Below are 72089 nucleotides of genomic sequence, written 5' to 3'. Positions count from 1 at the left end.
CTAATTGTGTATTGTAGTTACATATTGTAAATTGTAATAAAATGATATGTTATCATTTTCAACTACAGTTTATATGTGGAAAACCTACTCACTATAGTAGAGATGAACGTCACTACAAGTTGTATTCAATATTATTTGAACAAGTCAATTATAAAATTGTGCACGATAATCGTTATATTGTGTAGGTCTAGTAAGGATTTCCAATTGTCGGTGACTTCAAATAATATTTCACATACCTATTGTATTTTGTATTTAAATTTTTAAACAAAGTCCAACTGTATTCTTAGTTTGTATGAAATTTCTTAAAAGTATTATTTCTTATTTGTTACTTTATTAAATTGATTAAACTAATAGGTATTTACTTAATATTGCGTTTTATCTTAATATTTTATTTATGTTATCATGCTTGCACATTATTTTAACATTTCATGTATGATGTGCATGCACAATACTGTAACATTTAATTTATGTTGTTATGCTTTTATATTATTTTAACATTTCCTGTATGATATTATACTTGCACATTATTTTTAATATTTTATGTATATTATTATTTTAACATATAATACCCATTATATTAATTGCTTCTAGCTTGTATATTGTTTAGTTGTGCTCAAAATAATTGATAACATAATATTTTCTAAAATATTTGAAAATATATATTACCTTCATACCACTTTTTTTTTCTTATAGTAGGTAGTTGTATTTTCGCACGGTTTTCTGTTTTAGTTTGATTATTTCTCAATAATGGACTTGAAATTTTGATTTATATATTATTGTTTAATATTGCTACTGAATTATTATACTAGTGTATTTTACTTTGTTTGTTAGCACAAACCATATGTGTAAATGTTATATTTTAATTAATTAATGTAAAGGCATAATAGGAATGATATGTGCCTTATCATTTATGATTCAGTGACCTATCATTATTTGTAATTGTTTTAGAAACAATTAATTATACAGGAATCAATAAATCATATAATAATATAGTATTATAGTAACACATTTTTAATAAAAATTTCTGCAAAAAAAATTGTCATTTGGTAAATTATATGATTTATATTTTACTTAATAAATGCAATTCCTAAACTACTTATACTATCTAGGTATATTAGTATAATACAATATTATCTTCTTCATTAAATGCAGGATCATTATATTCTTTCATGTTTGCCTAATGTATGTTACTCGTCAATAGATATTACATTATTACATATTGTTATAAATGTTATATTTATGTATTGTTTAAACAATTTAAATAACTTCGTACATTAAATATTATGTATTTACAAACATATACCTAGATATACTCTTTAAGAAAATAATTATTTTTGTAAAAGTATGAAATATGTTTATATCAAATGTGTTAAAAATGATTTTCAACTAATTTGTTCTGCCTTAGATTTGGAATTGCATGCATTTGTATTATATTTTTATATAATATACTAAACCAAATATTTCACTAATTGGTTCATTAGTTCATTTAATTACATCTAACTGCTATTATTTATTTATGTATGATGTTGAGTTCTATCATTAACAATTAGGTTATTAAGTATTGAAACATTTAGTATACAACAAAGTTAAAATAATATATAATATTAAATTCAAAACTCTTAGAATCCTGTGGTTATTAGAACTTCACATCAGCAATTACATTCTGGTATGGTTCTGAAGCCCAATTAAATTAATTTATTGTTTTTTTTTTCATGCCCTATACTCAATATCTAAGTGAAACTTGTCATTTAAATGCTATGAATTGTATAAAAATAAAAGTATTAATTTTATTTAATCTGATATTTTTAGACATATTATATTAAAAAAATTTACTTATAATCACAATTCTTTGCTGAAAACTACTTGAACTGTGATATAAATTAACAAATATATTTTATATTCAAAAATTACTATTTAATTTTAAATTGTATAAATTAACCTTATATTTATGAAAATATTTTAAATATTTTTCAATGACTTATAAATTATGCACTAACACTACATTTTAAAATTACTTAATAAATATAAGGATTAATTTAATTAAAAGTTATAAATATAATTCTAATACGCACTGATGAAATAGAAAATTTAGGAAGAATTTAGGAATATTACTTTAACATTTTCTATTAAAACCAATTAAATATGCTTAAAAAAATCTTTGTAGGCTAATAATTATTTAATTATATTTGCATACTTATTTTGTAATATAATCTATATGGTAACTCATAGTAGACCATGAATAATGGTTTTATAAAAATGACAAGTATTATAAAAATTTAACTAATAATTTATATTATAAATTAATAAATAATAACATATTTAGTTTAAAACGCTGTTAAACATTATTATAATAGTATTTTATTGTAGATAAGTAAAATCCAAGTTTATATTATATCTAGATTAACTGAATGACCAACATTATCAAATTAACAACTAACAAATACTGAATATTTTGTATAATTTTATTATATTATACAAAATCCAAACTCAAGAAATTAACTAACATGATTATTCTTCAGAAAGTCATGCATAATCATGAAGAAGGGTAAATGTTCTCATATCTCCAAAATATGTCCAAGTTTACTAAATAAATTGTTTCAACATATTCAGTTACTACGCTGACAAAATTTTCACCTTGTTTAAAATATTATATTATATTGTTTTTAAATAATTATTAAGGTATACCTAGCCGAATCTTTAACCTTATTATGATGATTAAGAACAAAATTCAATAAAATTAAAATTATAATGCATGTTTTTATAGTCAAAGGCGAGCTTGAAAATTTTTTGAGAGGGGGTGGGTTAATATTTTTACTATATTTCCTATGTATTGCTCATGTGACATGAAACAATACCCGTATTGATTACATTATAGTATTAATTTTGAGTGGTGGAACTTTGGCTATATTAATTGGACAGTGATATAAAAATGAGGTATCATATTTTCTTAGTATCTTTAATTTATTTTTATTAGAGAAACCTTAAAAGATAATCTACAGCAAATTTTTAGTTATCATTACCTTAGCTAAATCATAGTTATTTCATAAACATTTGAATATCAGATTTTTTTTTTAAAACAAATTTGTCCATGTTTGCAATCAAACTAACCTTAAAGAAAAAAAAATTGTTTCAATATTTAACTTATATTCTTAGCTCAAATAAAAGTTATTATTTGTGCAAGAATAATGAGATTGATTCAAACATGTACTGTTAAATTGTTTTACACTAGCTGATTCTGCACAGTGTTGTCTTTGACAAATTAAATGCCTGTGAATTTATTCCTTCTTAATTTCACAAATGCAAACTGCACAAAATTTGAATATAGTTATTTGGGTAGTTTTGATTCAATATAAAATATAAGTTTAAAATTATAACCAATCATAATAACTATTTTATTTTTTGTGACCTATGGCATTATTATATACATTAAGAAATAATAGTTATGCTGAGTCGACTATATTCAACATTTATGTGTTTAATAGTAAAATGTAAGTATTAAATAGTACCCTATGACATTGAATTAGATCTTATTGATTTAATTTAAAAAAATTTGTTTTAGGCTTTTGATTAGATAATCATTTATAGTTGATCCTGATAAGCATTGCTCATATCAAATTAAATAATGCCAGTGAATTTACTTTCCATTAAATGTAAACTACTCATATTTTTAACGCATTGAATTTTTATATAATTATTTATATTTTTTGACACAACATGTAAAATACAATTTTAAATTTGTATCCAATTATAATTACTATTTTATTTATTTGGTAATCTTGTATCAAATTTTTAATCCTTTTTTCATATTAAAAAAAAAATAGTCAAAAATTTAAATTGTCAATAAATTATATTATTTCACGTAGGAAATGCTGAAGTGGACATTTGATAAAAATTATATGTTTTTGAATCACAATAAAATAATAAAGATCATTTTGCCAAATAGTTATTTTATGGGTGAACAATTTATAATGTTGTAAACATTTGAACTTCTAACGCACCTAAAATATTTGACTTCCTAGCACAATTTTTTTTTTTTTTTAATGTAGGATGAAAAACCTTAAAAGATCCATTTATAGACTTTGAACTAATAAAATTTATAAAAATGTATGCAATTTTGGCAAAAATAATAATGATAAAAAAATTTCTGTAGATTTACTCTTAATTTATTTTTTTATATTTTTTTGATAAAAACTTATGAAGAACCCTGTATTAAATATTTTATTAAATGAAATATTTTTTTTTTATTAGCATTTTGAACAAATAACTTAAAAAAAAATTTATTTCATTTATTACTTTCTATAAATAGCTCAAAATATTTTAAATATAACACAAATAGAAAAAGAAAATTATGTAATTAACACTCAGTTAAAAGTTGTTAGAGTAATTTATTTTTAAATTAGCTATGAAAAAATAAAGAAATTAATTTTGTAATAAACTAGGTTTTTTACTATTTTTTTTTAGATTTTAGTGATTCTGATTGAATTAGATTGTATTGATTTCACAATGATGTTTGTGTATCTGTTTACACAATAAGTAGTTACAAAAAATTTTAAATTTTCAGGGGGGTTTTGGATATGAAGGAGATTTATTTTGTACATTAGAGAAGTAAAAATCGGGAACAAACAGGAAAAAACAAAACTAAAATCAAGGAAAAATTAGGAATTTGTATGCAAATCCAATTTTAAACTAAATCAATTTGTTGTTTAATTGGAGAATAAATCACTATAGACATTTAAAATTTTCACCAAATGTCTATATTATTACTTTCTATCAAAATATTTTGTCTGTTTTCGGGCTATTTATAGATATTTTAAATTTGTTAAATAAAAATGCTTGAAAATGTATTATAAAGTTTTTCATAAATCGCTTATTTACCTATTAAGAAATATTTAAAGTGTAAAGTTACAATATTTATTTACAAGTGTTTAAATTTAGAATGTTTACAAAAAAAAAGATTTTCTTTTTACATCTAAGATTTGAAAAATTAACACAAGATTCCTCAAACGTTGTTGTGCTTACAAAAATAAATCAGTTTCCCTGAAAGTCATTTAATTTCATTGATAATTTTGAAAAGTAGTGCAAAAATTTGTTTTTGAAACTTTCTCAAAGTAGAAACAATTTATGCAAAACTTATTTTCAACAAGATTTTTGTGTAATTTATTATGTCCCATAAACGCATAACTACAAATAGGTACTTGAAATATTCATCTAATGTTTAATATTAACATTATCTATGTATAATTAAAATTTTAAAATATTTCAACTAAACTACGGGCATGATCAATTTTTTATTTTTTAGTTTTACATTAGAACGTCGATTATCTGGAGTTTATTTACGTACGGATTGTATTGTATTTTCAATTATTATCGGTAATAATGTTTTCGTTCTGTCAAAAAAACTTGAAATACAACGTTTCTTATAAGTTTTTATTAGGAAAATCAAAAAAAAAAAAGTTGAGTATATTTCTCAAATGTATACAATAATAGCGTCTGAAGTATAAATATTGACCAATTTATTCTTTGAAGAACAAAAAAAAATTCTAATTTCAATTTTTATTTTACAATAATTTGTAAATTATTTTACAGTTAAAAATTCATAAAATGTTTAATATTTATAACTCAAGTTTAAAAATGTAATACAAATTTCTTTGTGTTTTCAACCTATAGATATTAATAAAAATATCTACTGTAAAGTTAAATTAATTTTTGGTGAGTATCTGAATTAAAAATTTTACGAAATTTTTCACGCGTAAAATAAAAACTTCTAATAAAACGATTTTTTTTTTTTATTAGATACTCAAAAACGAATAGCCACAGATAGGCACTCGAAATTTTCATCAAACATAATTGTTAGCATTTACTTCACATTATAATCTTTTTGGAACTCCCATTAATTTGCTTCAAATTTTCACGATATGGCTATTCGCCTGTAAAATGAATATTCTTTCTCTAAAGATTTTTGATATTTTGTTGTAAGACAAATTAATTTGATTCTGCTGAAACTACTTTCAAATTTGGACGAAATTACTTAAGTATTTAATCAATAACTAGCAATGTTAATTATTTTGTTATGATTTAAAAAAATTATTTGCGGTAACTTACAACTTTTACGTATTTTATATAACTATACTATGCGCAATGACATTTTAATTTATTTTTAGATAAAAATATGACTTACTCTCCATCTCTACTATACAACTGAGCGATACCCACTTGTCCACCCTTTTTTCGTAATTATTAGGGATAAAGTGCTAGGAAGTTTTTAATAAAAACAGTTAACATAAAAAGTTAGTAATTTATTAGATACAAAAAAAAAAAATTAAAAAAACATATTGTAAAATTAATACATTTATAGCTCAGTCTAGATTCGAAAATATTTAGATAAATTAAATTGTAGATATTTATAGAAACAAAATATTTATTTTTTTTGTGAAATATGTTGGAAATTATTTTAAAAGATTGAATCATGTTTAATAATTGTATTAATTATTAATTATTTTTTTTTTTTTAGGAAAAATACCTGTTTTAAATCAAAAGATTTAGACAAATTCGATGAAGAAATTCACTCACCTGATAATATGTTAGATAATAAGCTAGCCAGTTTTTGTACTTCTATGAATCAAATTTATTTTATTGATCCACTTGATCCCGATCATGAGTATGGTAATGCTAAATGTGAAGAAATAATCAAAATTAATAATTCAAAAGATACAAGTTTTAATTTTGAAAATTGTCCATACACTAGATTACAACAACAAAATAACCAAAAACAAGTAAGATATTTAAATTTAAATTTAATCATTTACTTTTTAAATTGCATGTAATAAATGTATTTTTAATTTTTAAATGTAAAAAAATAATTTTAAAAACTTATTTTTGCATTGTTACTATTACATAAATATATTATTATTGTTATTTATTGTATATATCTATATAATTACATCTATTGTATCTTCTTCTTCTTCTTCTTCTTCTTCTTCTTGTATAATAAAACGTGAAAAATAATTCGTTTAATATGTAAAGAATGTGCAGCGGTCGCATAAAAAAAAGTTCTATGTCGTAAGGTATATGTGCATTGTGCGCCGTGCGGTCGATTATATTAATTATTAATTATTATTATTTCTACTAGCGCGATTTTTTGAATATTTTCTACTTTTCACAGGATTTTAATTGGACTTTTCCAGAGTTTTTCCAATTCATTGTTTTCATATTTGCTTAATGTGCGTCCTTTGAAAGCCGCACGTGTACATGCAATTTTTCCGCCGTTTGAGTTTGTAGCGATCGCTGTAACGAGTACGACTGCCGCAACGGTCCTCCGGACGTTTTTCTTCGCTTTTTATTTTCTTACGTAGGATCACAAACGCTGATCGATGTACGAGATATTTATTCTATTTTTTTGCTTAAATTTACACGTATATTATATTAAGTAGAGCACTGATGACTGATGTTTGATTCGAAGTCCATTTATCCATTATATCGTATTTATATTGTTTTATTATTCTCTGTAGCTTTAACGGGTTATGCTGTATATCATACAAAAGTGCTTCTCGACGACGTTTGTGTCACAAAGTATTCGTAATTAGTGTACTTGTGTGTATGCCAATAATATTTTATACTTTTGTACACCAAATAATGCAAATGTTATTAAAACATTGATACTACTGTCAACATTGGGATACTTTTCTTTTTACAACATTTAACATCGTGGAAGGAGATATATATTAGATTTTTTATTTCACTCGTAGTAACTCAAATTATTTAATAATTAATAATCATCAATAAGTTTTAAATTATGGCCTGAATTGTTTATAATATATTATATTAAATATTTGAGTATAATTCTATAGGTTTATTAAATTTAAATAATTATATTATTATATTATTGAAAAAATAGGTACCTACCTATTAAAACACAATATATGTATTAATATTTAAAGTATGTGTTTAAATTATACAAATGTTTGAGAATTAATATTTAAATCTGAATGAATTTGGTACATTCAAATAGTATATAAATATAATATATTAGTCATATTATGAAATATGTATGTAATAATGCACATAAATCGGTAATTGTTGACACATACATTAAAAAGACAATTAATAAGAATATCTAAGTTTCATTATACACAATTATTTGAATCACATAAGTAAAACAGTTCTGGACGCAAAATTCGTCATGGCTCAGAAACGGTTCAAGTACTCGAAATTCGGCACTGTAAATGCATTCACACTCAACTATCAAATATCATAATATTATAATATGTACGATTTGTTAAAAATCTAACAGGTTTTTGTATAGGAACTTTATACTATTCGAAGTTCGAGTTTACGTAAACTTTGATTTCACTTGCTACACGTACATCACCCGTGATCCAACATAGTCGGATTGCCTATCTGGGAGGTTTAGTTTCGTTTAAATGGATTTTCCCTGATGATATCTGACAACTTAATTTAAGTTTTAACATGTAATTCAACTAACTTTTTCTCCTACAAAACAGCACCAGACTTTCGACGTCAGGAGGTAAACAATCCGCCTTAGGTGGATTTCCCAGCACAGGTGTCGACTTGCATCAGTTAAGGACTGATAGCTAGACATTTAATTACCACTTTTAGTATTTATTTATTTATTTTTTTATTCATTAAAAAAAGAACCGGGTATGTGACATAATATAAAATAGAAATACAATTTCATTTCATTTCAAATTTATTCATTTTACCACAAAGTATTTATTTTTCCAAGTAATATATAAAACTGTTACATGCATACATTCATCATGATGATTATTCAAGTGTGTGATTTTCTCCATGTATACATAATATAAGTATCCATAAAGTTAATTAATCTAGAGAAATTGTTTGAAAATATTTATTTCAACTTCATAAAATCAGTACAATCCTATTAAATTTAATCCTAAAGTATTTAATATTAAAGAAGTAAGAGCCTATTATGACTTATTTAGTAAGTTAAATAAATTCCTTTGTAAATGTTGACATGCATTTTACCAACAATTACAAATAATATATTAAATAAAACTTAAATTAACAAATTCAATTTAATTAAGTCATGGTAAAAAATATTGAACATATCAATTATATGTTTAATCAAATTAAAGATGCCCTTTACAGTTTTACAAAATACAATTTATTATTAATAATTCACGATTATTTTTATAAAATATAATATGTATTTAAAACTATCAATTTAAATTGTTATAAAAAATCAATTGATGATATTGGATGGTTTTTTCTTTATTTATGTATATTATATATTATTGATATTAACTAGAATTATATATTAAAACTGTTTTTTAGATTATAACTGAAAATGGCATAACGAGCAACCATACAAATTATTCTTCGCCAAAAAAATGTATTCAAAAGCGTCGGGGAAGACCACCAAAAGAAAAAAATATGATTGTCAATGAGAAAAAGGAAAATGATACACAAAATAATGAAATTACTTTACTTACAAATACACACAAGGAAACAAATATTTTGACTACAGACACACAAAAAGAAATAAATAATTTGACTACTAATACTCGAAAAGTCAAAATTTCTTTAAGAAATAAAAAAAATAAAAATACATATATTTTGACTAAAAATAATCGCAAAGGAAAAAAATGTTTGGTTAGTGGTATAAAAAACGAAAAAAATATGTCAACTGCTAACAGTAACACATCCAAAAAATCTTTAACTACAAATACACACACAAAAAAGAATATTATAACTACTCATAAAGAAAAAAATAAAAATTCATTAATCACAAATGTTAACGGAATAACAATTTCTTCAAAAGTAAAAAAATACACTTCAAAATTTACAAACCAAAATTCAAATGCAATTAAAAATTCACCTATAATTATAAGTACATCTACTATTACAAGTACATCTACAACTTCAACATCTCCAATTAAAAGTATACCTAAAATAGAAGGTGCACCTACAGCTTTAACAACTACAATTATAAGTACTCTTAAAATTGAAAGTACTCCAAAAGTTGAAAGTACATTTTCAATTGAAAGTACTCCCACAATTGAAAGTACACCTACTGTTACAAGTACTCCTATAATTGAAAGTTTACCTTCATTAAAAATGGCACATACAATTGAAAGATGTATGAACAAAAGTATTGATAATGAGGATGATATAATTATTATTAGTGACAACGAAGATGATGATTGTAATTTTAATTTTTATGAAGTTGATGATAATGAAGAGCTTAATAACGAAATTAATGAAATTAATGAAATTGATTCAAAGGATTATGAATCTATGATATTCACAGATCTTAAAAATAATTGGCCTACAATTGAATTTACACCTAGAATTATAAATACTCCTACAATTGAAAATACACTTGCAATTGTAAGTACACCTACAGTTGCTCCTACAATTACAAGTACTTCTATAATTACAAGTACTCCTATGATTGAAAGTACAACTACAATTGATAGTATACCTACAGTTATAAGTACTACGACTATTGAAAGTACACCTACAATTGAAAGTACACCTACAATTATAAGTACTCCCACAATTGAAAGTACACCTACAGTTACAAGTACTCCTATAATTGAAAGTTTATCTTCAATAAAAATGGCAGATACAATTGAAAGACGTATGAATATCAAGAGTATTGATTATGAGGATGACATAATTGTTATTAGTGACAACGAAGATGATGATTCTAATTTCAATTGTTTTAAAGTTAATGATAATAAAGAGATTAATAACGAAATTAATGAAATTAATGAAATTCATTTAAAGGATTATGAATCTATGATACTCACAGATCTTAAAAAAAATTGGCCTACAATTTTAAATAAAATGAGTGATCCTTTGATAGGAATTAAGGTAATATAGTTTTTATATTTAAAAAATATTTAATTTAACTATTAATTGATTTTGTAGGTATTTGAAAGTATTTTATTTAACAAATTATTATTTCGGATAATTCAAGGAAATACTAAAACTAAAAAAAAATTAAATTACTTTAAAACATCTATCGATCATTGGAAAACAAAGTTTGAGTGTTTGTCACATCAAATAAAGACATTAGTTAATAGTACAAAAAGTGATAAAAATACAAGACTTATGAATATTCAAGATAAAAATGTAAAGGTAAATTTGAATATTCTTTATTTTAATGTTTAATAAACAAATAATTATATCTTAACCAGCATTATTATTATAACTCTTCCGCCGGTATATTTTTTCTTTATTATTACATGTTATTTTATTTGTTGTATGTGATTCTGCTCTGATCTTATTCTTATTGTTGTAATTTTTTTATGATGAGAACCATTTACCATGTTTTTATTGTAAAAATGATATTATAGTTCTGAATTTTTCACCTGCTTGATCTTTCTCATTCTCACGTTAAATTAAAGACAAATTATTATATTCAGTTTTTTAATATTTAACGATTTTTTTTTTTTTTTACTAAGCCAACTTATATTTTAGATAATAATAATTTTTATTTTATTTTATTAAATAATTAAGTGTATTATTTAAAGTGGATATCAATTATCCATATAATTTTACTAGCCAATTATTCTTTTCAATTTAATGTTATACTTAAAATGTTATAACTGTGTTTTAGGATACAACATTATGTTCAAATATTGGAGTTGACAAGCAAGCAAACAATATTGATATAAAGAAAAAAGGTTAATCAAACTATCTTGCACAAACAATAACTCAAAGTTACATAGGCTTAAAAAAAAACTAAAAATAAATTAATCTTAATTTTTTGTTGTTTCAGTTTCCATAGAATTAAAAAGTGACATTATACCAGACAATTTGAAAACTTCAAAATTATGCCAACAATCTTTAAAGAGTAAAAACAAATACCTATCTGAATCTGATTCTGATATTATGACAAGTAAATCTGAAAAAATAAAAACGAATATATCTTCACCAGTGAAGGCTGATTTGATTAAAGATATTCCAACCGATTTAACTATTACTGAACAAAATAATTTAACTCAATCTGATTCTAGTATTAAGATTAATCAATCTAAAGATAATGAATCAAATGAACTTTTTACACCAGTATCTGATGTTACAAAAGCTTTAGAATTAAGCCCAAAATCGTTAAAAAGAAAAATATCTAATTTGATTCAAAATAACACAAGTATTGAGATAATTAAACCTAAATTTGTAAAATGTAGTGAACCTTCTTCTCTAGCATCTATTGATTCAACTATAGACAACCTACCAGACATGATGGATTCACGACTCAGTCCAAAATTATTAAATAGTCAAATTAAAAATTTTACTCATCACAACACTGCTATTGAGATGACTGAATCCAATATAACTGAGTATTATGAACCTTCTACTTCAGAATCTATTGATGTAACTGTAAACAATCTACCAGCTATAACAAGTTCAAGGTTAAGCGGTGAAAAAAATATTTTTACTCAATATAGCAATGATATGGAGATAACTCCTATTTCAATATCCACTGATTTAAGTAGTAATATTCAAACATTTTCAAGTTCATCTATGAGAACAATAACTCCGTTGAATGATAATTTATTATTACATAAAGCAATTACTCCTCCTATGGATGCTCCATCAAATGTAGAAATACTTAAAAATTCAAAAAATTCAACAATGAAATTAAAAAGAAAGAATTCTGAAGAGTGGACGAGTCCTAGAAAAATAACTATTTACCCAAAAACAGGTTCATCAATTGGTAGATCTGTTATTTTACCATTTGCCATAAAACGAATATTAAAATCAAATAACCATTCATCACCTATAATAATAAATGAGCTACTTAATTATTCTAATACAACCATACAATTGGATAAAAGAGATATATTAAATACACCCATCATTCCTGTAAGTCAAATATATTTTTAATAGTAAATATATATTTATTTTGATGTTTATATTTAAAAGGTTCAAATGAAAACACCATTACCTGATGTTGTATATGAAAGCACTCAAATAATGAATGGAATTAACTGTAAGGAAACTATTCAATCAAATTATTCCCATGATCAACATAAATCACTAAACCAGATCAAATCTGTACCTAAAGCCATTCCACTATTACCTTCAGAAATAATCGATGATTTTTCAAACAAGGTATAAATTATTTGTACTTAACATATGTATTTAAAATATTAAGTAAAATAAAAAAAAATTAGTGTTGACTTTATTTTGTTCTGGTAAATAATTAAAAAATTAATAAATTATTAAATAGCGTTTAATTTATTTCCTGTATTCTATTTTAATTTTAGAAATACTTCAACGTTAAATTAATTATTAAATGTAAAATGCAAATGGTCCTGTCAGAGATAGCTAATTTTTCTAACGTTTTCTGTGAAAGATTAATTAGTAATTTGTTTATTATTATTTATTAATTTGGAGGGGGGTCCAGACCCTGGATCTTCTTTTCAGTTATTGTCTTAGTACCAATAGCCAATTTAACTTGAATAATTTTTATGGGGAAATATTTTATTTTATGTCAGTGTAACCACGGATTGGATTTATTAAATCTGTAGTACCTATAACGTAATATCTGAGCTAAATGTTACTTATAATATAAATTTGTAATAAAAACTTATATAAACTCAATGATGTATTACATAACTTAATGGAATATCTCACATGAAAATATTCTGCATACTATTTCATGTATACATAGATTGATTATCTAAGCATGCTCACGCAATTTTTCATGTGATAATAAATTTATTCCAATTATGATTTTTTAGAATTTTTAAATAGATATACTAAGGATCATATTTTTGAATAAAATATCTATATCATTTAAAAAATGTATTAGTGGTAAAAACTTTAAAAAAATTTTTCAGAAATAAAAAACCAGCCTATTTAACTATAGGTATTAAATATAAATTGTGAAGCATTTTTTTTTTAGTATAATAATCTTATAGATGTATTTATCTAAATCAAAATTCGAACGAGTAGTATAATTATGTATAGTTTTCGAGTTAATCAATTGTATATACTAATACTAAAAAAAATATTGTTCTTATAAATTGTTTTATAAAAATATAAAATATAATATGTAATATTTAATCTAGTATTTTTATACTTGTGCAGTGTTTATAAATTATAAAAAAGTTGATGATTTTTAAATTAATTATGTATATATTATAATTATAATAATATTTTGATTAATTAAATATAGTTAAACATAAATGTAAAAATACAATAATTTATTTAAAAGAAATGTCTATAATTTTTCTACAATGCAGTATGTTTATGTTTTTATGTACTTAAGAACACTTTATGGGATGATATAAAATCAATGGTATTTTTATTTTGGAATACATTAATAATTTTTTCAAATTATATGTTATTCCAATGAATTATTCTTACTTAACATTTTTCCAAAACGTGCTATTGTCATAAAATTTAATGAATAGATATTTATTGGTTATTGTCCATTTTAGATTTTAACCCCTCATATATGTATATAGTAACTGTGTATAATTTGCTGTACAAATAAAATCCTACATAGGTAATACATTAATTTATTTTAATCATTAGACAAAATCTTGTCTTCTTTTATTTTATTTTATGTTACTGTATTAAAAAAAAAAAAGTTTTACTTGTTCTATAATAGTTGTTGTTTGTATATTATAACGAAATGGTAATTTTGTGTGTCAATTATCAAATTATTATTGTATGTATTGTTTTAAACTACAGTTTTATAAAAAATATTTTTTTGATATTAAATATAATAAACAGGGCTCATAAGTTCATGTACAAAGATAACGCTTAAATAAACGTCGGTCTAATATGCTCCTAACATTTCTTAATTATCGACTTAATATTTATCAATATGCAGTAAAAAACTATTAAGTTAGTTTAAAATAATAAAAAAAAAAACACTTATATAATTATGCCATAATATAACTACTAAATTACAAGTATATACTAAATCAATTATCATACCTACCTTATTATTGAATCATGTTACTCTTGTAGCAAATTTCTTTGTTATTTGGCATTTAATAAGACTGGAAAAGATCGATATTCAAATGCATGAACTTATGATCTCTGATACCTTTATTAATTGTCAATCGGTAATTTAATATTTTTAACGGATGATGTCTATATAAATAAATGTTTTAATATTATGTTATATTCCTACTATACCTACCTATTAATTATTATATTCCGTTGTGACAGTTTCTTTAACATATAAGCAAATAAAATTATTCGGGATTTATTTGTTATAATTTAAGAGTATTTTATTAATTTTAAAAACTGTATAAAATAATTATTTTATATCACGTGAAATTATTGCACTATTGTCTATTGATCAATTATGAAAATATAAATAGGCCACTGTGTAATGGTAAATATATTTATGGATATATATGCAGTATGCACTAATAAAATATGTATATTAAACCTAATTTTTTTTTTATGTCAAATAGATTAATCACTAATCAGTAATCATAAGAAAGTATAGGTTATATGATGTAAGAGATATTATTATGGATAATAAACATAATTTAATAATCTATTATTCAAAATATTATTTACTAAATTGAACTTAAAATACATTGATCGTATACTATTATATTCAACAGATAAATAATTTGTTAAAACACCATAAAAATGTTTTCTTATGAACTAATAAATATGTTTTATTTGGTTTTCGAGTTATTTTAGGAGCGTATACGTATACCCATAAAATTATACTTTACGTCAGGTTAAAAATGAAAATCTATGACAGGTATGGCGTAGGTAAAGGTACTTGCGTATATGTATACGTAGTACGTATACATATACGTCCTTAAAACAGTTATTACATTATTCTTTTTTATTTGAGCCTAGTCATACGTTATACCTTATACCCAGTTAGGTACTAATATACTATAACTGAAATAATTAGGTACATAAATATATGCAAACATGTGTTAACATGTTAAAATAACTCAGTTACTTATTCAATATCTGTTTATATTTTCATGTTTTTTATGTATTATATATTACCCTTAGCATAGAAAAATACAAAATATACAATATACAATATTTAATATACCAAGTTTATTTAAAGAATTAAATATTAATGTTTATACCTGTTCTATATCTATATAAGAGTCTAGATACCTACTCTTTTTAAAAATAGAACATAAGATTTTAATGACTGCTTTTCATTTGTTTCAATCCTAAAAGAATATAGAATAAATAAATTTACTAAACAGATTTAGTTTAAAATGTTTTAATGTTAGATACTTCTTATACAAATAAAAGCTATAATAGTTTGCGTAGTAGTAATGTACGCGTTTGCTGCAATCTTACATAGGTTTATGCCATAAAGCGACACCAAAACTTTTCTACTAATTGGCTGATATTTTTTTTATCTTAAACTATAAAAATATATTTTCGTTAATATAACGGAAAATGCTATTAATTCAATACCATTTTACAGTTGTCAAATTGAGAAAAAACGAAATATTGATAATATTCCATTAACATTAAAATGTTTTCTTTAAAACTAATACTATTTTAGAAAACTTGAATTATGATATTCAATAACATTGACTATAGGAAAAGTAACATTGATGTAAAGATTGATTGAAATGTATTTAATGTAATAAGCTATTGATTTTAAACCATTTTGTTAACAAATTAAGTACTATTTTTCATTAATTCAACATCATAATTATGCGTAAAAATGAAGATATCTTTCATAATTGTTTTTAAGTCAGTTGAACATAAAATAAAATATTTTTTTTTTTTATTTCAAAGAAAGCTGAATAATATAATCAATGGATTTGCTAAAATTTAATTGTATATTTTTATTCTTAAATTAAAGAAAATATCTTTGAATTGATTATGTTATCTTTGAAATGATGAAATTTGTCATACATTTTAAGAAAACAATAAAATAATAAATCAATAGAATGAAATCATAGAAATTAAAACTATATTTTCTCTGACTGTATTTAAAATAAGTATAAAATTATTTATACGGATTAAATAATTTTAAATAATAATATTATTTAATTCTAATGTAAAAAAAGAGAAAACCGGTGACCACTCTACTTCACAGTATATAATATAGGAGTCGTAATGTATTTTGTTTTTATCATTGAATTCAATGATAAATCATCGCATACGAAAAACTATTCCAAGCGGAGATGGTCTAAGAGCCTTTATTTTACGATATTTTATATTTTAGTACCACCGTATGAACTATGAATAGTAGAAGTGAGTCAAACTCAAAAATATTGTTTGAAATTGAAATTGAGCCAAACTTTTTAATCTTAAGTCAAACCAAAAAATTCAGTGTTATCGAACTCGAAACGATCATTTCATTAAACATCGAACCTAACCCATTATAGTATGTTTGTCAGTAAGTTTAAAAAATAATCTTATAATAACGCTTTCGTTCAATAATAGAATTTTAATTTATTTTTTGGAATATTAAAATTAAAAGAAGTAGGAAAGTCACCAACCTATGACTCAGAAAAAAAGTGTAAACAAAATAACAAAAAGGAAATTAAATAAAACAAAATAAACGGAGAAGGTTTATTATTGTCTGCGGAGAAAGCCAATTAAAATTTACATTAAAGATTAAATACAGGCTGATGAAAACTTGATCAGGCATGGTGAACCTTTTAACATCTATTTTATTAATTATACTTTTATATTAAATATAAACATTAATCATGTGAGTCAGTCATTACTCAAGATATTTTTTTTTTATATGTAAACAGCTTAAACACTATTTTTGGGTGAAAGTAAAACGGGTTACCTAAAATATTATATTTTATTATATTTTTACAATACTAAAAACTCATTGGTAACTATTGTTTGTTTCTTGTATGTTTATCATGGTAATTATTTGACGAAACCATTTTTTACTATTGTAACGTAATTTCATTCGATTGCATACAATTACTACAACCATACATTTTCTGGGAGGAGCACTTACAAAATATATCAATATAGCATTATTTTGCTTGAACTTGTGAATTCTACTCCTCTCGAAATAAAATATAAGCGATAGTATATTATGGTAGAGGTACAAGAAAAATGAGAACGCAATTAGTCTATATTCAATATAACATATACAAGTTAGTTGTAAACATATTAAGGTATTAAACATTAAACATTGTGAATAAGTCCACGAGTAAAATTTAAAAAAACAAAGGTATGTATAGTTACACTAAATTACGCAATATGAACAATACTTTAATTAATTATAGACAGTATAGTTAAGAAAAATGTATGGGCTTCAGTGGCATACGCAAGATTTTACAATGCACATCTCGCCGGGCTTGAAAATAAATAATTACTCAGTTGCCACAGACTTATTGGCTTGAAAAATAAAATGGTTGCTTTTTTTTTATTTCTTACTTAAATTAAGCATAAAAAAAACAAAAATATGTATGAAAAATAAACGTTTGCCAAGTCAGAGATTGGCTTGTAAATTTTTTTGATTTTCAATTTTTAGAAATGTATTAATTTTATGCAATACGTATGTATAATGTATTTCATTTTCATTTTAATTTAGTCAGATAAATCTCTGAAACCGGAGAGCGGATTTGTTGTTTGGGGTCTTGTTATTAGATTCGCATTGGCTAGGAGAAGTGTCGTGAAGATTTTCAGAACTTTATCTTTTATAGTTAATTTACTAGAGCTTTAAAAAAAATTAAAACACATTTTATTTGGCGTTTTTTATGTTTTTCAGCTTTATAGATTTGTAGTGAGTTAACGATTGAAGATGAAATTCTGAAAATCTTCACAGCACTTCTCCTAGCCAATGTGAATATAACAAGATCCCAAATAACAAAATTCGTTTTCCAGATTCGGTAATCTACCACGCTAAATGAAAATCTAGCAAAAAATAAATATTTTTTTAACTGTGAAAAATTATATAATTTTTTTGAAAATTTTCAATCTCACATTTTGATACCTTGATAATCCCTTTTTAATGATTGATCAACCAACTTTTTAGTTATAATAGTTTTGGAGAAAAGTTAAAAAATAGAAATTTTGGGACTGTTCACGCCGACGTTTTTGTGGATTCAAATCGTTATACCGCTTAGGTGTGATATCGGATCTCTCTTATTAATATTTTATGTCAAAGCTAGCTTAATTATCTACCTACTCATAACAATTGAGTTACATTTTTATCATTTTCCTATTTAACACAAATTCTTGAAGTTTTAAAAATTCATTTTTTTTTTCATTTCAATTACCATACTTACTTGATTAAAAATCAAGAAAGTAAAATATATTTGTATAAAGCTAAATATAAAACTATCACCACTATCGGAATGTTGGTCAGCTTAACAATGTTTGGATTGTTGGTGACATCAGTTTGACAGTTCAGTTGTAATCATAGATTATTAGGATTACTTATACCTATCTATGGAATATGATCGTACTCGCAGAGTACACACACTAATGCTTAACTGAACATTGTAAGAACAGCACTTAACCGGCGGAATTCCGCCGGTAATAAAATTTGTTATCAGCCGGTTAGCGTTAACCGACACTTGACCGGACATTGCAAGAATGACCCTAAGTTATATAGGTAATATAATAATATCTTAGTCTGTGGTTGTAATAAATGAGTAAATACCAGCTTTGAGATACTATAATAAACGGTAGGTAGATTTAAAAATAAAAATAAGTGCCAAGAACAATATCGAAATCGAAATAAAAAAAATCAATACCAGTTATAATTGAAAACGAAATTAAAATCGGAAAAAATAAATACTAATAATCACCGCCTTGTTTTTCCATAAGAAAATTATACGCCACTGGGTAATACCATAATTAGAGGAATGAAATAAGCAAATGTGTAGGTAAATATGTTTTGGTTTGTAACTAGTGTATAATGCGCGATTAGCCTGAGAAATAAATCTAAGACTTATAGGAAATATCTTAGTGGATTACGAATCTAAGTAAAAATGTCATAGGATCAAATATACACGGTAAAAAATGTTCTGAAAAAATGTCCAGAGTAAAATTGTTTAAAATAAATCATGGCAAACTCTTTGTTGAGAATTAAAAATAGGATAAATATACAGATTAAATATATTATTAAATTATTTTAAAAAATAGATAAATTTACACAAATATATTATATATCATCTTTAAACTAAATAAAGTTTATAAACGTCAATAATAAACATTTAAAAAAAATGTTCAATATTTCTTTCATTATTGTTATACTCCTCACATATTATTTTTTTATTTTTCTTACATATTAATATACATCTTTTTTTTTTTGCTGGAAGTTGTTCAATATCTCTGCTCAATTTTAATTTCGTAGATTCCTAATTCTAATCACATTTTTCTATGAATAATCATATACTTGGGTCTTGGGTGTGAATGATTAGCTAATTTAGAAATTTTGTGATTCTATCATTTAGTTTGGTTGTTAGTGCGCTGACTATCATTTAATATACCTCGCGTATATCCAAACTTGAAGTATGAAATGCAGCAAGGAGTTCTTCTAATAATATTACTTCTAGTATTATTATTTATGATTCTCCCCCTTCATATATAAGTCGAATCAAAATTCTCCATCAACTCATTATAGCTTCTTGTGACATTAGATTATAAATTAATTAATTTTCTTTGTACGGCATTTATTCATAAAACTGTCAACCTATAACATTTGACAAAATGTACTAAAACATTTGTTTTCCTCCAATGCTCAATACTTAAAGATAAGATTTTTCTATTTGTTGACTGTTGACTCAAGGGCATATTTAAATTGAGACCATGGGGGGAAGGGGGCGAAATTAATTTTTCTTCTTTATAAACTAAAAATAATTTACAGTTGATTACCTAAATAGGCTTAAAATTCTTATTATATTTAGTATGATATCATTACGATTTACGATTTTTATCAAACGGAAAATTTTTAAAATAAATTATTAATTAATGTATTATATAGAAAAAATACAAGCGATGGGGAGGCGAATGCCCCCTTTGACCCCCTCAAATACGACATTGTGTTGATTGACGCAAATTATAGAAACATCCTTGGATTTTATTATGGTGTCCTAAAATATTTTTAGCAGCCGCATTAATTACAGTTTTTAAAAGTCCATTTGTAAAGCACTAAGACATAGACTTTAATTTATGATTACGCATTTTTCTAAAATTATATTAAAACATTTTTTTACATATTTTGCCTCCTGTTTTTTAACAAACAAAATATAGCTGTAATAAAAATGGTTCGGGCCTGTAATATGTGAATTACATACAATTGTTGGAAAAAAGTTTGTTGCTTTATTTTAGTAATAATATTACACTTTGTATTTAATTAATTTGAACGAATAATTATAATAATAATTAAACACATTTTACAAGCATCTAAAATTGTAATGTTCATGAAATCAAAAATGTACGCGTAAAATAACGATTTAGTATTAAATTATTTTTGATTTTTCTTATTATTAAAAAAGCACCTATTAGCCGTAGAATGTAGAAACTTTTAACTTTTAAAAAATACTCCTAATAATACTACAAACAAAATATGATATAAAATATGTAAGTTATCATTTAAAACAGTAACAACTTTAAAAATAACGTTTAAAAAAAAGGGGGTGGGCAAGTAGGTATCACTCTACTATATAGTAGAGGTGGTGAGTGGGTCACTATAACGGAAGTGTTAAATTTGAATGCAATGCCAGGTATCATTGTATTCGAAAAACGATTCTGAACGGAAATGATTTGTCAGTATAGGATATATTATATTATTACCTATATAGGTATTTAAATTGTAATTTATTTTTTTCAACTACTGGTGAAAGTTTCAAGTTTCTACAACTTATACTTTTTGAATAATAACAAATATTTTAAATCGTTTTAGGATGTATTACACGATTTCGTAAAAAAATTAATTTCATTCACTCGTTCAATTTTTTTTTATATTGACGCTGTAGTTTTTTTTACAATTATTAAAAGAAAAAGTTATGGAGAATATTGTATTGGGTTGTTTAACCTTAGGTGTAAATTACAAAAAATATTATGAATTTTTAACTTCAAAATTCCTTGCAAATTTTTGCGATTTTTATATATTTCCTAAACATTTGAACTTTAAATGCTTATAAACAAAAATTGTGAGTAACGATTTTTGATCTTATTTTACTATAAAAGTAAAAATTATAATAAACCTTTTATTAAATTTTAAAATTTTTTGGAATGCCAAACTTTTTACCTTCTTGATTTTTAATTAAGTAAGTATGGTAATTGAAATGAAAAAAGTCTAAATTTTTAAAACTTCAAGAATTTGTTTTAAATAAGAAAATGATTAAAATGTAACTCAGTTGTAATGAGTAGGTGAATAATTAAGATAAATTAATTAATTTTTCACAGTTAAAAAAATAGTTATTTTTTGCTAGATTTTCATTTAGCATGGTAGATTACCGAAGCTGGAGAACGGATTTAGTTATTTATGGTCTTGGTAGATTTACATTATTTAGGAGAAGTGCTGTGAAGATTTTCAGAACTTTCTCTTCAATCGTTAACTCACTACAAACCTATAAAGCTGAAAAACATAAAAAATGCCCAATCAAATGTGTTTTAATTTTTTTGAAGCTCTGCAGTGAATTAACTATAAAAGATAAAGTTCTGAAAATCTTCAATGCACTTCTCCTAGCCAATATAAATGTAACAAGACCCCAAACAACAAAATATGCTCTCTGGTTTCAGAAATCTATCTCATTAAATGAAAATTAAAATAAAATACATTATACATACATATTTCATACAATTAATACATTTCTAAAAATTGAAAATCAAGAAAGTTTACATGCCGATCTCTGACTTGGTAATCGTTTTTTATCGGTATTTAAAAAAAATAAACTTAGAAAAATCGAAAATTTCAATCGTCTATTAATAGTTTTCTCAATTTAAGATTGATTTTTTTAAGCGTTATGCTTTTCCACTTGTATCATTATCGTTCCATTCTGATATTTCGCCAAAAGACGAAAAAATCTAGAACGAATGTTCCATTTGATCCACCCTTGGTCCGGCTCTGGTAATATTGTCCCTTACAGTGCAAAAACACGCAGATAAACTCACTATCGCAATATAATTGAATATCGGGAATTAACATTACGATAGACGATTTTATCAAAACTATAAAAATACGATAGTAAAATATTATTATTATTTCAGTAGATTCTTAATAATCAACCTAAAACCTATTTAATACTTATATTTTAAATATATAAATATATTGTATACGGTATACGTATACCTTCTGGGTCAGACCCTGTGTATAGTACATTATTTAAATTAATAATTAGTAATAAATTTATATATCAGCGTTTGGTGTGCCCCTTGTATCCTCCCTCGTAAATCCGCACTGGTGCCAGATCTAGGACATTTGATGCATGGGCTAATAAAAATGCAGAGCCCGTAACTATGAATTATATAGGTGAAGCTACGAGGGGGCTCTTCGGGTGAGAGGGGAGTCTCATTAGAAAAACAATTTTTAAAAAATGGTGGGAAAATGGGTATTGTTCTGCTGTATAGTAGAGATGGAGAGTAGGTCACTATTATGATGGAAGTGTTAAATTTGAATGCAATGACAGATATCATTGTATACGAAAAACGATTCTGAACGGAGATGATTTGTTAGTCTAGAACAGTGGTTCTTAATCGGTGTTCCGCGGAACACTGGTGCTCCGTGAACTTGGCTAAAGTGTTCCGCCAAAATTTCAAAATTGGCGAAAAAAAATTATAAAATTATTGTTAATTAAAATTACTGGAATAATTTAATTTTCGGTTTATTCGTTTTCAATAATATACAAACATTTTACCGTCGCGTGTTCGTATAATGTTGCATCCATACGACGATGAGAGAAATAGATTATAAATAGACTGATCGATTGCAGATAGTAGAAATGTAAAAGAAATACTTAGTACACAATTAGTATGATTCCGTTCGTATGCGATACAATATGTTTGATGTAATATAATATTTCTGCGTATTATTTTTATTTATTTTATCGACCGCAGTAAACGAATTTCTTTATGAATAATTTGATTTTTCTTTAAGTACCGAGTGAAACTATTTAGATATATTTTATTTTATCTTTAGAGTACATTAATTAATTTGTTAAAATATAATATTTTATAATAATATAAATATAATATTATAAAAATTATTATTTAAAACTGCAACATGGATAAATTTTAATTTTTTGGTTTCACAGTGAAAGTTTGAACTTGAAAATTCTAAAAACTGATTTGTAAATACTTACAAATAACTTGAAAAAATAATAGCATAGATTTAAAAAAATTGCAATACTTAGGTGGGCTAACTTCGCGTATGATCTATACCAATCATGCTCACTTCCTTTTTTTTATTCTGATTTTTTAATTTTTGGCAGTATAGACTTTGGGAGTACGGAGCAGTTTCTGATAGAAAATTGGTTCTAGTTGGTACTTTGAGTAATGAAAATTAAAAAATTTTTGTATTTTACAAAACAATTAAAAAAAACTGATTTTTACACAAAATCAGTTCTCGACAAAATTACCTATCAAAATTTTTTATTGTTACTAACATATACACGATACAATTTTAAAACTGGTTTGAAGATTTTTGAGCTATGTTTAGACTACTATGTTTATGTGTTTTTAGTTAATACGTTTATTAATTTTGTATAGACATTTGATGCTCAAATTTAGATGCAATTAGATAATTAAACGAAGAATAACGATTTCATTTATTTTATTGTAAATAAAAAATGTTAACCGTGGAAACTTTATACTTTTAATATGTATTCTACTATTATTATATTGTATCTCTTTAAACAGTATCAAATGCAATATTTTTGGCAAAAATTAATTTAACCTGCTATTTTACTTATACTAAAAAAAATTACTTTAATAGCAATAACCACATCACAAAATATACTATATAGATTATAGGTACCTAGCTATTTAATTTTAATAATACTAGTAGGCTGACAAACCTTCTTCGCTCAGAATTGTTTTTCGTATGAACCTAGTGATTTATTATATAACACTATAGTCTATAACACAAACATAACAGTAACTTATTCAATGCGCAAAACAGTATAAGAAAAATCAACTTTAAAATTAAATTTTTATTTATTTTATTTTTAAAACTCTGTATAGGTATATTTTTGTATATTTATAAAAGCAGATAAAATTGAATATATGTATTACTGTAAGTTATACCACTAAAAAGAAAGAAATTAAATAGATAATTTATACGTCATATTATTATTTGTATTACATTATATTATATTTTTATTTTTACCTATGTATTACTTTGACACTGTACCAGACAAAATTGGTGGATGAATCGTGCAGACGTACAAGTTATTTACAAGCATAATTATATACATAAATATATAATATGTAAATACCTTCATAAAATGTACCTAATATGTAATTTATAATATGTTGTTAAGCAAACTTTAATTTGTAAGTTATTTTGTATTTTATTTTTATGTTATGTAGTAGTAAAAAAAATACAATGTTTTGAAAAAAAATGTAATACTTTGTAAATTCCTTTACAAAATGCAATACCTACGTAATTTATAAAAAAACTCAATTATTCCATCACAAGCTATGTTTAAGGGGATAATTTAATTTAATAAAAAAAAAAATATAGGTTGGTAGGTAATTTTATTAATTTATTAATTTTATTAAAATAGATTTTAATTTAATATAATTTAATATTAATGAGTATTAACTAGTTTTTAATATTTTTAGTGCATTATTAAGTCTTATTTTTCTTGTTTTTATGATATTAAAACAGAGATTCCCAACCAGGGTGCCGTGAACTTATTTGAAATATATTTTTAGTACATAAGCCATAGGGCATAGGGTGCATCCGGATTTTTAGAAAATGAGTTATGACTAAAGGTGCTGTGTGTCAAAAAAGATCGGGAAGGGCGCAGCCCGTTTCGTCCAGATACCCGTTTCGACCAAAGCAATTTTAGTCGTTTTCAAATTAAGTTGGAAATGATTTTGAAATATTATTATACATAAATTATTTTTAACTATTTTTAAAAAAGTCAGCCCTTATTTTTAGCAAACCCCACTAAATTACACACTATATGTGTTGTCCGAAGTTGTAAGTGTGTACTAATACTACGGATTCAAGAAGTGTGTACCGTGTCCTACTAAATACTAATAAATAAGACTTATAGGCACTAACTAGATATTAGTTAGAACCTACACACTATTTAAATTTTCAACCAGATATAAGCATATTTTCAATTTATAAAATAATAACAGATTGATAGTTATCTAATAATAATGTGTAATTTGATTAATAAAAAAGATTGACATTGTACTAAACATTATAATCATACGAAAGTGTTGTAGACTGTAAAGGGGGGCATTTGCCCCCTACAGCTCTGTATATCATGTAATTGTACATTAAAAAATGTGTATTACGAATTTTTATGAAAAATAGGGACTGGGAAAAGTTTTTATAAAATATATATTTAATTGATAATTATACATTATCACAGTTATAATAATAAAAAAAAAAACACTAGACAATTTATATTATACTATTTCTTTACTAAAATTCACTAAGTCATCACAAAATACATTTAAAAAAATTATTATTTTTTATAATGTCTACATTTTACAAACTCATACCTAGTAATTTTGCCAGAGCTATATAAAAGTATACATTTTTCGTTGTATTCTTTTCTTTCCTTCGTTTTTTGTCTTTTGTTTTTTGGGGGAATTTTAACGCTATTAATTTTAATATACATTTCTATATGTCATTGCGTATTTGTGTATTATACTTATCCAGCTTATGATTGATGGGGAGTTAGAATAAAAGTTTTTATTGAAATACGAGTGAAACGATCACCCAAAACACATTTTATGCTCACGGGCCTATAGGCAACGTTTCAAAGCACCAGAAAAAAAATTCCTTTGCATTAAAATCCCAGTCCTATAGTCATTTGTATTATAACTTTAATAATGTATAATTAAATATGTATTTTAAAAAAACTTTTCCTATGACTTTTTTTAGAAATAGTTGATAATTATATAATATGTATTATATTATTTAAAAATAATTGCCAACTTAATTTTGAAAACGATTAAAATGGCTTTGGTCGAAACGGGTATCTGGGCAAAACGGGAAAGGTTGATTTTGGGCGAAACGAGTGCCACTGCATTAAAATCCGCGCTTTACTAATAATAGTAATAATTGATTAATTAACGATCAAATCGATGGTGCGGCTGGCACAGTAATATTGTACAATTAGATAGAAGAAAATATTTGGAAATAATATGATTTGTATAAAACTGATTCTTCTTTTAGCAATTATGGTAAAAACAATCGATTACTGTATAACAATATAAATAATTAATATTATTTATTTATTTCAGCCAAAATTAATTACAATTATATGATACAATAAGTAAATTATTACATTAAGAATACAATAGCTGATACGTATACCAACTGAGCTAAGCTCGTATCTGGTAAACGGAGTTCTTATAAATTAAAATTCTTATAATAGTAAAGAAATTTTAGAAAAGATACTTTTACAATTAATGATATGACTTAATTAATTAATATTATACAGTAATAAAAAATTTAGTGGAACATATTTTAGTAACACATTAACATATACACATTCTGATAGGATATTATAATTATTATACATATTCACTTTTTAAAATTTCATTTATACACACATTCTCATCTAGTTCATTAACTATTTTATTTATAGCCTTTTTTATTTGATTTTTATTAACTGTATCATTGGTATTATTTGATTGGTTTTCACATAAACTTGTTATTAGACTCTTTGCATCGTTACTTAAATTGTTGAATATAGTTTTCCCCGTGTGATGGTGGGAGTTTCTTGAATTTTGTTAAAAACGTATATGACGGTTTAATGTATTTACCTGTTCTTCTGTCCATTATTTCTATAGCATTTAGTGTGTTGTTTTGTATAGATTTTATTAAAATTTGTCTAATGTATAATTTATAGATAGGTAATATATTTGTATGTTTGAATAATTCATCTGACGGGTATTTTAATGGCAAGGAGTACGCTACTTTTACTATCATTTGTTGGGTTATATGTAATGTATTTATGTCTGTTCTATTAGAGCCTCCCCAACATGTTATATCGTATAGTAGTATTGAATTACATAATGCCATGTATATTTGTCTTATGATTGATTTATTAAGAAATCGAATTTTGTATAATAAAGCAGTTAAGCTCCTTATTTTATTTTTTATACTTTAGATAATAGGTACTTACTTCAAATTAATAATAATTAGGGCTGGGATTATGATGCAAAGGCATCTTTTTTTCTGATGTTTTGAAACGCTGATCCGTAAGTATAAAATATGTTTTGGTGATATTGATTATTTCAAAGTATTTTTATTTTGCATTTTTTGACGTTTTTAGTGCATTTTCTTGGTTTTTAGAGTATTTTTCATAATTTCTTCGTAAAATGAATGAAAACTGTTGTAATTCACAAGAAACTTTTGGCAAACTGCTGACGGTACGAATAATAAATTATACATAGTATCATATATTCATATATTTCATCATAGCTAAGCTTTTCTCAGAAAATTATCATCGTTATATACCTATTATGAATTATTATTTTTATTACACCACACATATATACATAGGCATTTTTTTAAATTATTATTTTAGAATGAATGATTAAGAAAACAGAAGCATAAAAAAACTAAATAAGTAACAACGTATAATAAACAAAAAAAATACATTACTGTAGTCTAATTTAAAATATTTTTTCCAATTTTTAAGCTATAATAAATATAATTTAAATGCATTTTTTGAGTTTTTTAAGTCATTTTTGCGGTTTTTTAGGGCATTAAAACCCCAGCTTTAATAATAATGCAGTGATACAAAATAATATAATTACCTTTTACCTATATACCAGATATCTACATGAAAAATGAAACATACAATTATTATTTATAATACCACCAATAATTTTTATAATAGGTACATATAATATCATATAACACAATTATTATATTAAATCAATTTCAACAAATATATTTATAAACTCTAGGATAATATCAGAAACGGCCTAGGCATGAATGTTTCTATCTCAGGCTAAAAAGCCAACCACACACAAAGTCAGAAAATATTCAAATGGATGCCTAACTTAGATTAAAATAAAGTGTATCTATGAAGTGTGATTACTTATGGCTCATAAGTCATAATAATACCTGTGCAGATATGGGATGTGATTACTTAATCATAGTAAATAAATGAGTTATTATAATAAAAAATATATTTATAAAGACATATTATATTATTTATATTATTATAGCAGATACTAATGTTGGTTTTTTAATAGTATAGTGAGTAATGGACTAGAACACTAAGTAATGTTTGGCTTATAGGAAAGTTTAAGTTTCTTGTTTGACCTATAACAGGTTTTAGAAATACATTTATTTATCTGTTATACCTTGAAATACCCCACCTAATATAGATACTTGTAAAATTTTTAGTATGGAATATATCATTATACCTACATAGTATTAAACACACTACCATATCCACATATTTTACTTCAGAAGTAAACAATTTTAAGTTCATAAAAAAAGTTATTTAACTATTAAAATGTTCTTAAACGATTAGATACCTACCTAAGTAATATAACAATAACATAATAGTAGATAGAAAAATTTAAACACCTTACATATATTGGTAAGTATAGTAAGCTATTTATTTATTATTTTAAAATACCTACACGGCGTGTACTAACTGTACTCGAGTATTTTATAACGCTATACATTGATAAACACATGAATAATGTAACTTCAATACGGAATAGGTACTTAACAGATAAGAAAAATTAAATTGAAAATACAATTTTCCTACTTTTTTTTTTAAGAAAAACTTATTTTAAAATGTGACCAAATTGGTGTACACCTACTTTAAGTATTTTCTCGATCTTAAAATACAATTCTTAATGAAAAATAGACTTTTTCATTGCGCTCACTGTATTGAAAAATATTATCCACGGTTCTTTTTAGTACTATTGACAGCAGCATTATCTATGCAAGGTATCATTGTATCTATATTAATATTGTTTTATTAAATCAACCATTAAAAAATATATATTAGATAGGTAATACAATTAATATTAAGTAAAAACAAAAAAATTTCTATTTAATCATAATATCATTATGAAAATCATACATTATAACCCTAACATCTGAAGATTGAACTATATAATTACTATAATATAATTCAATCGTTCTGCACAATTATATTCACCGAGCCTTCGACAACTTACCTACCGTAATGGATTAATGATTTAAATGTTATGGGTATTATGATAGCACCGTGCCAACTCGCGATAGCACAGATATTATGTACGATAGACGTAAAACGTAAACAGTAAATACAAACTTTCTGTGATAACTGATAAAGTGATGACGAGATTCTCGTTCCGGGACGCGCAGTTAGTACGCGATCGCGTACTTTTTTTTTTTTTCATTAATATTTATCGCTTAATCGTAACGATGATTTGAATAAACTTTGATCTCCGAGTTTGAAACAAAACGGTAATTACCGGTTGTCGGCATTATCTATCGTCCCGTGGGTATATATATATTTATGTGTGTGTTCGTAAATATTATTTCAAATGTCCGGGACACGGTATTTCACAGAAATCGTATTTGTACGGGAACTGGATGTGGTTTGAAACAAGTGAAATAATAATTGTCATTCTATTAATCAACTTGCTACAACGATGGCGAAAGCCATAATGAACGACGAATGGAGAACTTTGTATTTGGCTCGAGCACTATATGATGCAGTCGAGGATTGTAATATTCAGTATGTACTGTTTGTTTAAAAATAATAAGATTCTTTTGAAAAATTTGAATTTGACTAATGTGTGTATGTAATTAAATTGTATTATATCAACATCTCTATTGTCAAATTGCGTAGACCTTTGATTGTGCAACATTTAGTTTATATTAACTGAATAAACTGTTCAACTACAGACTTCTATGTACATATTTGTGGAATGTGGTGTTTATCATTTAAATTATTATTCTTGTTTAGGCAAGTCAATACTTTGTTATCTCAGAATAAAGCCAGTCCTAATATCCTGATTCCGGAAGAAGGGATGACAGCATTTCATTTAGCTGCAGGGCATGAAAACTTGGCATTCGGAAAAGTAGCGACCTCATTATTTTTACACAATGGTGGTGATCCTAATGTACTTTGTGAAGGAAATCGCACAGTTCTTCATATTGCTGTTGCATGGAATCGTTCACAGGTTGTTGGAATTTTGCTCAAAAGTCCTTACATTATACCCAATCCGTACATAAAAGATGAAGACAATCTCAATGTATTTAATTATGCTGTGAAATTTAGTGCATGGGAATCACTTGCAACTCTCCAATCTTATATGAAACGTTCAAACTACACGAGTAAGTACAAAATATGGGTTTTGCATAGCTTATGAGATTAAATAGTTATAAATAATTAAGACCACATTTTATGATGTTTAATATTAATTGTTGTATTAAAAAGTGTCCATTCCTATGTTTTTATACGGAAAATCATGACAATATTATTATTAAAATCATGTTTTTTTCCTTAGGTAATTTAAAGAAACAAATCTCCAATATAATGCAATCAAAACATATTAAAGAAAATTGTAATCCTACAAAAGCACAGAATACTGAAACATCGATTGGTGCCGAATCAACATTTGATAAGTCTAATGGACTACATACAAGCAGTGGATATCTTAATAGTGGTGAAAGTCTAGATAGCATTTCCAAATCGACAACATTTGATTCAGTTAGTCAAAAAAATAATAATATCGACGAATGCATATTAACTTCAACAGCTTATTCTTTTGACGATATTTTAAATAAAAATGTTTCATCAGACCATCATTTTACTCGATTACACAAAAATAGCATTCCATCAAAAATGTATTATGACGGATCCATGTTGAGTTCAATCAAATACGTATCAGATGAATTTGAAAGCATAGAAAACATTAGTTTTCCATCTAGTAATTTACTTAGCGATTCTGAATTATTTGAACTTGATGAGGTTGAATTAGAAGAAAAAAATATTTTTAGCCAGATAGAAAGTTCATCTTTTAGTGACAGCGACTTGATGTCAGATATATCTGGATTATCTAGTTGTTTGAGTTCTGATGATTTTTATACATGTCCAGATACAAATTCTGAACGACTAGTTCTTAATAATGTTACTTGTAATACTGACATTGAATTGGAAGATGTTACAAAAAGCTTATCAATGACAAGTATTTATAATTCAATAAGGTACTATATTTATTATCTATTATTACTTTTAGAGCTATGATTTTGTAGAGCACATCGCACTTTTTTTTTAAACTTATTATAAAAATCTGGCTTCTTTAACATAAAGTTCGAATTAGGGACTAACAATTCTAACAAAGTAATAAATATATTGGTCTTACAATGATGAGTTACTCACAGCTATTAATTAATTTTTACTGAAACCCAAAATATCTAGAAAACATAAGTACAATTTTTTTTATACACATTTAAAATTTGTCTAATTTGACAAAATTTATTTTAAACAAAGAATAATGGTGCTTGTTATTTTGTTGTAATTCAAAAATATTAATCATTGGAACTTGAAACTTTTATGTAAACATATTCATGTATTAGTATATTATACATTGTATGTTTTTGATTAATAGTATTATTTAATCATTTTCAAAGGTTGTGTAATTACATTCATAGCTCTAATTATTATAAATTATTTTAATGTTTCCATGAGTTAATTTAAAAAAATCTTTAAAGATAATAATTAATATATTTTATTACCTTTATTGTGACTATTTTTAAGAAAATTTATGATAAATTCAATATTTCTTTTGTTTTTACTTTAAAATAATACTTATTTCTACTTTAGAAATATATTTGTAGTAATGTTTTTTTACAACACATTTTATATTGTTAATTTTATATTTTATCAATTAATAATTTTTTTTTTAGTAATTCAATTTCCAAAACATCAGCTGGATTAAATAATCTAGAAGTTTCAAATATTATTAACTCTTTAGGTATGATTTATAAATATTGTTTTGACTTTATAATATTTTGTTATTTGGTTAAAGTCTATGTTAGATATTATTTTTTGATGATAATTTTACTGTTTTGCCTAGATGAGTGCAGCAGCAGTTTAATTGAAATTTCAGATTATGATACAGATTATGTCCGTGAAAGTCTTAGGGAGTACGGCCATCCTCCAGGACCAATAGTACCTAGTACAAAACGAGTTTATGTAAGAAAACTTAATCAAATATTACATAGGCAAACAGAACAGGAGCATGATGATGAGCCTATTAATAATTCATCTGGTATATTTTTAATTGTCATTGCTTATTAATACATTTATACATATGTATTACTTATTCTTTTATTTTTTGGAAGGTTCATATAGTATGCAGTTGACTAAAGTTTTAACTTATGATAAGTATGATTCATGGAAAAAAACTATAAAAAGTTGGAGTGTTCTGGAAGATACCATTGTTTGCGCTAAGAGTGGTTCTTCATTTACATATTTATTATTAGATCCACGTATTACAAACAATCTACCTGCTCGAGCTGATCAAATGAATAATCCTATTGAAATATGGCAGACATTTATTAAATCAATATTTTACATTGGTAAAGGCACAAAGTCTAGACCCAACGATCATATGAATGAAGCGTTTAAATTTTGGGTCGAAAACAAAAATCAAGATAAAAGCCGCAAAGTATGTAACATTATAAACATTATTAAAAATTGTATATTAAATATAATTATATATTGAATTTTAAATTAAAATAGACAGAATATATTTTGAGCCTATGGAAGGAAAAATTAGGAGTGGTTTGTGTACAAGCATTCCATCATTTGATGTTAAAAGAAGCACATATTCGAGAGGCAGCTATGATTGATGCTATTGGATTGGAGAAACTTACAAATGAGAAGCGTGGCACATACTACGATAACACAACTCGATGGTTGAATAGTGATCGATGTAAACTAGGCTGCCATCTTTTGTACCGTGCCATGCTTGTGTTTTTAGCTGATGGCGAACGCCAACTGCGACCAGCTGATTTGACTTAATTGTTGACATACTATTTTTACTATAGTATATTTTCAGTTTTTTTTTTAAATAATGACTATGATTTAATATCTAGATTTTTTTTTAAATAGTTGTATAGAAATTTATATTTCTGAATCTTATTATACTTTTATTAATTTATTTTTGTACCATAATAACATTATAACAATTATATTTTATACTTTTATTAAATTAACAATTGATATTGTGATAACTTAGCGTCTACAAACACTTATAATTTAATTAAATTATACTTCTGTATTTTTTTTTATTACAATACTGCATTTTTATTATGAAACTTAAGTTTTGTAAAATAAAAACATTTTTACTTGAATACTTTAGTCAGTTGATGTTATCATTACTCATTAGATGTCACTAGTTTATATACCACTATATCAGGTAAATTCATGGGCGTAACTAGAATTTCAATAAAGAGGGGAGGGGGGCAGTGGCATAGCCAAATTTAAATCATTAAAACTCAATTTTTTTTCGAAGTATTTATTATTAATATTATTTTTAAATTATTACAATGACAATCGTTTAGAGACTTCGGAAAACCTGTTTAGAATTTTCTGTTACATTACAATATGTGGTATAAGAAATATAATTTAGTTTGGAGTGCAAGGGAGGGCACTTGCCCCCCTGCTCCACCCACGCTACGCCCATGGGTAAGTTAATAATACATTGATATGTGTCAATATGTTAAGACTATGTTAGCAATATTTTTAACAAAAATAATACAAAATTATTGCAACAAATATATTATTAATTAATCAAGTAACTTTATTTATTTTAAATTGTTGGTACAATTATTTCTGTTATTATATTATTTCTATTTTTAATATTACTCATGATCATTTGTCATTTAACTTCTATCCCTTTAATGTATTATATTTTGAATTGGGTGTTACCCGTGATATTTTAATAAAATAAAATAATAAATTGAAAAATTACACTTAATCATACTATTGTACAATGATATTAATAATATAATTTTGATTTTGTGATCAAGAACTAATTATGTTTAATCATAAAAGTAAATAAACTACTACAATAAATAGTCAAAAAATAAAATACAATGGTTTTTACAAACATAAATTGTTTAAGTTTATAAGACACTAAAGTTATAATTGTTGTGTAGAGTTTCCATTGTATGTATTGTTTTCATCATCATCAGAGTTCTTAGTATTCAATGTATGGATGTTTGAAACTGATTTGTATTTTGACTTTCTACAAAAAAAAAAAAAACCTTTAATTAAAATAATACATTTAACAATATAATTAGCATTTAATTGGTGTAAATTGTAACATACTAGTTTTCTTCATAAATATACAAACTGCCTCTCATACTTGTCATAAACGTAAAGATTAGTATATACTAGTTGCCTCCTAAAAATTCTTTTACTACTTAGTGGTTACTTTTCATATAGAATTAAATAGAAGGCAGTAGCTAATAAATAACAAAAATATACCATGTAAAAAGAAAAATTTATTTTTATATATAATAATAATTTTGGTATTAGTTTATGTTTGTCCAAGTTTGTCTGATAAATTTTAATGTATTGAAAAATGAGTTTTAACGATTTTAAAAAACAAAAGAAATTACAACCTTATAAGTTATAAACCTGACTTTATTCAACATTTACGCATAACAGATCCAGAAATAAGATACATTTTATTTCTTGGTTTAAAGTGACGTTAAAGAAAGGTCCATTATTTATTAATCATATTTTATTACAATGAAATATTAAATAAGCAGAATAATCATTATTCGCAAAATGAAAATGTTGTACTGCATATTATTGGGATACAAACACAAATAAGATAGGTAGAGTTGAATAAGATTGATGGAAAATTATTGTGGCTCTATTTTTGTGACAACTCAATGGGGAAAAAACACTTAGATGGGTAATGATTTGCGATTACTTCTTAATAATTTATTCTTGATTACACATAGAAACAGTCATTATCAACAAGATGAAATAACGACTCTTAATGCCTGAATTGCCCAAGAATTTTTAAAAGTTATATTTGGCTCAATATTTTAATATTTATTTGAAAATTTGTGAAAATATATTCTGATTCTATAAATTATTTTTAATTTGTTTTTTTAGCAAACTGCTTAAACGCTTTAAACTTGGGTATAGGTATATTTTATAGCTTATGTAGTGTATATATCTTTTATATCTATACGACTATATGCCATAATATTTAGAAAATATCTTGGATATATTATTTAAATACTTCAAAGCAAATTTTGTAGTATATTAACACTTCTTCATTAAAGCTTATGAAAAAGTGATTTGTGTGTATTATATTAAAACTATATTATTATAAAACTCTGTTTTTGCGACACATGGTATATATTATATTTAAGGCTATTGATTGTTGTTTTAATACTTGAGATCACTAAATATATACATAAAACAATGTCCAAATTCAAATTTAACAACATTTTTTTTCAACTAGTTATTTGAGGAAATTAATACTAAACTGTTTTCATTTAAGACTTGTTGGAAAACAGCTTTTGTGTAGTTTAAAGACTATCTGAATAAAGATTATTGACGTTTTTAACTGTTGAAGGCTACTAGTATACATCTGTGTCAATTATGTGAATGGCCAAAACCATATCGTCAATTTAAATCAATTAGTTTAGTATATGTTAATATGAAATATGAATTTATCATGTTTATATAAATTATTGAATCAATTGAATAGATAACTATACGATTTAAGCAGTTAAAGATTTTATAAAGAAGTCTAAACAAATTTCATTATAATTATTTATAATTTATTGTCTTACTTGACAGTTTGCTTTTTATTTTTAAAATGATAATTAATCGTTCTTGGCGCTTCAACAGGTGGCGATGGTCTCACAAAACTCATTAAAAAATGCTGAATAAAATTAAACGGGTTGATAATGGTAAAATGAAGTACATTTCCAAGCCAAGATTGATAATTGAGTATGGAGTACAGCCACTGATTTGATTCTTCCTAAATTAACATCATAAATCATACAAAACAAGTTAACAATACAATTTAGATAGAGTTGCATATAAAACTGATTAATTTATAGTTCAATACAATTTAATGTGCAATGAAATCATATTTTAGTAATTATCAGTTGTCTAATGATTCATTAAATATTTAAATGTTGAATAATTCTTTCTGCAATCCAATATAAAAATAATAAAAAGTTATTAATTTTCATATTTACCTTATCTATATGTACATAAATAGTTGATGATGGACACAAATTTAATGCATCTAATGTTTGGTCAAAATCTTCATCATTAAATTGTCGATGAGCTATAAATTTTATACGTCTGAAAATGAATGTTTTACTATATAAAGTTCAATAAAACTTTAAAAAAAAAAATCAATCAATCAGGAAAATTTTCTTACCTTCTTGTTAGATTTACTTTATTTACTATATAAAATGCGATATCTCTGAATAAAGAACTTGTTTGAAATTCTTTGACTATTGTAGCATCTTTACATGGAACTTTGAATTTAATTTTTGTAGTACCATTAGATCTATAATAATTTAAACATTTCAATACATTTGCATAAATATAATACACACAAATCACTTTTTCATAAGCTTTAATGAAGAAGTGATAATACTAAAAAATTTGGTTTGAAATATTTAAATAATATATCCAAGATATTTTCTAAACATTATGGCATATAGTCGTATAGATATAAAAGTTATATACACTACATAAGCTATAAAATATACCTATACCCAAGTTTAAAAGCGTATAGGCAGTTTGTTAAAAAAAAAAAAATTAAGAATAATTTATAGAATCAGAATATATATTCACAAATTTTCAAATAAATATTAAAATATTGAGATTTTTATTAAATTTTTATTAATATCTACTGCCTATCTATAAATAATAATGTTTAGATAATATAGTAGTATAAATAAAATATAACAATTTTGTAATTGCTATAAGGATAGAAATTACTTTTTAATTTCTTCTGCAACTTTTTTGACACCAGAATTTATATTAGGACTATCAAAGACACGCAACTGAAATACAAAATAAAATTTGAAGCTATTAAAGTTGCATAATCTAAACTAAAACATGAGGAATGCTTGACATGGATAACTTTTCTCTGTGACATATTTACAGGAGAAGTGGGCTGGCAACAGTAACAATACAACCACCAGGTGATCAAATTAAATTTTTGTCTAATTACTTTATTAAATTATTTCAAATTACATAACAATAAATAAACTTGAATTGTATATAGAAAATGGTATACAATTTTATACTAAAAATTAGAATAATATCTATTAGATGACTCATAGACCAGTGGTTTACAACTGAGGTAACATGGATTAACCTTAGAGGTGATGGGATATCTCCCATTTTATATAAATCATTATTATTTTTGCTCTTGTTTTGTATATTTACCAATTTAAAATTTAAAGTGTTAACATTTATTGAACACAGCAACTTAAATATAGTGTATGCTTATTATTTTTCTGCATGCTATATTAATTTTTTTATTTTGAATAAAAGAATAATTTAAAAATATACAGTTAAGATTGTTTGTTATTTTGATGTTAAGGTGACGCAGTGTTTGATTCTAGTGATTAAAGGTTAAATAAATCAAAAAGGATTGAAAACCCCTATCATAAACAATAAGAAATTTAAATTACAAAAAAAAAAAAAATATTAATTTTAATATAGTAAATATTTTTTTGTTAGGTTACCTTGTTAGTAATATCAGTCAAATATTGTAAATATTTCTGTTTACTGTCATCAACATTGATTGTGTCTATAATTCAATGATTAAATCTGTTAATTTGAAATAAAATTTAGCAAAATATAATATAAAATATTACACAAACCAGAAATATCTTTCATAATACATTGAATAGCATTCAACAATTGCAGTTTTAAATCCAGTTGAATATCATTAGGATTTGTAAAAACTTGTTTTTTGTTTATGATATATTGTTGAGAATTATTTTTTTCTAATAAATAAATCGAAGGAACAACAACATTGTCGACTGATTGAAGAAATAAGTTAAAGAATAAATTTATTCACAGTATAATAATTGTGAAAGTTTAAAATATATATTTATTTAGTAATGTTAAATGTAAACATATTATTAGAAATATTAGTTAGAAATTAAACCATTCAAATATTTACATACCCAAGTTTAACTATATACTAATTTTAACAAGGTGTTTTTAATCAAATTATAAATATTAATGTGGCAAGAACTTAATAAATACACTATTATTGGCACTAATATTCTTATTAGTAATAACTAGACATGAAATATTTTGACTCTTTTTGTACTATTTATATTCAATATTTGTGTATAAATGTAAATGATTCATGGCCAAAGTTTATCACATATATAGTTTTGAAATTTAGCATACAGGTAATCCTATGGTTGAGAATGTGCACATTGAATCCAATTTTTTAAATTTCAATGAGGGGCTCACACTTAATACAGGATCAGCTAGTTTATAACAAACTTACTCATTATAATCATTACATTTTTTTAAAAATTATTTAACACTATAATGAGTTATTGTATGATAAATAATTATTAATCACTTAAGATCTAACCATTCATACACTTACTAAAAATTGTATGTGTTTCTACAGCAACACACAGATCAAAGAATAGCTACTACTGGTTACTAATATAAAAATGTGCTTACAATTTTAACAGTCTTATGTACCAATGTAATTTATTAATATTCTGTTCAAAAAAGTTCAGAAAATGTATTAAATAAAAAAACTAATTAGTTCAAAATTTGTTATTTGTATTTACATAAGACTCTAATATGAGAATAGGTAATTAATTAAAATACAACCACATCATCAATAATTTGTTTTGTTTGAATTGAATTTCCAGCAATTAAAAAGACTTTATACCCACATGTGTTGTCTCTATCTTTTTAATACATAACATACTAGTATTTATGTTCAGAAGTCCCAGTTTTGGGCTTTAAACTAAAATTTTAAGAGTAAATTGATCCATTGTAAAACTTAAAGGTAAGAAAATTATCTGTGGTCTTTCGTTAGAGCTTTATAATATTTTTATTTTTAAGAGAATTATGAGTATATAAAATATTAAAACTTAATAATAATTCTTATGACTCAATTAAAAATTAAAATATTCTAAAAAGCCAACGAGAGAACACAGATAATTTTCTTACCTTTAAGTTTAATAATAGATCAATTCACTTTAATATTTAAGCTAACAACACAAAACTAGAACTACTGTACTCTTAAATATTGGTATGTTTTATTTTTAAATTAGGAAGATAGAAGCAACACATATGGCGTTCTCTTAAGAATAATCTATTTTATTAATTTTTTTATAGTTAACTTGCTTTGAAATTAAAAAATAAGGTGCTCTAGATAATTTTACTATAAAATGTGTTAATAGATTAATTTACTTCATTATTAAAAATGAATATTTCTAACATAAAATTTGTGGTGTTGTATGTAAGTAAGAAATAAGATAGAGACAACACATGTACCTATTTATATTCAATGCACATTAGTACATAATAATAATAAAATATATTTTAAATAATTAAATATATTTATAAAATCTTAAATTAATTAAAAAAATATTTAGAATTAAAATAATAAAAGGATACAAATAGCTTTAAAATTTTTAAAACTTGGACTCAGTGGATCCATTTTATAACATAAAATGAGTTCATTATTCAGCGATTGAATGATATTTGTATCATCAAAAATCTTTATAAGATCATCATTTCCATTTCCTAAAAATACAAATAATAGACATAATATAATTAAAATAAATAATTGTTTTTTGTTGACATTATTGATAATGCAAGGATAATACTAGAATAAGCTAAGGTTGATATCATATAATGCAGGTACAACATTATTAATAGTATACTCGCTTAAAAATATATTTTTTTGTAAATTTATAAAGTTAATTAAATGGATTTTAAAATAATTTTTATTATTAAGAATAAACAAGGGCAATAAAAAGATATGAGCCATTATTTAAGAATAATCTTAATTAAGTAAATAATATAAAATTAAGTACTTTAAATAAAAGGCGTGAATGAATAAAAAAGTAAAATACATAAGTTGTATAAAATCAGTGTAGACGTGTAATACTCATGTACTTGTATCAATGTAAATAATGTTTATAAATACCTATATACATCAAAAGCGCGCAATTTCTGTCCATCATCTGCTGTAGTGCTGCTTTGGAATCACCTTCATACCATTTGAGTAACGACATGATTGTCAACGTTGAAAAAATTGCTGTCTGTCAACTAATTTTAATGTTTAGAATTTTACTTGTTAGGATTAGAAAAAAAAAATCAAAAATATTACCGACATTTTAACAATAGTAGTAGTAGTAGTAGTAGTAGTAGTAGTAGACATTAGTACAACCGCTACAATAATTAAATATAATATTAAGTTGGTTCTGGGTACTCACCAAACGGATTTAAAATTAGTGTCTCTTTTCGGGAACCACCACAGTAGGTAGGTAGGTATATTGGATGCACTCAGCAACGCTATGTCGCGAACATTCCCAACTACGAGTTTTTCGAGCCAAGAGAAGAACGGCGAGAGGTCTTAAAATCGTTTTACGAGATTGTCAAGCACTCTAGACTTCGATCGTCGATTTATACGTTACCTATGGTCGATTCTGATTACCTGTCAGGCACTCGGACTCTCTCGGCCATATAGTTGACTAGGGCACTAAGCCAACCCGTATAGTATTTGCGTGTATGTGTGTGTACTGTGTACAGTTTACGACGAGTGTCAGGTGGGAGTGGGCCTGGTGGGAAATCGTCATACTACCAGCAACTAATCAATCCGACGACTTATCTGTTATCACGGGTAACGGGAGCAACATCATCATTGATCTTCCGCGTAACACTATTTATTGTGTGCACCTACGATTTTAATACATTGTGTAAACGATGATCGGCGGCCGAGTGCCGGCTAAAATGATGCCACCGAATGCAACGCGCGACGACGAAATTCAATAATATAAAATGTATGCTAATATAGTAATATTTACTGTGGCTAATGAAAAATGACTCACAGCAGTTTATCAGTAGGTATTTACATTATTATCACCTCGACGTTTACCAACGAAGACTTACGTTCTGTTTCTGTACAGTCGTCTGCGATATAGCAATGATTTCAATCGATGACATCTCCAGTATCTCGACGGTTGACGGTAAATCATTCATTGATCGCGAACAAGCGTTTTGAACAAAACTCGAGAGCACCATCATGACCGAAGAGTTTATCAGGAAAGGATTGACCACATCTGTGGCCCAAATATGTTCAAACATTGGTTGGCATTCTATGTCAAATTCGACTTTGCAAATGATGACAGATATCCTGTATGAGTATTTCAAGGATTTAGCTCAGTCAGTCAAAAAATTCTCCGAGATTTGTGAGTATTTGTTTACACGGTTCGTTCTGTAACGCTTAGTATGAAATACATAATATAACGTAATGGTAATATCTTATACGTGTACAATCCTATACAGTATCCTATACAGTACATTGAATAATTTTCTGATTTGTTGGGATAATACTTTATTTTGACCAATCTTTGGGGATATTGATATTCCTTATTATTGTTGTATTTGATACAGTAGTATACAATCACAAGGGACTGCCCCTTGAACTGTTTGGCACGAATATAATCAGGGGAGGACTGTCTCCTTTAGAGCAGCCTGGAAATTTTATTTTAAAGTAGCCCAAATCCATTATCTAATCTAATACCTAATTATAGCACTTGTGTTTAAAATACCACACTTTCTCAGTTAAATATTCAAAATATAAATTATAACAGTAGATACATGATACGTTTTTGAAATATATACTAATGACTATTTATTGGCTCAATGAATAAATAATTTATGAAATTAATATTTTTTTAATTTTAATCTGCAGTGTAGATATTTTGTTCTAAAAGGTTTACAAAATATAACAAAAAGGGATGTTTGATGTAATTTTTGTCAGTTTTTACCTACATTTTTATTCAAATAGTTACCATAGAAAAATATAAAATATGTAGTCTTACAAAAATTTAACAATTAAACAATAAGAACTGAGAAAAACTAGATTTCAACAAATTATCCAGAAAATATATACATGGAGACATAGTGGGATATAAATAGCTAATAGCATGGCTGTATAATCCTCCTATCTTTTCTATTTTATTATATAAACTATTTAACCAATTTATACTGATAATTGTGTATAGATTATAATTTATAGGATTTATAACTTTACTATTACCCATTATATTGTATACAATATTAATATTAAATTTAATTATTGTATATAAACAACAATTATTGATAGAAACCCTATACGGCTGCCGGATGCGTTATTTGCTATCATTTCTATTTATATAAACTGTTTCTTATAACAACAAAAGATAATTTTAGGTATGATTACTATTGTATTATTTATATTATATTTTATAGATTTTATTAAATAGACCAAAATCTAAAAAACTATTATGATAAATTATTATATAAATACCATAACAAGTTACTTATATAACCAAACTAGTCGGCTCCATAATTCAATTTTTCGACCAGCCCATTGGGAAATTTCCCAATCTGCCAGTTCGCTCCTGACTTTAATGCTGCTAGTAACCAATAACCAATAATTATATCAAGGGATGGGAATAAATAGTTTTTTATTTATGAGATAAGTTTTTTTTAAATTACTTTTATTGACATTTGTTTATCAATCATGCTATATGTTTTTTATGCAGCCTAAAAAAGTTTAAAATGAAAAATTATAATTAAACTATTATACTACAAAACCTATTATAAGATGTTCTAATTTATAAAGTTCACTTCACTCTAGGGGGAGAGTTGGACTTTTATAAAAGTTTTGTGAGAGTAATATAAAATGTATGTGGCTAGAGTGAAAAAAGGTTGAAAATGGCTAATTGAGATAATAGTATCTGATACCTACAGTAAGACAAAAATTATTTTCAGTTTCCCCAATTCCTAAGATTTTTATGTTCTAATCATTGTTGTGGACTATTTGACTATAAATTTAACAAAATTCCTGTTTATAAAACCCTATTGTGATTAGTAAATACTGGATTTTTATACACAAATAATTATTAAATATTTAATTTTATAATTGTATCTACTTATAACATTAATTTAAAGCAATGATTCAAAGGAAACATTAGATTCAAAAAGTTTTTTAATATTTATTGGACAAAAATGTTACAATAATGTGTAAATTTTACTATTATTTTTTAAAAATCTATAGTTTCATTTAGAATTCTGTGAAATTATTTCAGCAACTTATTAGTTTATGCTTAAACTGTGCTCTACATTAATACTTATTATTGGTACATAAAATTAGCAAATATTTCTGATGAATATTTCAAACGTGTGGGGAATAATAAAATTAATAAATAATCTAATTTTGAATTATTTTTAAACAATTTTTGTCCAGTATTTTTTTTTATAAATATCATACATGTATTTGTAGCACTAAAAATTTGAAGATAATATGATTGTATATTTTGTGTATCATATTCCCATATAGATTGTGAAAAAATAAATAATATAGGTATATTGAGAATGGATGCATACTAACTAAGTCCCAATAAAACTTTTTAGGACAAATTGAGTCTCAAGTTGTTTCTAGGTATATACTAGTCGAATCTTATGGCATTTTAAGTATAATACTAATTGATTTCATGTTTTAATACTAACCGAGTCCCGTCAAACTTTAAATTTTCCATTCCTTTTTTACAGACTATCTATAACAAAAAATGGTTAAAAAATTATTTATTTTAAATATTTTTTAATATAATATAAATATTTAAAATATTACTTGTGTAGAATTAATGTAAATTAATAAAGGTGATGATAGAATTTCATTTTTTTTATAATAGTAAAAATGTATGTGATAAACATGGTATGTATTCAAATTGTGTTATTTTCTTTGGTTGCTATAGCTGCATTTGTTCTTAGATTTCTTTTTCTTTGTTTTTTACATAATTTCTTTTAATAATACTTTGAGTACTTCTAGTTTTTATAAATGTTCGGATAAACTGAATATAACATAGCATTGAATTTTGAATGGAAGGATTCACAACTGTTAGTTGTCCTCGCCAATGAATACATAAATGAAGCCCATATTTCCGGAGGATATTGTGAGTTTTCGGTTATGTAATTTTCTAAAACATAATCAATAAAGCATTCTACTTGATAATCTGTAGATTAAATAGAAATTGAATCATTGGTGAAGCAATCATTGACACTAGCAAGTTTAAAAATGAAAACCTAAAATATGTTTATAAATATTCAACAATTTAGACTTTATATTTATTAACTAGACCCAATGATTAGATTTTTCTAAACCATGCTTATCCCAAATGCATTTGCTATCCCAAAGTTGTGCTAATAGCCATGAGAATTTACTGTGCCGATGGCTAAACTATATCTACAGTAACATGAATTGCCTTTTCAAAATCAGCAAACATAGTTTTAGGATTAAAATAAATTAAGTTTTTGACATTTTGAAATTATTAATTAAAAAGAAGCCTTATACATTGTTAAAGCTTTTTCTAGAAGGAAACAAAACACTAAAGGTACTATTTTTTTTTTATTCTATGGACAGTAAAAGTTAAATACACTGTGTTGGGCAACTTTTAAAATCCTTGATATATTGTATGATACGTAATTAAAAACTTTAAATTAATAGCACATGAAAATGTTATATTTTTAGTTTTGTCGTTGGTAATAAATTTAAGTATTTCATCTTTGCTTGTTTTTAGGTTAAAATCAAAATTATGATAATTCTGTTAAGTTATATTATGGTTGATTTTATATTTTACTCAAAATAGTCCCTGGACTCAATCAGTATATTTTTCTTCTATACCTTGGACTCAATTAATTTATTATTTTTTTTTTCTTTAGGGACTCAATTAGTATACAATGTTAAGAACATATCCGTACATGTAATTAATTAAGATAAAATAATATATAGGTTAGTTGTATAGGTTACCTGGTATATTCATGTTGATAAGCTAAGGCAATACTGAATAATATTTTTTCTGGCTGCGTACAAATTGATTCCCGGTCATTATATATTTTTTCAATATTTAGTCAAATATTCAACCTATTAGCGTAATCCAAGAGACCCCACAAGGAGGTTGGTTGACAAGTTTCTCAAAAATGTTGTTCTTTTTAGTTTTTTCATAATTTGAAAAATATTCAATTTTTATTTATTGTATTATATTATAAATTATTATTTATTAAAAAAATTTAGTATTTATGTAAAAATTTAAAACACATTATTTTTAAAAGATGGTATATCTGGTAATTAGATTATCATTTCTTGGTTTTTCATGAATTTTCTAGTCCCATTGCTCCTGCTTTTAATGTATGTTTCTGACTGCATTTCTAACAGCTCAGTCTATTGATATACAACAATTTCAATAGGAATCAACTCACACATATCTCTTAATGACCCGGAAATTAACTAATACATAAAGTAGGTTTCGGGAATCAATCTACTGCGCTATTTCTATACAAACAAAAAATCAGTTTAAATAAAAAACTTTTTTTATTCTTAGTGATTAAATAACATTATATTTATATTCATATACAATATAAAACGTTTATTTTATTAATCAAGTAATGATTTATGATAATTAATTGACTGCACATGATGTAGAAAATAGCAATATGTATTTTATAATAAATCTGGTATATTGATTTTTCTCATTATGATTTTTAGCTTTAACAATTATTATTTTAACCACATTAAAAATCAGTCAAAGAACAGAAATAATTCAATAGCAAAATTGTCTTTATTAATATCAAACCATACTTTCTAACATAATAAAAATAATCATTTGACTTTATTTATTGTAAGGAACGTTCTTTTAATAATATCCTAAATTGATTATAAAATAAATAGTTTTTACTGTTGGTACTTATTACATATTCATTTTTTAATTATTTCAAAGTTTGAGTATATGAATTAAAATCTTAATGTGTATTCGGTATTCTAAATATATTAATTATGTTTCAGAAATTATTGAATAATTTAGTACATAAAGGCAATTTATAAAATATATTTACATGTAGTAAAACATAGATTATTGAACTACTGAAATAGAGTTAAACCAATTTATTTAAATATTATATGCTTTATTTATAGCCTAAAAACTAAAATTTCATTATAATGGTTAAATAAAAAAAAATATTATTGTTTTTGATCTTTATTGTTTGTAATTTTCACACATAGAACAGTAAAGTATACCCATTTCAAATTTCTGCTTCTATCAATACAATTCATACTTTAAAGCAATTTTTTTTTTTTTTTATTTATTTTAAAATGAATATTTACAATCTGTATACATATAATACAATAAGTAAATGTTGAGGGCTTAAAGTAAAATTACAGGACTTGTGGACTTGAGTCTAGTGACACCACTTCAAATTAAAGCAATTAAGAATATAAAAATAGAATTGAATTAAATATGAAATATTTATGAGGTCGGTCAAGCCATTTCTTTAAATTTAATTTTAGTTATTTTTTTAAATGTATAATTTTTCAAATTACATTTTTTAAAATTCAATAAATTTGCCTGACTTATCATGTTACTTATTATGTCGACTTTGTAACAAAATTGTATGTTTAAAACCTAATAAACTTAAGTGACTTAAAATCAAAATAGTTAATCGAAAGGTAAGATATTTACAGAATAAACCTACTCAATTCTAAAATTATTATATGAAATTAATTTAAATATTACTACCATTATATACACAATATATATAGTTTTTAATGTTTTTATATTTATTATATTTTCAAAATCACTATTTAAAAAAATAATATTTAATATTGTAGATAATATTATGGTACAACAAGTAAATTTCAATCACTAGACACCGTCAAGGGTATAATAAAATGTAATATAATATATAGCTAGTATAATATTTTAAAATTGAACATTAACAATTTATTAGCAATATTGAATATACACAGTACCAATATTATTTAATTTGATTTTAGTTTAATGTTAAATCTTTTATCTATACAAACATATTTATCTAAAAAAATGGTAAAGTAAGTTATATAGAAAGTAATGCACATGAATTGCATCACAAAAATATTTAATTATTATACAAATCACATCTAAATGTAAAAATATTATTTTTGTTGTTGATAACTTACATAAAATGTTCATCTTGGTTAGTATTTAGTTTGTAGAACATACTTTTATAACTTTGAACACAAATTTTTTTATTGACATTTATAAAACAAACTAAAAATATTGAATATTTAAAATTTAGGAAAACAATTATAATATTTTGAAAATTTTATTATTTATAGAAAATTATAAAATACAACTTTATGAATATTTCAAGTATCTGTAGTTATTTGTTTTTTATTTATACCAAAATAATAAATTGATATTGACAAAAATGGTTTAGCATAAAATTTAATTGATTATTTATTTTTTTGTTTTACCGAGAAAAGTACTGGGTATCCAGACTACCTTCACTACCCCTTACACATTTTTAGGGTTATGCTAATGAAATTTGATCAAAAGTTTATTCAAAGTGATTTATACATAATATTATAATATATGTATATGATAGATTAACATTATACATAATTGTAAACATTATTTTTTATTCATATTTTTTCCCACACAATATTACCTATTATGATTTCTGGATTTAATCTGTTTTATATTTAAAATATAAATTTATTATAGTTTGTATAAGTGATATCAGTATAATTAGTTAAATAAAAATAATAAATCATACATCTATATAATTACAAAATAATTACAGTTAATTTAATAAAACATAACATGGTTGTAACCTTATATCATAATATATAATTAACATTTACAAAGTTCAATGTATTTTTAGAAGGAACAACAACTAAGGGCAAATACTAATTTAATTTAAAATATTATTAGAAATTATATTTATGATAACTAAAATTTCATTGTAAAATATATAATCTTTATTTTTTTAGCTGATACAATAGAACCAGATATTGATGATGTAAAAATGGCATTTCGAGATAAAGATGTTGCTGTACCAGATTTAATAAGATATTTAAAACAAGTTGGGTCCATAGAATTTCCTCATCAAGTGCCTAAGTTTCCCATACCAACAAAATCAAATTTAAATATCATGAAACCAGGAAGCAGAGAAATTGTGACCAGGCCAGTTTATGTCCATGAACATCTTCCTACAATGTACCCTGAACAATCTGGTAAACTTTTTATACATTTTTAAAAATCTTTGATTTTAATTTTAACGGTTCATGGATATTCTGATTTGTTCTTTCTATATATTTTTATTCATATCATGTGAAATATTTCTAAATTGTTTGTGCTTACTTATAACATTCTATACATTTTAGAGTCATAAAAGTCTGGAATCTAATTATAATTATTTATCATAGATGACAGACCAATGCAAAATGATAGCAGCCAGACACCACACTCAAGCTCTTCACTAGGAATTTTTAATGAGCCATTAAGTTTTCAAGAATCCCAGGTCTCAAAATATGATAAGTAAATATTAAATATTATTCTTTAAATATAAAATAATTTTTTGCCTTATTAATATTTAATTATAATATGTTATTTATTTTCAGACCATTAAAAGACAACCTGGTAGTTCATAGGCGACTTAGAGAGATTTCTAGTGTGGTTATGACAACATCTGGATTTCTTTCTCCGTCTCGAGAAGGCAAATTGCCAGAATCTCGATTAATGCCATTTCCTAATTTTAAAGTCAATTCATCACATTCGTCATCTTCTTATCCTACAGTTCCACCAGAAGTCAAAGGTGAACACAACCAACAACGTAGTAAGAAATTATCACAAAAAACATTGAACAGTTTTAAAGAAAAAGGAAAAAATATTGTTGACAGTAATAATAGCAATATTATCAATAATAATAAAAATGAAGATTCTAAAGTAAGAAAATTGACAAATGTGAAAGAAACGTCAAAACTTAAAGCATTGAAAACTGGAGCTATTCGGGAGTCTAATCAAGGACCTCGACTTAAAAAACCTCCAAAGATCAAAGATAAATCAAAATTAAGTGTACTAAATACTATATTTGATAAGCCTATTCAAGCATCAGCATCACATTCTAAGTACTTAAAAAGCTTTTTATGCGACAGTGAAAAACTGACAACAGAACCCGATAAACAGAAATTAAATATATTTAAAAAAATATCAAAAGTTAAAGAAGATAAAAATAATGATAGTTCAGTACATTCAAGTTCAAAATTAAATAGCTCAATTAATATATCTAGGCCAAATTCTACTATTGTCAGTTCAGATATTGTGGTTAAGCCTGAAGTAAATTTAGAAACTATTGAGGAGAAACAATTTAAACCAGGTTTCTTTAAACCAACTGTTGAAACAAAAAAACCTGATAGTGTACATAAACCATCTATAAAAGAAACCAAACCAGAATTGAGCTCTAATATTTCTAAAAAACGAAAAAAAAAACAAAAAATACCAAGTGATGATAGTTCTAAAAGCTTAGACGTCAAAACCAAAAACGTTGGAAATAAAAAATCGAAAAATAAACATGATTCTGACCTATTTTCATCCCCTTTGAAATTTTCATTTTTTGGTCATCTACCACCAGTGCCTGGTCTCTTGCCAACTGTGCCAAGTATTTTACCGCCATCTCTTGCTTCAAATCCTTTGGTTCCAAAATATACTGCTCCTAGCAATGTTTTACCAATACTAGAAAAACCAAGTACAACTGCTTCAATGATGTATTTGCCTTTACCAGGAGAAGATGATTTTGATAAATCTGAATTTGACGAACTTTCATCCACTCTTACTCCAGAAAAAAAAAAAGTTTCTACAGAAAAGATTAAAGTAAAGTATATAATTATTAATTATTATTGATTATTTTTTAATTTTTAAAATTAAATTTATTATTAATTTTAGCCCAAAAAAGAACATAAGAAAATCAAAAAAGAGAAGATAAAATCTAAAAAGAAAAAAGATAAAAAAGACAAAACTAAACAAAAAGAACGAAGTGAAAGAAAGAAAGAAAAATTATTGAAAAAATTAAAAAACAAAGAAAAAGTTGACTCTGAAGAATCAAAACTTGAGCCTACTATATCTGAGGTTGTTACATATTAAAATTTCAAAACTATTTATTATTTGATTAGTTGATTAGTTATTTTTGATTGTATGTATTTATGCTATTGTTTAAGTTAATACATTTTATATTTCAGGAAAAAGAACCAGAGCCTGTTATAAAAGAAGAAGACCCATTAGTCCCAAAAATAAAGCTTAAATTACCAGGGTCAAATGGATCAAATACATCTCCATCTGTACAACGGAAAATGTTAGAGTTATAAAATAATAAATGCAGTAAAACCTTGCTATAATGAAATCGCTTGGATCATCTAATTTTTCTGTCTTCATGAGATTAAAAAAAAAAAAAACCCATTAGAAATTAAATTAAAGATAATACATTTTTAAATACTATTCTTATGCATAATATAGTCTGCATTCATGATACTGATTACTGAACATAGCAAGCACCTGACAGCTCAGATATTAATTGTATTATTTAATATCATTATACAAAGCATCCGTATATCAATCATTGCTTATCTATATATATTTATAATATAACAGCATATTAAATAAAGACAATGGTATTAGTTAACAGTTTGCTAATTTATTGCTTTAAATTATACCAGCCATAATCTGAGTTGGGTTTTTCTATGTTATTATATTTCCTCAGCAAAAGTTTTCAAGGTTTATGTGAAAATATATCCATTTGTGGTTTAATGGGGTTTCTGTCTTAACAGGGTGAATTTATTATTTATTGAAAATGAGACCAAAGAAATTTTCTGTCTTAGTAAGGTTTTACTGTACCTTTTGTTTCTAAGTTTAAATATAAATATATATTTATATATTTTTTGTTACAGTTTAATTAAGCCTATAGTTAAAAACAAATCTCCCTCTGAATGTATTGATGAATCACACAATTTATCTAAAGAAAAAGAAAAGTCACCAGTGGAACGAGTAAAATCTTCTACTACAAAATCTAAAGCACACTCTAAAGAAAAATTATCTACAACTACCTTACTATCTATGCCGTTAGTACCTAACAAAGAAGAGCAAGTTGAAAATGTTACTGAACCTATACCTAAACCATCTAAATCAAAAAAAAATACTGTAGTTCCTCCTAGTGCTGTTGTGGACACTGATATCTCTGTCACAACTTCTGTAAACGCTTCTGTATCTTCTGCTCTTATAAATTCTATAACATCAAGTAATAAACATAAGGTTAAAACTACCAAGAAATCTAAAAAAGTTGTGACTCAACCACACCCAGCTTTTTACTATGTAAGTACCTATACAAATGAAGCAATTCATTGAAACTTAATAACATTGTCTTTTACTACACAGAATATAATTTAATATTCTTATAATTTATTAATAACAACTGTGTTTCTTGTATTTTTGATTCTAATATTATAAATTACTCTTTAAATATTAAGTGGTATTTTTAAAATTTAAACTTAATAAATAGATAATGATATCATTTATTTTATGTTCATATTTGTATAGGATGATGCTGGAAATCAAGTTTGGATATGTCCGACTTGTGGAAAACAAGATGATGGTAGTCCAATGGTTGGTTGTGATGGATGTGACGCATGGTATCATTGGTGAGTATAATTTATGTTTTTATTACAACAAAAAAAAAAAAAAACGGTCTTGTTTGAATAAATTACAGGGTTTGTGTGGGAATTCAGTGTCCACCAGATTGTGCTGTATGGTATTGTCCTACTTGTTTGTTGAAACGAGCTGAACGAGGGGTGACTGCTCCAGTCGAAAAAGCTAAAAGAGGAAGACCACTAAAAAAGAAATCAATTTCGTAAGAGCTTAAACTTAAATTGGTGGTTTTTTTTTATCTAATCAAATTAATTTTTTCATTAGACTAAAATTAAGGTTTAATTCATTATATTTTACAAGACTTATAAAATCAGTGGATTTATTGATTTTGATAATCATACATGATTTATCTTGATGGTTATACCTTATTTTAATCAGTCTGTCGTTAAATTTTTAGTACAAACATATATCTCTTTTGTTTTATTTCAACTATATCATTGATACAACACAAGGCACTATACCAAACAATTAAAATTTTCAATGTGTCTGGTATATAATAAACTGTTAAATAATTTCAAATTCTTTTTGGTTCAGACAATTTTATTTTATTTTTCATAACTTATATAACATCTAAAATACCTTATAATTAACTAAAATTTAGATTAATTTGTTATATATTTTGTTTTTATTTGGAATACCATTATTTATATAACTTGTTAACATTTCCAATAAGAAATTTTTCATTATTTATATACTTATAAATATATGTTGTTAATTAATTTAAATATTCAATTTGTTTGGTTGGATTTGAGAATGTATTGCAAAATATGTTAAACTTACAATGTTGGATATATTATATAAATAAATTATTGAAACATCTACAATTAAATTCAATACAATTTAAAAATATAATCACTTAAACAATTTTTACAGATTTTAATTGTCTATGTGACATAATGAAAAACATTATTGTTTATTAGATTCATTAATTACAACTGTGTTTTATCAGTTTCCTATAAAAAAACTTGGCTATAGAAAACATGGTTAACTAATAAAAATATATCATTCATTAATGTGATAATTAAATATATATTGTAACGATTGCCGTACGTTACAATATTCTAAAAGAAAGAAAAACTTATTTTATAATTTATACTATTTACCTTATGTTAATTGTATTTTAGACCACTTCAGTATATTATAAAAAAGTAAAATAAAAAATAAATATAAAAAAAAATGTAATTATGGCATTCTTAGTGTAAGTTTACAATTTACTGTTTATTAAATAATTAAAATATTTAAAAAGAATTTATATAAACATTTAGTAGGGGTAGATTATGTTTTTTTAAAGTAATAGGCATATGCTTTATAATGGAAAGAATTAATGCATTTGATATAAATATTAATCAAATAAAAGATTTAAAAATATTCACTGAAATTCATACTAAAAAAAATATATTTGTTAAATAATATGATAAAACTTTAATTCTTCAAGTATAATGCTTAGAATAATTTTATTTTTTAGTCTTATCTAAAATTTGTTTTAAAAATAATTCAGCTGATGTTTAGAACAGTTACATTTTAAAGTTTTGTCACATTATCTTTCAGTAAAATTACTATAATTTTGGTTTTTTACTTTTTAAATTATGTATTTTCCACTCGCTAAAATTTATAAGCCACCAGCATATTACTTAAAATTATTTTTTAATTTATTATTGATTATTTCAGGAAAACACGAGTTTATAAACTGTGTTTATTATTATTATCAACATTTAGTTTAATGAAGTATTATCATTTAGTTGATCACCAAATATATGTTTGTACTGAAATTAAAAATTATTTTCTTAAATTTGTCCTTTTCGTATTAACATAATAACATAATTTTTATAGTTATATCTTCTCAGATATTAGTTTATTGATGAATCAACATAATCTATAAATAATGTATTAAATATACAGTTTGTATCAGAGATTTTGTGCACTTCAACTTTTAGACAGTAATTATTTTATTCTTCATGATTTTAGAATGTTATTAAAATTTCATTCTTTCTAATCCACAGAAACTTTTTAGCTTACACGGTAGTTGAATTCAGATTAATTTAAGATGTATTGATTTCGGAATAATTAAATAAATTGCTATGAAATCATATAATGGTAAACATGTATTTGTTATTAATATACTATATTTATCTTGTTTGTTGTATTTGTTAATTTACTACATGGATATTAAGAAAAAAAATGTAAATTGCCAATTTCGTTATTACAACTTAAATTAAATATTGTTATTAGACTTAAGTATTTATAATTACTGAAAAAGTGATCATACTTAATCAATTTATTTTCCTTTAAATTATTGTAGTTTATAGTTGCATTTGGTTAATGTTTACCTTTTAGTGTTGTGTTTATTAAGAATGGTAGATTTAGAAGAAGAAAAAAAATAATATATTCTAGATTACTAATTTACTAATTAGTAGCTATTTATAATTTATAATTAATTGTTCCAAAGGCTTAGCTGTTATATAAGACTTGAGGACTCCTTACGCATATATAATTTATACATTTAATTTATAAAATATTTGGATATATTATTTATGTTTACTTTTATCAATTTTGGGTCTCATTAATTTTGTAACAGTCATAGAACAATGAACTCCTGGTTGTGTAGACAATTTAGTTGAGCATGCAGCTACATAGTACAATTAGTACACATTGCCGTTACCTAACCTATGTTTCCCAATTATATATATTTATTCTATCTGACAAATCCGCCATACAATTTTTTTTACTTAGATGTTTGCAATATTAGTATTCTCATGTTATATACACATTATATATTATATAATCATATTCCATATTATTCTCTAGATAATTATTTAATTTTATTAGAGTAGTCAGAGTGCTGTAAAATACGTAGTAAATTTTGTGATAATTATATATCGCCGCCCTCCTAATTGTGTCGCCCTCGAAGGCAGTACTTAAATCACTAATCATCTCATAATATGACGGCCTTCGCAGTGATAGCTCTGGTGTACAAACATACACACCTGCACTATTAATGTTTATTATTATTATTATTGTATTTATAGTCTATTATTAATATATAATATTATCTATGTCTATCTATTATGTACTTGTTGTGTGGATAATATTTTTTTTTTCTTGATTTATAGTTACAATGTTTACATTGCTGTTTTATGGAATCTTAGTGTTTATTACTATACATTATTTATATTTTATGTTAATATGTTACTGTAAATATTTACTGATGGTCATTGGCAATTCATTTATAATTTTCACGTTACTACTTGCTACACATTGAATAATATGATAATCATAGCATTCACTGTATATATTTGTTATATTCAGTTTTTTTTTCAATAATTCATTACATACAATTTATAATAATAATTTTTATTAATATAGTTATTTATATTGATTTTTTACATTATTGTTATGACATTTATATTATTTATTACAAAAATGTAAACTATTCTGTCATTGAATGTCGACAATCATTATTACTACTACGTCCAGTAGATTAATTGTATATTTTTAAATTTTTTGATATTCACTGATAATTTTAATGTAATGTCGCCGTTTGTTTGAGAATGAGAATGCTATCACCAACAGCACATATTTACAGTAACATATATTTTATATATATATGATTTATTATTATTATTTATTTATTTATTTATTTATTTATTTAGATTTATACCAGTTTTGTTTTTAATATTTAGTATTTACCTATAATTGTTTTCAACCAATAGATTTTTTACTAACAAAAAGCGATAAAATATTTATTGTTTATCTTATTGAAAATCAACCATATATTATAAATGTAGTATAATATAAACTCTGTATTCTGTCTTAATATATTAATTCTAATGTTTTATTATAATTTGCATTTAATTTGGACTACCTTATAATTATAATATCTGATATCCAAAAATCCTTCTACACATTTATTTAATGATCTATTTTTATATAAAAATTATTTGAAAAAGCAACACATAATAACATAAGTATGCAAGAAAATTTTGAATGATAAAATGTATGCATGTTTACAGGTCAGACTTATTATTCACAAGTACAACGTCTGAAACCATACGTAAAATATTATTTAATGTAATATAAATTACTGTGATTATTTTAAGTATTAATCATTTTCATAATTTTTTATTTTTATTATTCTCAGTTATCACAATAAGACAATGTTTATGGTCTTTTAAAAAAATTGGGAGTTATACTTTTTTTCCTCAATTAATTTTATCCAGTATCATATTTATATATTTAGCTTTTTCACAACTTGGAAGAGAGGTCATGTTATCTCTATGTAAAAGTGTTTGGTATTTTCTAAACAACTTTGTACTGTATTATGTAAATATAGATTTATATAAGTATACTCATTGACTTAACTACATTCTTCTGGATAGAGAAAAAATTATGTTATTCTCAATTATGAGTTTTTTTAATTTTTTTAAATAAGGATTAGAAGTATCTAAATAATTAAATATTATATTTAAAATATAAGTTATTATTTATTAGTATTAACATTTATTTTTCAATACATTTTTGCCTTGATGGTTAATGAACTTTATAGATTTTCATCATAGTTAAAACTCATAAGATTATAAACTAATTTAGCCATCGATAAGTTTTTAAAATATGCTAAATTTTTTAAAAACTAATAAATAATTGTAATTATTAAATGATAAACACAGTTGCAATTGGTGTACAGAGATACTTGATAATCAATTAGTATTAATATCTTATGATTTGGCCAATAAAATGTTTATTTAATTTTAAATCTCTTAAAAATTTAATACCATTATAGTAATATTACACTTCACCTAACCTTTTTGAGGTGACCAAATGACCCATTATCAAAAAATAGCTCATACATTCATTTCTCTGTAGCCTGTTATATACCTTATCAATAATTGTCCACAAATTATAGGAATTATAGTCATAATATATAATGACTTCTGACAAAGGGTTTTTTTTATAAACATCTCATCATTTTTAAATATAAAATTGGTTATATTTTTCTATAGTTATTATAATAAGTAGACCTAAAAAACAAGAATGCTTAAGACCTCCTAATCGCGCCAATGATTAGGTTATTGTTTAGAATCGATATACAGTGTTGTATGTTTTACATGTATGTAATCTGGTAATAATATATTGAGTCATTTTAATAAATTTAAATAATAATTAGAAAGTATAAGTAATTATCTACCTTCTATTGTATATTAATTATCCACAGTCGCAATTTAATGTTAAATTAATTTATGGAAAGAAAAAGGTTATAAATTATGATAGCCAATACCATACAATTAGTATTAAAATTATCTAATTGTTAAAATTTTAAAATTTATAAATTACAATTAATAAATATTTTTGTTTGGGGATCCTTACAGAAATAAAATAGTAATAACAATAACAATAACTTAAAACATTTAAAGGTCTAATAAAAAATACCAAACTGAACTTTCTAGATTTTTTTAAATTGTATTTTTAAGTATTAAATTTGTATAAATTAAGTAAAATTATATTAAAGTTTATATTATAATTGTTAATATAACACCTTTAAATAAATAAATTTATATATAAATATAAATAAATATATCTTTTTTATTAAAATAAGTAGATATCTAAATTTGTTTACAACTATGTTTCACAAAATAAGTAAAAAAAAATAAAAAATATATATAAATTTTTTTAAAAAAAAATCAATAATTTGGGTTGTATAAAACAATTAATTAAATTGTATAAGATTATTCGAAATTATTATGGGCTTAAGAGTGGTTTGAAATATGATGAAATACTTGTACATGATTTCTTGGGATTTGAATTTGAAGCTTTTGAATTGTGTTTACGTTTTTTACAAGATTCATTTTTTTTCTTTTTCACTAGTTCATTTTTGATTATTTTATTATTTAACCGCTGTATAGAGTTAGTAGTATTTAAACTTTCATTCAATTCTAATGCCACGTGATGATCTATGTGCTCATCGTATGCATCAATTTCAATCATTTTGTCACACTTTTCGCATAATAATGTAATAGGCGCACAATCAATAGTATCTTCTGTAATAGAAAATTGAATAGTGGGCACTGATTCTGACTCATCAATTTTTTGATGTTTTGAAGGTGATACAATTTCTAGTTTTTTTGAAAAAAAACTATCTGTTGATTTATCTGGTCTGTTATGATTATCATTTGATATTTTTTTTGAAGGAGAAATTACATCAGGGCTTTCCAATAAAAATCCCACTGGGTTTTCTGAGGAGCATTTGTCTACTACTGTTGTCGATTTCCCATTTACTTGATTTTTAATTGGAGAAATAATCTCTAGTTTTTTTGTGAAAAAACTGTTTTTGTTATGTTTATATTGCTGTCTAATTTCTTTTTTAGAAGTCACATTTTGTAATGTCAAAGAAGAATGAGTTAAGGAACTATTAGAATTTTTCATTTGAGCAGCAAACATAGTTTTTAAATTCTTCACATCACTATTACATGTTTCATTATTTTTGTGTTTAGAGTTATTTAATGATGGTGGAAGTTTATTAGACAATACTGTATTTGTGTTAGAACTAAATTGTTGTTCATTAAATAGTGTGGAACTATTACTTTCACTATTAATTTTAAAACAAGTTGTACTGTTTTCTGGCCTTGGCAATGCAATATTAATATCTTTCTCTTCTTTGGCAGCTCCTTTATTGAAATAATTTTCTATTGATGATTTGGCATTAATTTCTACAAACTTTCCAATAGCAACTCCTAAAAAAGATATTGGATTTTTCCTGCAAATAATAAAAATAAAAATAAAATTTTTTCTGTTCAAGAATGTTATTAAATAAAAAATTAATATTTAAAAAAAAAAATTGATCAGCATCTTAGGTGTTTTTAACTGCTAAAAAACATACTACATTACTACATAGTATATCAAATCTTAATAATTACAAGTACCCTACATGCCATATATGTTGTATATTTTAAGATCGTGCAGACAATGGACATGTGGATAGACTATTATGTAAGATATTTCATGTATTTACATGATTTTTTCTGTATGATTCATAAACATTAGTAAAAGTCAAGGAAGACTCCTAAACAAGGACCAAAGCAAAAAAATTCATTACTTCTGATAGAATATGCTTAAGTTTAAAGTTTAAACAATAGTAATGTTATTTTTACACATACGAAATAACACATTTATTTAAATTAAAGTTAATGTACATATTTTTGTCTGAGGTTAACTCTCTGTAAAAGATAAATATTATATAAATTAGTATATAGTTAGATACGTTACTATATTATAAAATACAATTCATTGACACATTTTTACACTTATGATGATAAAATAAAAATTAACTAACTAAATACTTAATTTTTAGTAAATAAATTTATTTTTTGTTTTATTTTATGTCTATATATTGATTTTGTTAACGTTATAATTGCCCATGACTAAATATTATTATTATATTATTTAATTTGCCTATTATGATATATAAGGTAACAGCTAGAATCTATTACATTTAAATAAAATTGTATCTCGTAATCTAAAGACTAGAAGTTATAAATTCTTGAAAATATGTTTGATAAATCAAGGATAATTTATGCTTAAAACAATATTTTACAGTAACTACTAATATTCATAAGTTTCTCCAGTTAGGTTGTAATAATAATAATAAAAAAAAAAACAATAAACTTCCTAAACATGTAAATACAAAATCATTAATATCCGAAACACACTTGTAAATACTTCCAGACCACTTTTATATGCACAAATTGACATCCCTTTTATAATATCCATTACATCATTATTTAAAATATCTAGTGTAGTATGTTGAATGTTGTTATAGCTTAACGTATTGGGAAGGGGAATATTTTAGGTAATAATTTAATATTCATAATATAACAAAATACCAATGTAATGATTTTTGATTTTCAGTCATGGTACACAATGATGAATAGGCAGTATCTAATAATTTTTCATGATTATATGTTGTAACTTCAGAACACTGCGATATCGGCAATTTTGTATTTTTATCTAAGTATCTAACACTGACAGTCATCAATGTTGCTTTTCTTTTATTCTAAAAAAAAAAAAAAAAATTAAAAATTAAATTAGATGAAATAAATTAATATTACATACAGCCTCGTGATCATCATTTAGTTTGTCTACAATATCATTCATTAATGTGTTTAACCACTTTTTTATTTCATCTTTGACTTTAAGCCCTGTAGGAAAAGACTTACAACTGCCAATTGATTTTGGTATAATTCTAGATTCCACGGGTTCATTATCAATACCTTTAGAGATCTGATATAAAAAATTACTGAAAAAAAAAATGTAATCATAATTTTATATTAAAAATATTATGAAATTAATCATTACCATGTTTTGACATTAAATTTTTGTTGTAAATCATTTAGAGGTATTGCAGCTAAATCTGACATGAATTTGCAGTTAAATTCTTGCTTAATTCTATCTCCTAGTTTGCCACCTAAATTTTTTATTTTTTTTATTGGTATAGATTCAAACAAATTGGGTACACTAGAAGGTGGTAACAGTGTTTGTTGATTAGGTTTATGTAAGCCACATGCCAGCTTAGATAAAATCTGGAAAAAATATAACACAATAATTATTTATTTAATTTATAATTTAAATAATTGTATGAAAAAAACAAATATCAACTTTAAACATGTCTATACAGTATATGTATACATTAAAGAAGTACATTTTTGATTAATTATATATTTAGTGTTAAAAATACAATTAAAACTAAAATAATCTATATTAGTTAATTAGTTTATATGATTTAATTATTTTTTTTTGTTTAATATTACATTGAATTATTTCAAATTTATTCATCGTGGACAATATTTAAATCAACAAACCTTGTTATTTGCAATTCCAGCTGAACAACGGTAACCAGTTTGTTCAAAAATAGATTTTCTTAATTTTTCAACCATCATAGCACCGACTGTTAATCGTAATAAATAATCATCTTGTAACTCATTATTGTACACATCGTGAAGCCAAGTCTTTATACTCACACTTTTATCTTCTGGGTGAACAAAATAAAATAAGTACAATTTAAATATTTATAATAGTGAGTATTTACATATTTTATCATCATAGTAAAACTATCATTAGGTATTATTATTTTTCATTGAGTACTAACAAATATTTTGTTATTTTCAATTTAAATGAAATTTTTACCTTTAGAGAAATTCACAAAGTAATAATTTAGGTCAATTTTAAAATACATACTTTAAATTTATTTAATCTCAACATTAAATTACCTTCTGAATTATCTGAATAACCTTCAACAAATGTATTGGATAAGTCATTTTCTGTTATTATATTATGATTACTTGAAATATGATCATTTACCACACTAGTTAAATCAACATAAGCTTCATCAATACTAGCTCTTTGTACACAAGAACTAAATTCACTGAGTACCTCAAACACTTTTTGACTGGCTGTACGATATCTATAAAGAACAATGCCAATGGTTAAAACATAAAATAAATATATCATTTAAAAGAAAAAATTTGCTATTATTTTTACATATTAAATTTTAAAATGACAACATATACAGTGAAACCTTGAATTAGTTGGGGGCAAAAATAAAATTTGAATTATCAAAAATGCAATTTATAGAGGTTTGAGTTATCGAAGTTCCACTGTATTTTAATTTCATAATATATGAAAATTTCTATTATATTGCTCCAGAATATTAAATTAAAAATGTAAAAAAATAGTACCTAGAAAAAGTTTTTTTCTTAAAAAAGTTTTAACCTAACAAATAATTAGTGTGAATCACTTTATACTTTAATCATAATTTTTTGTTTAAATTTCTATCAAAGAAATTATATTTAAAGAAATATCCAAACAATAAAAGTTTATTTAATTTATAGTTAAAAATATAATAGTAAGATACTAATTCAAATTTACAACATAGAGAAAAGTTTACTAACATATAATAGAATACTGAGATAAAAATATTAATTATTAAAACTTTATAAATACATGTGAAATAACCATTGTTTTTGGAGATTTTTCCAAGTCTTCAATAAAAATAACAATTTTTTAAATATTTATGGAACATTATTAGCGAGTATATGAGTTATGATGTTTAAATATATATCAACACTAATTGTCACAACAGTTAGATACAACCATATTTAGTACAACATATGTTGCTATAAATATTACAAAATTGTAATTTAACACAAATATTTAAATGTCAATATAATTGCTGATAAATTTTAACAATCACAGTTATGTCTAATTTATAAATTAAGAGTCTATCAAGTACATATCACTTACTTTGATAAATCTGCTTTTCCATGGAGTTCCTTCACACGTACTAAATTTAAATCTGGACACGCCTGTACAGCATCGTCTCCTCTCATATGTCGGTTTACTCCTTTTGCCCTCGCCTCATAATTCACTGCAATTATGCTGGAATACAACAACAGAATAACTATGATCCAACGGTTTAGACCAACACAGATATTGTTAAATAATAATAATACTCACCCACCACCTCTCCAACTGTTGTACTGAACGACTGCGACCGGCTTTCCAATCAGTGACTGGTCATGTTGAACCTCTACTTGACAATAAAAACAATCCATGTCGACTAACGCCACTACTCGTTTGGCCCCACAATCGTTCATAATGATCGAATCGGACTGTTTTCACTTTAGTTTCATTACCAACGATTTCCAGGAGGTAGCAGACGGGCGCCAAAAATGGGAGCGTTGATAACAGACATGTGCGTCGTTTACAATTGTCTTATTATCATTGTGCAATTCATTTTCCGACTGTACGGAGATCAATAAACGGCTTTTAAACAATATTGTTCGGGTGATGGTCGATGATGTCCTCAAGATCTTTTGAAAAGTACACGGTAAACAACCGTCCAACACGGAGTAAGCACCTAGTGGTAATTTTAAAGGCGTCACGTAGAATTAATCATTGGAGATTTTTAAGGAAACGACATAAATCAAAAGTACATAATAAATAATTATAATTAATTATTATTACAAAATTTAGAAAATATATTATATTATTAAATGTGACTCAAAATCATTGCGATAAAGAAATTACATTATCATTATTATCAATAATCGAAACGGTTGGAAAACTGATATTTGTTTATTATCTGTCGTACTAAGATATACATAAATATCATAGTCCGTGTTATCTGTACAGCAATATTTAGAAATTCGGAAGAAATTGGCGGCAAGATGATAAACACTTGGGCTATTGTATTCTGTGCTAATACTTTCTGACATGGAAATCTATGTTTACCAAACTTATTATTTTATTCAGTGTAATTACTAATTACTAATTATTATACCTTCTGTACACAGATTTGTCGTCTACAATATAAAAAGGACAAGTGATACGTGATAATCACGATAATAGCTATAGGAATGGCTATAGGTACGTAGAACATTGATCAATAAATAAGTAAGGCATAAGGACATTTACGACAAATCAATTTTTTGGCGAGTTTCGGGTGTATACAATTTGTGGACAGAATACTCTATATCTTTAATACCCACTTTAAATCTAATCATGTAAAATAAAATAAAATATAATATGGTGTAAGATAATAAAATGATCTATACAATTAATACTAAAATAAATTTAGTCCAGTTGATTTATAAAGTAAAACAAATCATATGTAAAAAGTTTGAAAGTATCCTTAAATACATCATTAAAGTACTTATTTGTATTTGTACTCAAATACTTTTTTAAAGAATATTCAAAAATATATTTCAGTTCAAAATAAGTACCTAAAATCTGTGTTTGTACTTAAATACTTTTTAAAACTAACTATTATTTTACAATATGCAAACAGGTATCTAAAATAATATTACATGATGTGGTCACTTTACCCGTGTTGATTTTGATTAGTAACATTAGTATAATACTATGTATAATCAACAATAGTAGTTTTATCTGTGATTCACCAAATATCGTCTGATCACACATTCTTAAAATGCATCACATTATACAAAACACATTATTATGTCTTCTTTTTCTTCGCCTTTCTGTCCCAACTATAAAGCTATTATAAACCTTATTCTACATTTCTATAGGGCTGCCACCCACCTCTTCTTTGCTCATATCAATTATTTTTGTTTCATCCTCTATTCTGTTAATCCGTTTCTTTTTTTTTTTTGGTATTCCTCTCAGTTTATTAGTCTACATTATTTTTATTGCCACTCTCGCTGCTTTCAAGATGCCTACTTCCTCTCCTAATAACATAACCGAACCATCTTAACCAATACTCCCTCTTTTTTTCTACAATTGGCGCTACTTAAATATTAAAATCACTTCATTATTTATTAATACTAATATTTACCAATGAAAAGTTCAATTATCTGACATTATTATTGATTCATAATAGTTTGTTTTCACAACAACTATTTACATGGTATTTATTTTTTTGTGTCTATTTATGAAGATTTAATTATCATTGTGTCGTATCTTTTGGTATATACCTACTCACTCTTGTGATAACACATTATTTTTTCCTTCAAGTATATATTGAATATATATTTCAACTTGTATCACAATTTATTGTAAAAGCATTTATAAAAACATTTATATCTAATTTAATGTACAATTATTTTATAAATTTTAGTCAAATCTTAAAAATACAAGTATCAGGGTGATTCTATTATCAAAGAACACTCATTATTTCAAAATCTATCAATGTTTTTGATCATTAATTTTTTTTAACTTTTTAACTTTTTGAACAACATACATTTTTAATTTCATATCCTGAAGTATTTAACATTTCAATTACATAATTATAATTATTTTTATGCTTAACTTTACATTATAATATGATTTTATAAATACCTATGAAAATATATATTATAATGTATTCATATTGATTCTTGAATTGTATTTAATTATTTATTTAATGTAAAAAAATACAATAAATAAATTATATTGTATTATTAATAATCAAATAAATGATTAGTATTCTAACTTAGTATTTCCTTAACTAGGTATTAAACTGTATAAATGTATACATATTTAACATATACATTATATAAAAGTATGCAACAACTCAAATAAATGCTTATTAATTATTTTTCATATATTCTACAATACTAAGACATAACAAAAAATTATCTTGCAATTGCTCCCATGCATTATGTTTTGATAACTGCTCAATACTATTGATTGCTTCTGGTCGTTGAGCCAATGCACGTCCATTATATTTTAAAAATACGCCCAAATATGATTGTGACAATTCAAAATCTTTATTATTTGTAGATGTCTGTTTAAGAAGCTCTAAAAATTTAACCATTAGTTCATATGTCCCACCAGCTTCAGGAGACAAGCTCCGTACTTCATAGTTCAAAGCTGACGGTCCCATTAATTTTAACTGGTCAAATAAAACTTGATAATCATTTAATGAAGAGGCTTTTAAAAGTTGTTGAGCAAAAACTGTTTGCATTAATGTTTCCGGAATAACTTTGGTATTAGAATCGTTTTTATCAACTCCTTTTAAATCAAATTGAAAGTCCAGTGATTGTATAGTAGGTAGGAAAAATGGAGCAGCAGCTGGAGCTTTCGGTGGTTGTAATGGTTTGTTTCTTTTTTTAACAGCATCTAAATTTAATATACTCTGCCATCTAGCATCATTTAGGCCACTCATAGTAATGGTGTTTTCAATTTGCACTTTAGAGATATATTCATCTGTATCTTCATCAATAGGGCATTCCAAAGATTCTTGATTAATTCCAGTCAATGGAAGAGGTTCTGTGATCTGATCTTCTTCAGTGATGGGTCGTAAACTAACATGATTGTATAATGTTTTATTAAACCATAAATATATTCCCAAACGGTCAGCATGCGCTGTAGCCAGATAACTTCCAGTTGGAGAAAATGTCAATGAAACACAAGGTGTATCAACCTAAAATATTATAATAACAATTAAATAATATTTATTATCCAATGATAATTTTGTCAAGTAGCTTACTTTAAGTATATCTATCATTGATGATGATGGAATGTCCCAAGTGCGAATAGTTGAATCCATTGCTGATGTAACTAACCATCTGGAATCTGGACTAAATGCCATATCAGTTAATGGACCTCGATGACCAGTAAACTTCCTTACAATCGTTCGAGTATCAATATCAACAAGACAAATGTCATAATTATCTAAGGCAACCGCTAGAAATGAACTTTCTGTGTGCCAGCTAAACAATGAAACGGTATCTTCCAACTCCATTTTAGACAATAAATCTGCAAAAATAATTTTTTTAATAAAATAATATTTAACCAATAATTTTTAATATAATTTTTAACATACTTAATTTTTTGAAATTCCAGAATTGTAAAAATGTATCTGAACCACCAGATACCATTATTTGATTAAGTGTATCTACGTAGACTCCGCGTACATATTTATGGGCTATTGGTTGTCCATAGGTTCCTCTGTGTAAGCCGGACTGAATGTTGTACTTATCAATGTGACCAGAACTATAACCAATAACTGCAAAATTACCACAATGTGTAAGACATGCACATGTAGCACTGATTCCTTTCTGCCCACTGACATTTTTCTTAAATCTTTCATGGCATAATTTATGCTCTCCCATTTTACTCTTGTCAAATGACCAAGTAGTTACAGTTGGTATACCTCTATGTACGGCAACAATGCTGTCCCATTCTTTATCTCTAGTAGTTTCTGATGTGAATGTAGATATTGGAGGCATTATAAGAGGATCGGCCCATTTATTTCCTTTTTTTTTGAAGCTTTACGGTTATATGACGCACGCCCAAAACTCTTATTTGCAATTTCAGTAATTGTATTGAAGACACGCAATGATGAATCATTGCCAGAACTCAAAATACTAGCACCATCTACTCCGTGAAAACGAATAGAAACTGGAGGTTTGAAATGACCTTCACGTATTTTAAACAGACTAGCCGAACCATCAGACATGTCAAAACGCCACATTTTTAAAGAATTGTCAGAAGATGAAGTTACAAGAAGCGGTTCGTCTGGTAAACACTGAAGACCACAAACTGGTCCATGATGAGCTTTAATGATTAAGCTGTCAACTTTTCCTTCTTCAAGATTCCAAACTACTACAGTGCCTTTTGGGCTACCAGTTATCATTAATTGTCGTTTAATAAGAAAACTTATACGTGTAACAGAGCCCCAATCTTGTGTAAAACTTATGTTGGTTACATCAAATTTTAAATTGTGCAAAATAATTTTTCCATTACTCAATCCTATTGCCATCATATCTTCTGCTGGAGCTGGCTCTAAGCTGGTTACACAACTATTCCAACCCTTAAACTCGTGTATCATGGTTCCTGTTTTTATGTTCCATAGCTGTAGTTTTCCTTCGGCTGAGCCAATTAATAATTTATTAGTATAAGTTGGTGGATGGCATATAGCTGTTGCAGTAAAGTCTAATTGAATTTCTTTGTAAATACTTTCTGTTTTTACATCCCAAATTTTGAGAGCTCCTGATTCATCAATAGACACTAAATTGACAGCAAATGGAAACAATAATTTTATTGCTGCTTTGTGACCTGTATATGTGTGTTTCAGTTCTATACCACGTCGCCATGCATATATTTGGTTTCCACAACTAGTATATACTAGGTAACTATCTGCAGCCAAACAAGTGATGTCTGTTTCATGTTGTGGGCTTACAGATAGAAGCTGAAACCTATCAGAACTGTATGTGTGAAAAGCACGTCCAACACATGTGATTATGAGATTTTCTCGTCTGAGGTTTATGTAGCGGGTAACAAGTGGAATCTCATTACTGACATACCCTGAAAAAATTTAAAAACAATTTAATATAATTGACTGAACTATTATAATAAAATAAATATTTATTGGTAATTATTAGATGCACGTAGGCAGTATGTCTCATGATAAATTAAAATTTTTTAAATTGCAATTAATACTCATAAATACTAACTGTTAAGATAGATACTTTCATTTTGTTATTTTAATTCATTTGAAATAAAATATCTTAAAATGTTGCAATGCTAGTAAAATGTATACTGAGTATTAACTCTATTATATTTAAATTTGTAACTTATAAATTCAATAACAAAAAAATGGCAAAATACTCAATACTGCTCAAGAATTTAATTAAAATATAAATTCATTTTTAAACTGAGTATAATACCTATACAAGTTGTATTAGAACAAAATTAATTTTATGATATGAGTGAAAAATTAACATGTTCAGGGAATGATGACATTACCTAAAACTAGTGACATGGCTGAAATTTTTTAGAGGTAAATCTAATATTGCACAACACAAATAATGATAAAATATGAACAAATAATTTACAGTTATATTTTTAACTACTTATCATAGTAAATATTAAAATACTAGTTACCCACAACTTGGACAAAATGTCTCAATTACCCTCTTAAATATTATAATATATATGGTCCATAATTGAATTTATTAAGTTAATACTATAGACTATGAAAGCATCATTATTGAATTCTAAATTATAATTTTATTATTATTACCAATACAATAACACGCATAATGTTTTATAAAAAATAGTATTCAAATTTCAAATACTATTAACAATTAAATTTTCTTATTATACTTCAAAAAGTATAAGTCTTGTAATTGTAAAAATATAGTAAGTCCTGCTTTTGTAAAAAAATGATGGTCACAATATTGCCATGATTTCTTGATTGAAATGTCAACACTTTTGTCACTATTATTATAAAGTATTCTAATATCTTTTTCAATCCAAAAATATTACAATAATAATATAATATTTCTGACCTAATATTAATAAATAGTTTACTTTCTATTATTAATATAAAACCTCAAAGTTGTGATGCTTTAATATACAGTGAAACCTCTGAATAGCAGACACTCTCAGTCACCAAAATGTTATCCGCTATTCAGATGTGGTAATTTTTTTAAATTCATAATGGGTAAATGTTTTAAAGGAAAAAATATGCATTATGTTAAATTTAATTATAGTGACTTAACAATTGACAAATTAATCAAATAAATATTATTGTTAACATTTAAAATATAATATAATAACAATATAACACCCAATTTCCTTTTAAAGAAATAAAAAAATAAAAAAAGTGGGCAAGTGTTGTGTGGACTATTTTAATGGATGTGTTCAAATTTATATTACCTAACAAATACCTAACATTTTATGTTCACTTTTCAAGCTTCTGAGCCAAAAAATGTTACTATACGTATCAAAATTTAAAGAAAAAAGATGAAAAATCCCAAATTTGTAATAGCTCAAAAAGAGAATATTTAGAAAATTTTTTCATGTTGGAAATGCTAAAAAAAGTATTTTGTGAAAATTTCAAGTATCTACGGTTATTCATTGTAGAGTTAAACTACATTATACAAATTTAATGAGTTTTAATTTGTTTTATTACAATAGCTATTTAGAATTTTCACACTACACTATTATATATATATATATATAAGATTTAATTGTGTAACTGTGTAAGTATGCCATATAAATAAAATTAAAATTAAATAATTTTGCATATTGTGAATTTTTGAAATTTCCATAGAAGTTTCTTTAATAATATACATAATATAAACAATAAAATGCCAAAATATGTTTCAAACTATTTACAAATTAGTGAAATAATATATAAAATTAAAAAGATTTAAATAGTAAACGCTAGGTGCTTATCATAATTCAAGTATCATATTCTAAAAAAAATATCTATTTACTTTTAAATTTATTCCTTATTTATGTGATTCCCAAACTCAGCTCCATCGATTATCATAAACATGAATCATTAACAGAATACTGTAGACTGTATTTAATTGGCAAAAATATAGCGCAATTCTAGTGTTATGAACCCCACTAACACCAGTTAAAAATAATAAACAAATGCATGTTGTCTAATTATAAGAGTGCTGTAACATCGATCATTAATGTACATCAATTAAACAAAAGAAAAATATATTATGTTACACGCAAAAAGCATTTCAAGATTCAAATGGTGTAATACAAAGCTACCCAATTTACTTGAAAGCAAGCTTAAATTCTAATTATATTTAGCTAGTGGGCCATTTTATGAACAAGACTTGCTTACACTTATGATTCTTAGATAGTTAATATATAATATATAGGTATTTAAATTAAACAGTTTTAATTATATCAAAAAATTTATAAAAAAGAAAATAATACCAATAGATAGCAATAAATAAACACGTACATAATACTAACTGGTTGGTATTAATGTATTATAAAATAAAATACACACCAAAATTTAAAGAAGTAACTAATTAAAAATACAATAGAACATTGAAGGGAAAATTCAAACGCAGTTGACGGACCTGGGTTTGGGCAGCCGTGGTGTAGAAGGCAAACAGAGAAAGAGAAGTGCACGGAAACCATTCAAATTGAGTGTTCCATACTGTACTTTGTCCGGTGTCTAACACATTCTAACAAGACCGATTACTTTTTGAACGGAACGAATAACGCTGCAAACGTGACAACGTTGTTGTCGCGAGGGCAGCCGGCCATGTGCAAATATAAAATAAAAACGGACAACAGTACTCACCGAGAGCTCGGTTCTGCAAGAATATTTTACTGGACGACATCGCTCGGGACTGCAGTGCGTTCGACAGCGTTCCGCCTGCGACTTGTTGTTGCCGATCTAAACACTACCCGTGATCTTTGCAAATGATGGACGCGAACGACTGAATATAAAGCGGAAACCGGTGACGGTCCAACGCACGTGTACAGAAACTCGTACACTATTCAGTATCAACAAACACTGTAGCGGCGGTCGCGCCGACAATCCTTATCATCTAAAATGATTATCATCGTTATCATTGTTAAAAACTTCTTTGCGATAATTTTTTTTTAGGTTAAGTACATATCTTTCGTTACCCAACTAATCCACTCGTCCGATACGACAACTACTCCGATCACGATCTTCAATCATACAGTCCGGCTAGGCCGTTGAGAGTATGATGTGTGATTGCATCGAAAATAATGTAACAGGTTCTCGTGCGACGGTTGCAATGTTCTACGCGATAAAATTCTGGATAATATCCACGTTGGAAGAATGCTACCGTTCATTTATCGCTTATCACGTCTTTCTGTCAGCCAAAGTAAAAAAAAAAAAATCGCAATTCTACATACACTATTGCCTATTCATATTTTAAAAGGGGTTTTAACATGGATAAATAATAATTCATATAATTGA

At 24.9% G+C, this 72089-nt stretch overlaps 6 protein-coding genes across 9 annotated transcripts in view; 3 read left to right on the top strand and 3 right to left on the bottom strand.

Moving 5' to 3' along the window:
- Positions 1 to 13176, top strand: part of LOC113557519 (serine-rich adhesin for platelets-like) — a 14152-nt gene extending 976 nt beyond the window's left edge. The window contains exons 2-7 of the mRNA XM_026963088.1: positions 6512 to 6773; positions 9316 to 10860; positions 10918 to 11127; positions 11609 to 11675; positions 11771 to 12858; positions 12919 to 13176. Of these exons, the coding sequence (XP_026818889.1) occupies positions 6512 to 6773; positions 9316 to 10860; positions 10918 to 11127; positions 11609 to 11675; positions 11771 to 12858; positions 12919 to 13113 (3367 nt within the window). The 3' untranslated portion in view covers positions 13114 to 13176. The remainder of the gene's footprint in view (positions 1 to 6511; positions 6774 to 9315; positions 10861 to 10917; positions 11128 to 11608; positions 11676 to 11770; positions 12859 to 12918) is intronic.
- Positions 13177 to 29637: 16461 nt separating this feature from the next.
- LOC113559414 lies at positions 29638 to 35138 on the top strand. The gene is made up of 8 exons (XM_026965223.1): positions 29638 to 29699; positions 30668 to 30836; positions 31068 to 31438; positions 31612 to 32311; positions 33014 to 33081; positions 33184 to 33378; positions 33452 to 33777; positions 33852 to 35138. Exons 2-8 carry the CDS (start codon positions 30751 to 30753, stop codon positions 34131 to 34133), a joined length of 2028 nt encoding a protein of 675 aa, XP_026821024.1. The 5' UTR covers positions 29638 to 29699; positions 30668 to 30750; the 3' UTR covers positions 34134 to 35138.
- On the bottom strand, positions 35136 to 41978 carry LOC113559415 (UBX domain-containing protein 4-like). The gene is made up of 10 exons (XM_026965224.1): positions 41603 to 41978; positions 41314 to 41435; positions 40779 to 40907; positions 38999 to 39160; positions 38861 to 38925; positions 38106 to 38170; positions 37537 to 37668; positions 37349 to 37457; positions 36935 to 37125; positions 35136 to 35361 (listed from the first exon to the last, which is right to left on the bottom strand). The coding sequence occupies exons 2-10, from the start codon at positions 41399 to 41401 to the stop codon at positions 35256 to 35258; spliced, it is 1047 nt and encodes a 348-aa protein (XP_026821025.1). The 5' UTR covers positions 41402 to 41435; positions 41603 to 41978; the 3' UTR covers positions 35136 to 35255.
- Positions 41979 to 42072: 94 nt separating this feature from the next.
- On the top strand, positions 42073 to 53407 carry LOC113559413 (transcription initiation factor TFIID subunit 3). Of its 3 annotated transcripts, none has more exons than XM_026965220.1 (10): positions 42073 to 42229; positions 42296 to 42577; positions 49180 to 49422; positions 49615 to 49726; positions 49810 to 51058; positions 51131 to 51313; positions 51424 to 51536; positions 52129 to 52549; positions 52775 to 52875; positions 52944 to 53407. In XM_026965220.1, the coding sequence occupies exons 2-10, from the start codon at positions 42412 to 42414 to the stop codon at positions 53086 to 53088; spliced, it is 2733 nt and encodes a 910-aa protein (XP_026821021.1). In that variant the 5' UTR covers positions 42073 to 42229; positions 42296 to 42411; the 3' UTR covers positions 53089 to 53407. The 3 variants fall into 3 exon arrangements, with proteins under 3 accessions (XP_026821021.1, XP_026821022.1, XP_026821023.1); XM_026965221.1 differs by having other exon boundaries at positions 42073 to 42233; XM_026965222.1 differs by lacking the exon at positions 42073 to 42229 and having other exon boundaries at positions 42247 to 42577.
- Positions 53408 to 58441: 5034 nt separating this feature from the next.
- On the bottom strand, positions 58442 to 63525 carry LOC113556478 (DNA polymerase eta-like). Of its 2 annotated transcripts, none has more exons than XM_026961443.2 (8): positions 63386 to 63525; positions 63173 to 63307; positions 62140 to 62333; positions 61732 to 61901; positions 61229 to 61452; positions 60986 to 61169; positions 60757 to 60926; positions 58442 to 59630 (listed from the first exon to the last, which is right to left on the bottom strand). In XM_026961443.2, exons 1-8 carry the CDS (start codon positions 63523 to 63525, stop codon positions 58616 to 58618), a joined length of 2232 nt encoding a protein of 743 aa, XP_026817244.1. In that variant the 3' UTR covers positions 58442 to 58615. The 2 variants fall into 2 exon arrangements, with proteins under 2 accessions (XP_026817244.1, XP_026817245.1); XM_026961444.2 differs by having other exon boundaries at positions 63173 to 63329; positions 63386 to 63520.
- Positions 63526 to 65947: 2422 nt separating this feature from the next.
- LOC113556120 (WD repeat-containing protein 36) lies at positions 65948 to 71677 on the bottom strand. Its single transcript, XM_026960885.1, is given in 5 exon segments — positions 65948 to 66794; positions 66861 to 67129; positions 67197 to 67626; positions 67629 to 68680; positions 71439 to 71677. Coding segments are annotated over 5 exon segments (2628 nt in total). The 5' UTR covers positions 71479 to 71677; the 3' UTR covers positions 65948 to 65957.
- Positions 71678 to 72089: the final 412 nt, after the last annotated feature.

This window comes from Rhopalosiphum maidis, chromosome 3, assembly GCF_003676215.2.
Source record: "Rhopalosiphum maidis isolate BTI-1 chromosome 3, ASM367621v3, whole genome shotgun sequence".
NCBI lineage: Eukaryota > Metazoa > Arthropoda > Insecta > Hemiptera > Aphididae > Rhopalosiphum > Rhopalosiphum maidis.
Note: the sequence above shows the minus strand (reverse complement) of the source record. Positions and strands in the feature narration are given on the sequence as shown.

Excerpts from the sequence above, each read along its gene's own strand:
- LOC113556478 (XM_026961443.2), bottom strand. The coding sequence starts at position 63,525 with ATGAACGATTGTGGGGCCAAACGAGTAGTGGCGTTAGTCGACATGGAT. Across the intron at positions 62,334-63,172 it reads GGAAAAGCAGATTTATCAAA|ATATCGTACAGCCAGTCAAA; the intron begins GTAAGTGATATG and ends TGTTCTTTATAG. Across the intron at positions 60,927-60,985 it reads TAAATGATGATCACGAGGCT|AATAAAAGAAAAGCAACATT; the intron begins GTATGTAATATT and ends TTTTTTTTTTAG.
- LOC113559414 (XM_026965223.1), top strand. The coding sequence starts at position 30,751 with ATGGCGAAAGCCATAATGAACGACGAATGGAGAACTTTGTATTTGGCT. Across the intron at positions 33,379-33,451 it reads GCCTATTAATAATTCATCTG|GTTCATATAGTATGCAGTTG; the intron begins GTATATTTTTAA and ends ATTTTTTGGAAG. Across the intron at positions 33,778-33,851 it reads ATCAAGATAAAAGCCGCAAA|ACAGAATATATTTTGAGCCT; the intron begins GTATGTAACATT and ends AAATTAAAATAG.
- LOC113559413 (XM_026965220.1), top strand. The coding sequence starts at position 42,412 with ATGACCGAAGAGTTTATCAGGAAAGGATTGACCACATCTGTGGCCCAA. Across the intron at positions 51,314-51,423 it reads TTGAGCCTACTATATCTGAG|GAAAAAGAACCAGAGCCTGT; the intron begins GTTGTTACATAT and ends TTTATATTTCAG. Across the intron at positions 51,537-52,128 it reads CCATCTGTACAACGGAAAAT|TTTAATTAAGCCTATAGTTA; the intron begins GTTAGAGTTATA and ends TTTTTGTTACAG.
- LOC113559415 (XM_026965224.1), bottom strand. The coding sequence starts at position 41,401 with ATGTCGTTACTCAAATGGTATGAAGGTGATTCCAAAGCAGCACTACAG. Across the intron at positions 38,926-38,998 it reads TATTATGAAAGATATTTCTG|ACACAATCAATGTTGATGAC; the intron begins GTTTGTGTAATA and ends ATTGAATTATAG. Across the intron at positions 37,126-37,348 it reads TTTATGTACATATAGATAAG|GAAGAATCAAATCAGTGGCT; the intron begins GTAAATATGAAA and ends ATGTTAATTTAG.